The sequence below is a fragment of the Pezoporus occidentalis genome, unplaced genomic scaffold (genome assembly GCF_034315485.1).
Source record: "Pezoporus occidentalis ecotype Australia unplaced genomic scaffold, CSIRO_AGI_Poc_V1 ctg373, whole genome shotgun sequence".
NCBI classification, from domain to species: Eukaryota; Metazoa; Chordata; class Aves; order Psittaciformes; family Psittacidae; genus Pezoporus; species Pezoporus occidentalis.
In genome coordinates, this window is record NW_026915695.1 from 6,538 (window position 1) to 67,485 (window position 60,948).

Sequence of the window (60,948 nt, forward strand, 5' to 3'; positions counted from 1 at the left end):
GATATTGAGGTTTTTGGGGATAAGGATGTTTTTGGGATATTTTGGGGGGATAATGAGGTTTTTTGGGGATATTGAGTTTTTTTTGGGATAGTGAGGTTTTGGGGATTGAGTTTTTGGGGATATTTTGGGGGGATAATGAGTTTTTTTTATATTGAGGTTTTTGGGATATTTTGGGGGGATAATGAGGTTTTTTGGGATAGTGAGGTTTTGGGGATTGAGTTTTTTTGGATATTTTGGGGGGATAATGAGGTTTTTTTTTTATATTGAGGTTTTTGGGATATTTTGGGGGGATAATGAGGTTTTTGGGATATTGAGGTTTTGGGGATTGAGTTTTTTGGGATATTTTGGGGGGATAATGAGTTTTTTGGGGGATATTGAGGTTTTGGGGATTAAATTTTTTGGATATTGATTTTTTGGGATAATGAGGTTTTTGGGATAGTGAGGTTTTAGGGATTGAGTTTTTGGAGATATTTTGGGGGGATAATGAGGTTTTTTGGGATATTGAGGTTTTGGGGGTTGAGATTTTTGGGATAATGATTTTTTGGGATATTGAGGTTTTGGGATATTTTGGGATAATGAGTTTTTTTGGGATAGTGAGGTTTTGGGGATTGAGTTTTTTGGGATATTTTGGGATAATGAGGTGTTTTGGGATAGTTTTTGGGGAATGAGTTTCTTGGAATATTTTGGGATAATGAGGTTTTTTGGGATATTGAGGTTTTGGGGATTGAGATTTTTGGGATAATGATTTTTTGGGATATTGAGGTTTTGGGATATTTTGGGATAATGAGTTTTTTTGGGATAGTGAGGTTTTGGGGATTGAGGTTTTTGGGATATTGATTTTTTGGGATATTGAATTTTTTTGGGGGATAGTGATGTTTTGGGGATTGAATTTTTGGGATAATTTGGGGGGGTATTGAAGTTTTTGGGGATATTTAGTTTTGTTTTGGGGATTGAGTTTTTTGGGATATTTTGGGATAATGAGTTTTTTTTTGATAGTGAGGTTTTGGGGATTGAGTTTTTTGGGATATTTTGGGGGGATGTTGAGTTTTTTTTTATATTGAGGTTTTTGGGATATTTTGGGGGGATAATGAGTTTTTTGGGGATAGTGAGGTTTTGGGGATTGAATTTTTTGGGATATTGAGGTTTTTGGGGATTGAGGTTTTTTTTGGATATTGAGGGTTTTGGGATATTTTGGGGCGATATTGAGGTTTTTGGGGATTGAGGTTTTTGGGATATTTTTTTTTTTTTGCGAGCCTGAGGTTTTTGGGGAAATGGAGTTTTTGGGATATTGACTTTTGGGGGGATATTGAGGTTTTTGGGATATGAATTTTTTAGGATATTGATGTTTTTGGGATATTGAGTTTTTTTGGGATATTGAGGTTTCTTGGGATATTGAATATTTTGGGATATGAATTTTTTAGGATATTGACTTTTTTGGGATATTGAGTTTTGGGGGCATATCGAGCTTTTTGGGATTGTTTTTTTGGGGATATTGAATTTTTGGGATTGATTTTTTTTGGATATTGAATTTTTGGGATTGATTTTTTTGGATATTGAATTTTTGGGATTATTTTTTTTGGATATTGAATTTTTGGGATTAATTTTTTTTGATATTGAATTTTTGGGATTGATTTTTTGGGGGATATCGAATTTTTGGGATTGATTTTTTGTCCTATTGAGTTTTTTTTTGCGAACCTGAGGGTTTTTTTGGGATCCCGAGCTTTTGGGTCTGAATTTCCGGGGCTCTTGAACTTTTTGGGCTTTCCTTTGGGATAAAGGGAATAGGGGGGGGAGGGGTGGAACCGATGGGGGGGTCCCATTCACCCCATTTACCCCCCCCCCCCCTTTGCAGGGACAGGAAAACGGGGGGGGATGGGGGCGAAAAAGCATCAAAAATTCATTGACAAAAATGTACATTCTGTAAAAAAAAAACCCCAAAACCCCCCAAAATGTAAGGAAAATCCCCCCCCCCCCCCCCCCTCCCCCCCCCGGGCCATGGCTGTTGTGGAACTCGTCCTTCTCGTGACCGCGTGTGTATGACATGAACCGTGCAAACAATGGGGGGGGAGGGGGGGGACCCCCACTTCCCCTCCCCCCATCATCCCCCCCCATCACCCCTCCCCCATCCCCCCGGCTATGGGATAACAATGGGGGGTGGGGGTGGGGGGATTAGAGGAGAAGGGGGGAGGTGCTGGAAAAAAGGGGGAGGGGGGGGTTGGGGGGTGGGGGTGGGGGAGGGGGGAGCCACCTTAAAGGGGCCCCCCCTCGGCCCCGGTGATGCACTGGTGGCGGCGGCCACCTCCCGAATCTGTGCCTTTCACTCACGCAAAGCCCCTCCCCCCACCCCCCTCCCCCCCCACACCCCCCCCACCCCTTTTTTGGGTGAGGGGGGTGAGGGGGGGGGTCCCATAGTGGAATAATGATGGATTGGGGGAGGGGGGTGATTGGGGGGGGGAAGGGGGATGGGATTAGGGAGGGGGAGGGGAGGGAAAGGGAGGGGGATGGGGGGGGGATGGAGCACGGAGAGGGGGGGGGATGGGGATGGGGATGGGGGGGATGGGGGGGGGTTGGGGGGGGGGGGGAGGGGAGTATTATAAACTGTACCTGTATTTGCACTGTTTTTATTCTTGCATTGGCATATATACAATATACAGCTCCAACAAGCGGCCTGCGGCTCCTTCCTCTGCCCCCCCCCCCGCCCCACACGTGGGGGGCGCCACGGATGGGACCCAAGGGGAGCGTGGGGTGGGGAGAGGCCATTGCGGGGGGGATTGGGGGGATGCAGGGTGGAGGAGATGGGGGGTTGGGGGGGAATGGGAGAAAATGGGGGGGGGCGGCCCAAATTTGGGGGGGGGTGGTTGAATTGGAAGGATTTCGGCCCAAATTTTAAGGATTTTTGGTGAAATTGGAAGGGTTTCAGCCCAAATTTTAAGGATTTTCAGTGAAATTGGAAGGGTTTCAGCCCAAATTTTAAGGATTTTCGGTGAAATTGGAAGGGTTTCAGCCCAAATTTTAAGGATTTTCGGTGAAATTGGAAGGGTTTCAGCCCAAATTTTAAGGATTTTCGGTGAAATTGGAAGGGTTTCAGCCCAAATTTTAAGGATTTTCAGTGAAATTGGAAGGGTTTCAGCCCAAATTTTAAGGATTTTCGGTGAAATTGGAAGGGTTTCAGCCCAAATTTTAAGGATTTTCGGTGAAATTGGAAGGGTTTCAGCCCAAATTTTAAGGATTTTCGGTGAAATTGGAAGGGTTTCAGCCCAAATTTTAAGGATTTTCAGTGAAATTGGAAGGGTTTCAGCCCAAATTTTAAGGATTTTCGGTGAAATTGGAAGGGTTTCAGCCCAAATTTTAAGGATTTTCGGTGAAATTGGAAGGGTTTCAGCCCAAATTTTAAGGATTTTCGGTGAAATTGGAAGGGTTTCAGCCCAAATTTTAAGGATTTTCGGTGAAATTGGGAGGGTTTCAGCCCAAATTTGGTGGGGGGAGGGGGGTGGCCGAATTGGAAGGGTTTCAGCCCAAATTTTAAGGATTTTCAGTGAAATTGGAAGGGTTTCAGCCCAAATTTTAAGGATTTCGGATCAAATTTTAAGGATTTTCGGTGAAATTGGAAGGGTTTCAGCCCAAATTTGGGGGGGGGGGGACGGGGGTGGCCGAATTGGAAGGGTTTCAGCCCAAATTTTAAGGATTTTCAGTGAAATTGGAAGGGTTTCAGCCCGAATTTTAAGGATTTTCGGTGAAATTGGAAGGGTTTCAGCCCAAATTTGGTGGGGGGAGGGGGGTGGCCGAATTGGAAGGGTTTCAGCCCAAATTTTAAGGATTTCAGCCCAAATTTTAAGGATTTTCGGTGAAATTGGAAGGGTTTCAGCCCACATTTTGGGGGGGGGGGGGGGGGGGGGGGGGGGGGGGGGGGGGGGGGGGGGGGGGGGGGGGGGGGGGGGGGGGGGGGGGGGGGGGGGTGGGGGGGGGGGGGGGGGGGGGGGGGGGGGGGGGGGGGTGGCCAAATTTGAAGGATTTCAGGCCAAATTTGCGGGGGTTTGGCCAAATTTGAAGGGTTTCAGCCCAAATTCGGGGGGGGGGGCGGCCAAATTGGAAAGATTTCAGCTGTAATTTGGGGGGGTGGTGGCCAAATTTGAAGGATTTCAGGTCAAATTTGGTTTTCTTTGGCCAAATTTGAAGAGCTTCAGCCCAAATTCTGGGGGGAGGGGGGGTGTGGCCCAAATTTGAAGGATTTTAGCCAAAATTTGGGGGGATTGACCCAAATTTGAAGGATTTCAGGCTAAGTTTGAAGGATTTCAGCCCAAATTTTGTGGGGGTTGGCCCAAATATGAAGGATTTCAGGCCAAATTTGAAGGATTTCAGCCAAAATTTGGGGGCGGGGTTGACCAAATTTGAAGGATTTCAGCCCAAATTTGCGGGGGGTTGGCCAAATTTGGAGGATTTCAGCCTAAATTTGAAGGATTTCAGCCCAAATTTCAAGGTTTTTAGGCCAAACGTGAAGGATTTCAGCCCAAATTTGGGGGGTTTTGGCCACATTTGAAGGATTTTCAATGTTTTGGGCCAAATTTGTAGGTTTTGACCCCAATTTGGGGGGTTTCAGCCCTCATTTGCAGATTTAACCCAAATCCTCAGTATTTAAGCCCAAAGTTGAAGGATTTCAGGCCAATTTGGGAGATTTCCACCCAAATTTCCAGCTTTTGCCCCAATTCGGGGGATTTCAGCTCAGATTTAAAGCCTTCCCTGCCCATCTGGGGGGATTTGAGCCCCAATTCCCCCGATTTCAGCCCAAAGTTAACGATTTCGGCCCCAATTTGTGGGATTTCAAGCCAAAATCATGGAATTTCGCCCTCAATTCCCGGCTTTCAGCCCAGATTTACCAGGTTGGCCTCCAATTTGCAAGATTTGGGGCCAATTCCCCCCAGTTTGGTGCCTTTATTCCCTGTTTCTGGAATTCAGGCCAAAGGAGCAGGGCTTTGCACCCGATTTCCAAGATTCCGGCCCAGATTTATGGGATTTGCTCCTAAATAAGATGCTTTTCAGCATTCCAGACCCAATTTGCAGGGTTTTAGGCCAAATTTGGGTTTTTTTCCCCAAATTTAGTGTATTTTACGCCAATATTGTGGGATTTTAACCAAAATTGTGGGATTTTAACTGAAATTTGCAGGATTTTGGTTCCAATTTGCAGGGAAATGGCCCAAAAGCAGCTTTAGGAGGGGCAGGATTTGGGGGGGGGGGGGTCCATTCCTGGGTTCCATCACCTTTGGGGCCCCATCAGGATCACCCCAAGCAGCTCTTTGGGACCCCCCCATTATCCAAATCACCCCCATTGGCCCCAAATCTGCCCCCCTCCACCCCCCCCCATAAGTGGCTTTTGGGGACCAGCATCACCCCAGTTTGGAAGTGGGGTGCAGTGATTTAAGGGGGTTTGGGAGTGGGGAGCAGTGATTTAAGGGGGGTTGGAAGTGGGGTGCAGTGATTGAAGGGGGTTTGGAAGTGGGGTGCAGTGATTTAAGGGGGTTTGGAAGTGGGGAGCAGTGATTTAAGGGAGGTTGGAAGTGGGGTGCAGTGATTGAAGGGGTTTGGAAGTGGGGTGCAGTGATTGAAGGGGGGTTGGAAGCGGGGTGCAGTGATTGAAGGGGGTTTGGAAGTGGGGTGCAGTGATTTAAGGGGGGTTGGAAGTGGGGTGCAGTGATTTAAGGGAGTTTGGAAGTGGGGTGCAGTGATTTAAGGGGGTTTGGAAGTGGGGTGCAGTGATTTAAGGGGGGTTTGGAAGTGGGGTGCAGCGATTGAAGGGAGTTTGGAAGTGGGGTGCAGTGATTTAAGGGGGTTGGAAGTGGGGTGCAGTGATTGAAGGTTTGGAAGTGGGGTGCAGTGATTTAAGGGGGTTGGAAGTGGGGTCCAGTGATTTATGGGGGTTTGGAAGTGGGGTGCAGTGATTTATGGGGGTTTGGAAGTGGGGTGCAGTGATTTAAGAGGGTTTGGAAGTGGGGTGCAGTGATTTAAGAGGGTTTGGAAGTGGGGAGCAGTGATTTAAGGGGTTTGGAAGTGGGGTGCAGTGATTTAAGGGGGGTTGGGAGTGGGGTGCAGTGATTTAAGGGGTTTGGAAGTGGGGTGCAGTGATTTATGGAGTTTAGAAGTGGGGTGCAGTGATTTAAGGCTGTTTGGAAGTGGGGTGCAGTGATTTAATGGGGGTTGGAAGTGGGGAGCAGTGATTTAAGGGGGGTTGGAAGTGGGGAGCAGTGATTTAAGGGGGTTGGAAGTGGGGTGCAGTGATTTAAGGGAGTTTGGAAGTGGGGTGCAGTGATTTATGGGGGTTTGGGAGTGGGGAGCAGTGATTTAAGGGGGTTGGAAGTGGGGTGCAGTGATTTAAGGGAGTTTGGAAGTGGGGTGCAGTGATTTAAGGCTGTTTGGAAGTGGGGAGCAGTGATTGAAGGGGCTTGGAAGTGGGGTGCAGTGATTTAAGGGGGGTTGGAAGTGGGGAGCAGTGATTGAAGGGGCTTTGGTTGCAATGGGGTTGAATGGGCAAGGATAAGGTGGTTTTGGGGGCAAGAATGAGCATAAACAGCATCAGTGGCCCCCATCAGTGACATTCCCTATTCCAAGGGTGACCCCCCCCGGATCCTGGGGTGGGAATGGGAGGAAACAGTGACAAAAAAAGTGCTACAAAAGAGGTTTTATTTACCAAAAATCACTTAAAAAAGAGAGAACGGTCCCGAGTATAAAGAGAAGAGGGGAAGGCACTGGCGCCCCATTGACGGGCTAGGATAAGCCCTGGGGCATGGGGATAGGGATGGATGCAGGAGACAAGTGGGGGCAGTGGGATGGACACAGGGATATGGATGGGATGGAGCTGGGGTGTCCAGGGGCATAGGGACAAACAGGACATGGGGTACGTGGGGCTGGAAGGATGGACATGGAGACATGGAGGATGGATGTGGGGAGCTATAGGACGGATGTGGGGTACCCAGAGATGGCAGGATGGATGCAGGGACAGACGGGACTGATACAGGGACTGGGGACAGGAGGATGGATGTGGGTACCCGGGGATGTGGGATGGACGTGGGGAGCTACAGGGTGGATATTGGGTACCGAGGGGTGGATGCTGGGTACCCAGGGATGGATGTTGGGTACCCAGGGAGGGATGTTGGGTACGAGGGATGGATGCTGGGTACCAAGGGATGGATGCTGGGTACCAAGGGATGGACGTTGGGTACCCAGGGAGGGACACTGGGTATCAAGGGATGGACGTTGGGTACCAAGGAATGGATGCTGGGTACCCAGGGATGGATGCTGGGTACCCAGGGATGGATGCTGGGTACCAAGGGATGGACGTTGGGTACCCAGGGATGGATGCTGGGTACCAAGGGATGGACGTTGGGTACCCAGGGATGGACGTTGGGTACCCAGGGATGGATGCTGGGTACCAAGGGATGGATGCTGGGTACCAAGGGATGGATGTTGGGTACCCAGGGATGGACGTTGGGTTCCCAGGGAGGGACACTGGGTATCAAGGGATGGATGTTGGGTACCCAGGGATGGCCATGGGGATCCCATGGGGCACCCAGTGCAGGACCCCCCCATGGGTTTGGGGCCCCCTAAATGCGGATGCTCCCATCCAGGACCCCCTCCCATTGCGCAGGGCCGAGGGGCACATAGGCCTTGGAGCTCTGGTCCAGCAGGAAGAGGGGGTCAGGGATGGAGGTGGGGTCGAAGCCCTCCTGTGCCAACCGCACCTTCTGCTGCTTGAAGGTGTCCGTCATCTCCAGGCGCTCCTGAGGCGCAATGGGGCAGGATGGGACCTATCCGTGTGTCCTCCATCCCCATCCCCATCCCCATCCCCATCCCATCCCATCCCCATCCCATCCCCATCCCAATCCCACCCCATCCCATCCCCATATCCCATCCCCCACCCCATCCCATCCCCCATACACCCCATCCATCCCATTATCCATACACCCCATCCCCATATCCCATCCCATCCCCATCCCATCCCCATCCCATCCCCATCCCATCCCATCTCCATCCCATTCCCATCCCATTCCCATCCCCATCCCATCCCGTTCCCATCCCATCCCATCCCCATCCCATCCCCATCCCATCCCATCCCCATCCCATCCCATCCCATCCCATCCCCATCCCCATCCCACCCCATCCCATCCCCATCCCCATCCCCATCCCACCCCATCCCATCCCCATCCCATCCCATCTCACCCCATCCCATCCCCATCCCCATCCCTATCCCACCCCATCCCCATCCCACCCCATCCCCATCCCATCCCATCCCCATCCCATCCCATCTCATCCCATCCCATCCCCATCCAACCCCCATCCAACCCCCATCCCATCCCATCCCATCCCATCCCCATCCCACCCCATCCCCATCCCATCCCATCCCCATCCCCATCCCCATCCCACCCCATCCCATCCCCATCCCATCCCATCTCACCCCATCCCATCCCCATCCCCATCCCTATCCCACCCCATCCCCATCCCACCCCATCCCCCCCATCCCATCCCCATCCCCACCCCATCCCCATCCCATCCCCATCCCATCCCATCTCACCCCATCCCATCCCCATCCCCATCCCTATCCCACCCCATCCCAACCCCACCCCATCCCCACCCATTCCCACCCCATTCCTTTTCCCATCCCATCCCCACCCCACCCCACCCCTCACCTGCAGGCGCAGGAAGCGGGGCCATGCGTAGGGCGGCAGGAGCCGCTCCACGTGCCGGAAGAGCGCGGCTCCATCCAGGCTGCAGCCGGGGCTCAGCACCAGCGCCGCCATCCCCGCGCGGCCCTCCTGGCCTGTGGGGCGAGGCGAGGGCAGGAGTGGGGCACAGGGCCTTTGGGTGTGGGGCACAGGGGCACCGGCGCCATGGGGCCCCGCTACCTGGCACGGTGACACCGTAGACGGTGGCTTCCTGCAGCGCCTCGTGGGCCAGCAGCGCTTCAGCCACCTCGGTGGTGGCCACGTTCTCGCCTTTCCACCTGCGAGGGATGATGATGGGAACGGTGGGGATGGATGAGGGTGGGAATGGTGGGGATGGTGGGGACGGTGGGGATGGTGGGGATGGATGAGGGTGGGGATGGTGGGAATGATGGGAATGGTGGGGATGGTGGGGATGGATGAGGGTGGGAATGGTGGGGATGGTGGGGATGATGGGGATGGTGGGAATGGTGGGAATGATGGGAACGGTGGGGATGGTGGGGATGGTGGGAATGATGGGGATGGTGGGGATGGATGATGGTGGGAATGATGGGGATGGTGGGGATGGTGGGGATGGGAATGATGGGGATGGTGGGGATGGTGGGGATGGGAATGATGGGGATGGTGGGGATGGTGGGGATGGGAATGATGGGGATGACAGGGATGACGGGAATGATGATTAAGATGATGATGGGGATGATGTCGATGAAGATGATCATGATGAGGATGGGGATGGATGATGATGATGATTAAGATGATGACGATGACGACAATGGGGATGATGGGGATGAAGGGGATGATGCGGATGATGATGATGATGGGGATGGATGATGATGATGATGAAGATGATGATGACAACGGGGGTGATGGGGATGATGTGGATGATGATGATGATGAAGGGGATAATGGGGATGATGACGGAGATGAGAACGATGGGGATGATGATGATGGGGATAGATGTTGATGACGACAGGGATAATGAGAATGATGATGGGGATGGGATGATGGGGATGGGGATGATGTGGATGATGATGGGGATGGGGATGATGGGGATGGGGATAATGATGATGATGATGATGATGATGATGATGATGGGGATAACAATGATGGGGATGGATGATGATGATGGGGACGGATGATGATGATGGGGATGACGATGATGGGGATGGGGATGATGATGTGGATGATGATGATGGGGATGGATGATGATGATGGGGACGGATGATGATGATGGGGATGATGGGGATGGATGATGATGATGATGTGGATGATGATGTTGGGGACGGATGATGATGATGATGGGGACGGATGATGATGATGGGGACGGATGATGATGATGATGTGGATGATGATGATGGGGACGGATGATGATGATGATGGCGATGATGGGGATGGATGATGATGATGATGTGGATGATGATAATGGGGATGGATGATGATGATGTGGATGATGATGGGGATGGATGATGATGATGGGAATGGATGATGATGATGATGGGGATGATGGGGATGGATGATGATGATGATGGGGATGATGATAATGGGGACGGATGATGATGATGATGGGGATGATGATGATGGGCACGGATGCTGACGACGATGAAGATGATGTCAACGACGATGTGGATGGGGATGACGCTGGCGACGCGCAGGTCCCGCAGGGGGTCCTCCCCCGTGTCCCCCCCCTCCAAAACCACCACCGTGGCCCCGGGGGGTACCTGAAGGTGTCCCCGGTGCGGTCCCGGAAGCGCACGAACTGCTCCTCGTCCTGCTCCATCAGGTCCCCGGTGCTGAAGTAGGAATCGCCCTCGGCAAAGACCCCGCGCAGGAGCTTCTGCTCCGAGAGCTCGCGCCCGCCCGCGTAGCCCAGGAACGGGGTGCGGGGGGTGACGGGCGCGATCAGGAGCCCCGGCTCCCCTGCGGGCGATGGGTGCGGGTGAATGGGGGGCACCCGATGGGATCTGCACCTGCACCCCCCCCTCCTCCCCATGGCCGGCACTCACCCGGCCCCACGCGGATGCAGCGCCCGGACGCGTCGCGCACCGGGGCTCCCGTGGCCACGTCGTAGCGCACGATCTCGAAGGGAGACACCAGCTTGGGGGGGGGGGGGCAATGGGGAGAGGTTAATGTGGGGCACAGACACCCCCACGGACTGCACGTCCCGTTGACCACCATGAAGCCCACCTCCCATTGACACCCACTCAACCCCATCCCTTTCACCCCCATTCCATTCACCTCCATTCACCTCATCCCATTCACCCCCATCCCCATCCCAATCACTTGCCATTCACTCCCATCCCATTGACCCTCATTCACCCCCATCCCATTCATCCCCATTAACCCCCATCCCATTAACCCCCATCCCATTACCCCCACCTCATTCATCTCCATTCATCCCCATCCCATTCACACCCATCCCATTACCCCCAACCCATTCACCTCCATTCATCCCCATCCCATTCACCCCCATTCATCTCCATCCCATTCACCCCCATCCCATTCACTCCCATTCACCCCAATCCCATTACCCCCAACCCATTCACCTCCATTCATCCCCATCCCATTGACCCCCATCCCATTCATCCCCACCCCATTCACACCCATCCCATTACCCCCAACCCATTCACCTCCATTCATCCCCATCCCATTGACCCCCATTCATCCCCACCCCATTCACTCCCATCCCATTCACATCCATTCATCCCCACCCCATTCACCCCCATCCCATTACCCCCCAAAAATTCACCTCCATTCATCCCCATCTCATTGATCCCCATTCACCCCATCCCATTCACTCCCATCCCATTCACATCCATTCACCCCCACCTCATTCACCCCCATCCCATTGACCCCCATTCCTCCCCATCCCATTGACCCCCATTCATCCCCACCCCATTGACCCCCATTCCTCCCCATCCCATTGACCCCCATTCATCCCCACCCCATTGACCCCCATCCCATTCACATCCATTCCATTCACCTCATTCACCCCCATCCTATTCACATCCATCCCATTACCCCCAACCCATTCACCTCCATCCCATTACCCCCAACCCATTCACCTCCATTCATCCCCATCCCATTCACATCCATTCACCCCCACCTCACTCACCCCCATTCCATTCACCCCCATCCCATTGACCCCCATTCATCCCCACCCCATTCACCCCCATCCCATTCACATCCATTCACCCCCACCCCGTTCACCCCCATCCCATTCACCTCCATCCCCATCCCATTCACTCCCATTCACCCCCATCCCATTCTCCCCCATTCATCCCCACCCCATGCACTCCCATTCACATCCATTCACCCCCATCCCTTTCACCCCCATCCCATTCACATCCATTCACCCCCACCCCATTGACCCCCATCCCATTCACCTCTATCCCCATCCCATTCACTCCCATCCCATTCACCCCCATCCCATTCACCTCTATCCCCATCCCATTGACCCCCCATTCACCCCCATCCCATTCACCCCTATCCCATTCACATCCATTCACCCCCATCCCATTCTCCCCCATTCATCCCCACCCCATTCACCCCCATCCCATTCACTCCCATTCACCCCCATCCCTTTCACCCCCATTCATCCCCACCCCATTCACCCCCATCCCATTCTCCCCCATTCATCCCCACCCCATTTACCCCATCCCATTCACCCCATCCCATTCACCCCCATCCCATTCTCCCCCATTCACCCCCATCCCATTTACCCCCATCCCATTCTCCCCCACTCATCCCAATCCCATTCACCCCCATCCCATTCACCCCCATTCATCCCCCACCCATTCACTCCCATTCACATCCATTCACCCCCATCCCTTTCACCCCCATTCATCCCCACCCCGTTCACCCCCATCCCATTCACATCCATTCACCCCCACCCCATTGACCCTCATCCCATTCACCTCTATCCCCATCCCATTCACCCCATCCCATTCACCCCCATCCCATTCACCCCCATTCATCCCCACCCCATTTACCCCATCCCATTCACCCCCACCCCATTCACTCCCATTCACCCCCGCTGACCCCCTCTGACCCCCACCTTGTAGATGAAGCTTCCGCGCCCCACGGCGCCGGGGGTCCCGGTGTAGTTGAAGAGGGAGACGTTGCCCTCGCTCTGCCCGTACGTCTCCACGACGCGCATGGGCCCGAAGCGCTGCAGGAAGCGGCGCCAGACGCCGGCGCTCAGCCCGCTCCCCACGGCCAAGCGCACGCCGTGGCTCCGATCCCCGGGGCGCTGCGGGCACGGGGACGGGGGGGCGTTAGGGCGGACCCACAGCGCCCCACAGACACAGCCTGACCCACAGCGGCCCACAGACAGAGCCTGACCCACAGACACAGCCTGACCCACAGACAGAGCCTGACCCACAGACACAGCCTGACCCACAGACACAACCTGACCCACAGCGCCCCACAGACACGGCCTGACCCACAGCGCCCCACAGACAGAGCCTGACCCACAGACAGAGCCTGACCCACAGCGCCCCACAGACACGGCCTGACCCACAGACACAACCTGACCCACAGCGCCCCACAGACACGGCCTGACCCACAGACAGAACCTGACCCACAGCGCCCCATAGACACAGCCTGACCCACAGACAGAACCTGACCCACAGTGCCCCAGAAACAGAACCTGACCCACAGACAGAGCCTGACCCACAGCGCCCCACAGACACGGCCTGACCCAGAGACAGAACCTGACCCACAGCGCCCCAGAGACAGAGCCTGACCCACAGACAGAACCTGACCCACAGCATCCCCATAGACACAGCCTGACCCACAGACACAACCTGACCCACAGCATCCCCATAGACAGAGCCTGACCCACAGACAGAACCTGACCCACAGCACCCCCATTACCCCCCCCCAGACAGAACCTGCCCCCCACCTGGGGCTGGTTGAGCAGGTAGCGGCAGAGCTCCCCGATGTACTGGAACACGGTGACCCCCTCGGCCCCAGAGACACAGCCTGACCCACAGACACAGCCTGACCCACAGCATCCCCATAGACAGAACCTGACCCACAGCATCCCCATAGACAGAGCCTGACCCACAGCATCCCCATAGACAGAGCCTGACCCACAGCATCCCCATAGACAGAACCTGACCCACAGCATCCCCATAGACACAACCTGACCCACAGCATCCCCATAGACACAACCTGACCCACAGCATCCCCATAGACACAGCCTGACCCACAGACACAGCCTGACCCACAGCATCCCCATAGACACAACCTGACCCACAGCATCCCCATAGACACAACCTGACCCACAGCATCCCCATAGACACAACCTGACCCACAGCATCCCCATAGACACAACCTGACCCACAGCATCCCCATAGACACAACCTGACCCACAGACAGAACCTGACCCACAGCATCCATAGAGACAGAACCTGACCCACAGCATCCCCATAGACACAGCCTGACCCACAGCATCCCCAGAGACACAACCTGACCCACAGCATCCCTATAGACACAGCCTGACCCACAGCATCCCCATAGACATAACCTGACCCCCAGCATCCCCATAGACACAACCTGACCCACAAACAGAACCTGACCCACAGCATCCCCATAGACAGAACCTGACCCACAGCATCCCCATAGACAGAACCTGACCCACAGCATCCCCATAGACACAACCTGACCCACAGCATCCCCATAGACACAGCCTGACCCACAGCATCCATAGAGACAGAACCTGACCCACAGCATCCCCATAGACAGAACCTGACCCACAGCATCCCCATAGACAGAACCTGACCCACAGCATCCCCATAGACACAACCTGACCCACAGCATCCCCATAGACACAGCCTGACCCACAGACAGAACCTGACCCACAGCATCCCCATAGACAGAACCTGACCCACAGCATCCCCATAGACAGAACCTGACCCACAGCATCCCCATAGACACAACCTGACCCACAGCATCCCCAGAGACACAGCCTGTCCCACAGCATCCCCATACACACAACCTGACCCACAGCATCCCTATAGACAGAGCCTGACCCACAGCATCCCCAGAGACACAACCTCACCCACAGCATCCCCATAGACAGAGCCTGACCCACAGCATCCCCACAGACACAACCTGACCCACAGCATCCCCATAGACACAACCTGACCCCCAGACAGAACCTGCCCCCCACCTGGGGCTGGTTGAGCAGGTAGCGGCAGAGCTCCCCGATGTACTGGAACACGGTGACCCCCTCGGCCCTGCACTCGTCCCAGAACTGGGAGGCCGAGAACTTCTCCTTCAGCACGCACGTGGCCCCTATGGGGTGAATGGGGGCAATCAGGGGCTCACCCCCCCCGTCCCCAGCACCGCGGTGCCCTCCCCACGGAGCCGGGCCCCATCCTGGCTCACCGATGCCGATGCAGCCGGCGATGCCCAGCAGGGAGCCGGCCATGTGGTGCAGGGGCAGCGCCAGGTACACGACGTCGCGGCTGCAGGCGCCCACCAGCTCGTAGAAGCTCAGGCACAGCAGGGACTTGAGGTGGGAGACGCGGGCGGCCTTGGGGAGACCTGGAAAGAAGAAGGGGGGGGAACGGGGGGGGGGGTCCTGGCATCAGCAGAGCAACCCCCAGCACCATTGGAGAGCAGGCACCAGCGTCATTGGAGACCCGGCACCAGCATCAGCATCAGCACCATCATAGAGCCAACATCACCATCATAGAGCCAACGTCACCATCATAGAGCCAACATCATCACAGACCCAACATCATCACCATCATAGAGCCATCATCACCATCACAGACCCATCACCATCACCACCCCAGACCCATCACCATCCCAGACCTACCACCATCACCATCCCAGACCCATCACCATCCCAGACCCATCCCAGACCCATTACCATCACCATCACAGACCCATCACCATCACAGACCCACCATCACCATCCCAGACCCATCCCAGACCCATTACCATCACCATCACAGACCCATCACCATCACAGACCCATCACCATCACAGACCCACCACCATCACCATCACAGACCCATCACCATCACAGACCCACCACCATCACCATCACAGACCCATCACCATCACCATCACAGACCCATCACCATCACCACCCCAGACCCATCACCATCACAGACCTACCACCATCACCATCACAGACCCACCATCACCATCACCATCATAGACCCAGCACCATCACAGACCCACCACCATCACCATCACAGACCCACCACCATCACCATCACAGACCCATCACCATCACCATCACAGACCCATCACCATCACCACCCCAGACCCACCATCACCATCACAGACCCATCACCATCACAGACCCACCACCATCACCACCCCAGACCCATCATCACCACTCCAGACCCACCATCACCATCACCATCATAGACCCAGCACCATCACAGACCCATCACCATCACCATCACAGACCCATCACCATCACCATCACCACCACCATCACCACCACCATCACCATCCCAGACCCATCACCATCCCAGACCCATCACAGACCCATTACCATCACCATCACAGACCCACCACCATCCCAGACCCACCATCACCATCACAGACCCATCACAGACCCATTACCATCACCATCACAGACCCATCACCATCACAGACCCAGCACCGTCACAGACCCATCACCATCACAGACCCATGACGATCACCATCACCATCGCCACCCCAGACCCACCATCACCACCACCATCACCATCACAGACCCATCACCACCACCATCACCCCCCAGCCCCACCGTCACCCCAGAGCCCCGTCCCGCGCTCCCCGCCGCGCACCGGTCGTGCCGGACGTGAAGATGTACAGGCAGGTCTCGTTCATGTCCTCCGGCTGCCAAACGTCCTCGGGCTCCAGCTCCTCCGAGGCCGCATCCAGGCGCTCCTGCAGGGCCACGACGCCGGGGGGGTACGGCCCCGAGCCCAGCACCCACACCACGATGTCATCCTCCTGCTGCAGCGCGGGCAGGATGGGCTCCACGGACGCAAATAGGTCTGGGGGGGACATAGGAGAGGATGGGACCAGCGATAGGGATACCCCAGACGGGGCTGCCCCATCCCTACCCCACAGGGGGGGGGAAATGGCCAGGGATGACCACTGGGATCCATGGGGATGGGGCCAGGCTGGGGGCTCAATGAGAGGACCAAGCCCCAGGCCCCTCCGGAGCCTCTTCCCTGCTCGATGCCTCCTCTCTGGTCCCATGAGCCCGGGACTGCCACGGTCCCAAAAGCATCACCCTGGAGCCATGCCTGAGCCTCCCATCCCCTGCAGCCTTTGCCCACTCCAGACCCCATAGGGTCTGCACCTTTCTAGTTCCTCCCAACCCGTCCCCATCCCCAACCCCAGCCTTATCCCCATCCCCTTCCCTATCCTCATCCCATCCCTATCCCCAACCAGATCCCATGCCCTTCCTCATCCCCATCCCATCCACACCCCCTCCCCATCCGCATCCCATCCCCTTCCCTATCCCCATCCCCTCCCCATTCCCATCCCCTCCCCACCCCATCCCCATTTCCATCCCATTTCATCTCATCCCATCCCCATCCCATCCCATCCCTATCCCCATCTCCATCCCCATTCCCATCCTATTCCCATTCCCTTCCCATCCCCATCCCATCCCCTCCCCATTTCCATCCCATCCCCATATCATCTCATCTCATCTCATCCCATCCCATCCCATCCCCATCCCCATCCAATCCCTATCCCCATCCCCTCCCTATCCCCATCCCCTCCCCATCCGCATCCCATTCCCTCCCCATCCCATCCCCATTTCCATCCCCTCCCCATTCCCATCCCCTTCCCTATCCCCATCCCATTCCATCCCCTCCCCATTCCCATTCCCTCCCCATTTCCATCCCATCCCCATCTCATCTCATCTCATCCCATCCCCATCCCCATCCCATCCCCTCCCCATCCCATCCCCTTCCCTATCCTCATCCCATCCCTATCCCCATTCCCATCCCCTCCCCATTCCCATTCCCTCCCCATCCCATCCCCATTTCCATCCCATACCCATCCCCATACCATCCCCTTCCCTTCCCTATCCTCATCCCATCTCCCATCCCATCCCCATCCCCATCCCCCCCCCCTCACCATCCGCCACCAGCAGCGCCCTTGCCCCGCACTCTCTCAGGCAGTTCCTCAGCGCCGCGGGGCGCAGCGCGCTCCCGAGGAACGCGGGGCGCGCCCCGAGCGCCGCCAGCCCCAGCCACCCCCACACGAAGCGGGGCTCGTTCCCCGCCAGCAGCCCCACGGCCACGCCCGGCCCGAGCGCGCCCCCGCGCGCGGGACCGAGCCGGAGCCCGCGCAAGGCGTTGGCGACGCGCGCCACGGAGCGCGCCCCGCGCCCGTAGCTCAGGGTCCCGCCGGCCGCGCGCAGGAACGGGCGCGCGGGACCCGCCTCGGCCGCGCGCAGGAAGCGCGCGGGGAGGCTGCGCGCGCGCGCGCTCCCTCTCCCGCCAAACCGGCCCCGAGCGCGCAGGGCGCGCGCAGCGAAGGCGAGGTCCGCGCGCAGCAGCGGCCGCAGCAGCAGCAGCCCCGGCAGCAGCAGCGCCAGCGCCGCCAGCAGCGCCCACATCGCCCCGCGCAATGGAGCCCCGACGTCACCGCCGGAGATTCGGCGCTCATTGGACGCCGCCAGCACACCGAGAGCGCCCATTGGCTGCAGGGCTCCGGGGATACGCCCACCCCCCCCCCCTACACACACGCACGCACCGCTGCACGCAGCGCCACGCCCCGTTTCGTTTAGACCCCGCCTCCATGCACCGAGCGCTCATTGGGCAGCGCGGCCGCGGCTCACTGCCCATTGGCTGGAGCCGTGGGACAACCCCCCACACAGCGCCACGCCCGTTTCGTTTAGACCCCGCCCCCCTGTCCCGAACGCTCATTGGGCAGCGCGGCCGCGGCTCACCGCCCATTGGCTGGAGCCGTGGAACAGCCCCGCAATGGACACGCCCTACAGGGGCACTCCCATTGGACACCCCCCTCCCATTCACGTCCCCAGCAGCCCCCATTGATGCCGGGGCCCCCATTCCTGCCCCATGGCCCCCCCCCCCCGGGTGACCCCAATCCTGTCCCCCCTCCCCATTGAGTCTCCTCCATCCCCAATCCCCATTGAGCCCCCCCATGGAGCCCCCACCCCACATGGGGGGCACAGCACCATAAAGGGGGGGCACAGCATCAAGGGGGTGCACAGCACCATAAAGGGGGTGCACAGCATCAAGGGGGGGATCACAGCACCATAAATGGGGGTGCACAGCACCATAAAGGGGGTGCACAGCACCATAAATGGGGGGCACAGCACCATAAAAGGGGGTGCACAGCATCAAGGGGGTGCACAGCACCATAAAGGGGGGATCACAGCACCATAATGGGGGTGCACAGCATCAAGGGGGGGTCACAGCATCATAAAGGGGGTGCACAGCACCATAAAGAGGGGATCACAGCACCATAAAGGAGGTGCACAGCACCATAAATGGGGGTCACAGCACCATAAAGGGGGTGCACAGCATCAAGGGGGTGCACAGCACCATAAAGGGGGGATCACAGCACCATAAAGGGGGTGCACAGCATCAAGGGGGGGTGCACAGCATCAAGAGGGGGTCACAGCACCATAAAGCGGGTGCACAGCACCATAATGGGGGTGCACAGCATCAAGGGGGGGTCACAGCACCATAAAGGGGGTGCACAGCATCAAGGGGGGGTCACAGCACCATAAAGGGGGGATCACAGCACCATAAAGGGGGTGCACAGCATCAAGGGGGGGTCACAGCACCATAATGGGGGTGCACAGCATCAAGGGGGGGTCACAGCACCATAATGGGGGTGCACAGCATCAAGGGGGGGCCGCTGTACAAAACAGGAGAGGGCTTTTATTGCTGGTTCCTTTAAAAACACTTAAAAACTCCATTAACTCTTTGGGGGGGGGGGGTGGGACACGACATGGAACAGCCCCCCCCCCCCCCCAGCCCTTTGTGGGGTGTGTGGGGCAGGATCAGTGGGGTGCTATGGGTCAGGCCATGACCCCCTCCCCACCCCCAGCCCTCTGTGGGGTGTGTGGGGCAGGATCAGTGGGGTGCTATGGGTCAGGCCATGACACCCCCCCCCCCCCCAGCCCTCTGTGGGGTGTGTGGGGCAGGATCAGTGGGGTGCTATGGGTCAGGCCATGACCCCCCCCCCCAGCCCCCTGCAGCAGGACTCACTTGCACTCTTTATTTCCATCATGCCTATGAAAGAGGGTGCATGATGCCCCCCCCCCCCCGCACCCCAAAACCCCATGGGGGGGGGGGTCCCCATCCCCATTGCGGGGGGGGGAGGAAGGGGGGTCCCCATCCCCATTGAGGGGGGTGGGAAGGCCCAACCCCCTTTTTGCTGTTATAAAGGGGGGGTTGCAGGGGAAGGGGGGGTCCCGTCCCGTGTCCCCCCCCCCTGCCCCATAGGGAGCATCCTCCTGGCTCTGCCCCACAAGCATCAGTCGCTGTCGGAGCCCACGGCCGAGGAGCCCTTGCGCTTCCTCTTGGTGGGTTTGGGTTTGGTGTCTTCCTCCTCCTGCGGCAGAGAGGGGCGATGGGCAATGGGGGGCAGCCCTATGGGTCACTATAGGTGGGGGGTAGCCTTATGGGTCACTATAGGTGGGGGGCAGCCCTATGGGTCACTATAGGTGGGGGGCAGCCTTATGGGTCCCTATAGGTGGGGGGCAGCCCTATGGGTCACTATAGGTGGGGGGCAGCCCTATGGGTCCCTATAGGTGGGGGGCAGCCGTATGGGTCACTATAGGTGGGGGGCAGCCTTATGGGTCACTATAGGTGGGGGGCAGCCTTATGGGTCACTATAGGTGGGGGGCAGCCCTATGGGTCACTATAGGTGGGGGGCAGCCTTATGGGTCACTATAGGTGGGGGGCAGCCTTATGGGTCACTATAGGTGGGGGGCGGCCTTATGGGTCACTATAGGTGGGGGGCAGCCCTATGGGTCACTATAGGTGGGGGGCAGCCCTATGGGTCCCTATAGGTGGGGGGCAGTGGGCCGCCCTATGGGTCACTATAGGTGGGGGGCAGCCCTATGGGTCCCTATAGGTGGGGGGCAGCCCTATGGGTCACTATAGGTGGGGGGCAGCCCTATGGGTCACTATAGGTGGGGGGTAGCCCTATGGGTCACTACAGGTGGGGGGCAGCCCTATGGGTCACTATAGGTGGGGGGAAGCCCTATGGGTCACTACAGGTGGGGGGTAGCCCTATGGGTCCCTATAGGTGGGGGGCAGCCCTATGGGTCACTATAGGTGGGGGGCAGCCCTATGGGTCACTATAGGTGGGGGGCAGCTCTATGGGTCCCTATAGGTGGGGGGCAGCCCTACGGGTCACTATAGGTGGGGGGCAGCCCCCTATGGGGGGGCAGCCCGATGGGTCACTATAGGTGGGGGGCAGCCCTATGGGTCACTATAGGTGGGGGGCAGCTCTGTGGGTCCCTATAGGTGGGGGGCAGCCCTATGGGTCACTATAGGTGGGGGGCAGCCCTATAGGTCACTATAGGTGGGGGGCAGCCCTATAGGTCCCTATATAGTGGGCAATTGGGGGGAGAACTCCTATGGATTCTTATATAGGAGGCAATGGGTGGGGGCACCCCTATAGGTCCCTATATAGGGGGCAACGGGGGGGGCAGCCCTATGGATCCCTATAGGTGGGGAGCAGTCCTATAGGTCCCTATGGGTGTCAATGGGGGGCACCCCTATAGGTCCCTATGGGTGTCAATGGGGGGCACCCCTATAGGTCCTTATGGGTGTCAATGGGGGGGCACCCCTATAGGTGTCAATGGGGGGGCACCCCTATAGGTCCCTATGGGTGTCAATGGAGGGCACCCCTATAGGTGTCAATGGGGGGCACCCCTATAGGTCCCTATGGGTGTCAATGGGGGGGCACCCCTATAGGTCCCTATGGGTGTCAACGGGGGGCACCCCTATAGGTCCCTATGGGTGTCAACGGGGGGGCACCCCTGCAGGTCCCTATGGGTGTCAATGGGGGGGCACCCCTATAGGTCCTTATGGGTGTCAATGGGGGGGCACCCCTATAGGTCCCTATGGGTGTCAATGGGGGGCACCCCTATAGGTCCCTATGGGTGTCAATGGGGGGCACCCCTATAGGTGTCAATGGGGGGCACCCCTATGGATGTCAATGGAGGGCACCCCTGCAGGTCCCTATGGGGGTCAATGGGGGGCACCCCTATAGGTCCCTATGGGTGTCAACGGGGGGTGCTCACCGAGGCGCTGCTGGAGGCCGACTCCTCCTCGGGGTTGGGGGGCTGCGCCGTGCTCTTGCGGCTGCGGGGGCTGGCGATGGGGGCCTTGCGGCGGCTCTTGGGGGGCTTGCTCGAGGAGTCCTCGTATTCCTCAGCCAGGGAGAAGAGGTCGCTGAACCTGGGGGGCAGGGAAGGGAATGGGGCGGGGTGGGGATGGGATGGGGATGGGATGGGGATAGGGCGGGATGGGGATGGGAATGGGGTGGGGAGGGATGGGGATGGGATGGGAAGGGGATGGGGATGGTGTGGGATGGGGATGGGGTGGGGATGGGATGGGGTGGGGATGGGGATGGGGATGGGGTGGGGATGGGGATAGGGCGTGATGGGAATGGGAATGGGGTGGGGAGGGGATGGGGATGGGATGGGAAGGGGATGGGGATGGGGATGGGATGGGGATGGGGATAGGGCGTGATGGGAATGGGAATGGGGTGGGGAGGGATGGGGATGGGATGGGAAGGGGATGGGGATGGGGTGGGATGGGGATGGGGATGGGGCAGGATGGAGGAGGAAGGAAGGGACTCACTTCATCTTATGGGCTTCGTCGCAGCTGGCCTGGACGTGCTGCAGCGCCTGCAGGATCGGGGTTTGGCTGAAAACTGGGAAAGAGGAGGAAAATGGGAATGAGGGATGGGATCCGTGTCCTCTCCCCCCCCCCCCCACCCCATGAGGGGGATGGGGATGGGATGGGGATGGGGATGGGGATGGGATGGGGATGGGGATGGGGATGGGATGGGGATGGGGTGGGATGGGGATGGGGATGGGATGGGGATGGGATGGGGATGGGGATGGGATGGGGATGGGGATGGGATGGGATGGGGATGGGATGGGGATGGGGATGGGGATGGGGATGGGATGGGATGGGGATGGGGATGGGATGGGGATGGGATGGGGATGGGGATGGGGATGGGATGGGATGGGGAGGGGATGGGGATGGGATGGGGATGGGGATGGGATGGGATGGGGATGGGATGGGATGGGATGGGATGGGGATGGGGATGGGGATGGGGATGGGACGGGGATGGGATGGGGATGGGATGGGGATGGGTCCGTACAGTTCTGTTTGGTGTTGGTGAGGTTGAGGCGCAGGTTATCCAGGTGCTCCAGGATCTGCTCCAGGGTGAGCTGGGCCAGCTTGCTGCTGGAGCTGCGCAGGCTGAGGGCAGGGAGCAGCACCCATCAGGGAGCAGCACCCATCGGGCACAGCACCCATCGGGGCACAGCACCCATCAGGGCACAGAGCGGCACCCATTAGGGAGCGGCACCCATCAGGGAGCAGCACCCATCAGGGAGCAGCACCCATCGGGGCACAGCACCCATCAGGGCACAGCACCCATCAGGGAGCAGCACCCATCAGGGCACAGCACCCATCAGGGAGCAGTACCCATCGGGGCACGGCACCCATCGGGGCACAGCACCCATCGGGGCACAGCACCCATCAGGGAGCAGTACCCATCAGAGCACGGCACCCATCAGGGCACAGCACCCAAAGTGGGGGGGGGCACAAGGGATAAGGGGATACATCCTGCTTGGCTCCATCCCAACCAAGCGCCTCGGACACAGAACCTGGGGTGCTGCCCACAGGAGGGACCCCACCTGAGTGGGAATTGGACCTGGATCCTTTGGGGGCACCCAGAGGTGCCAGCTCTGTGCCATAGGGGGGCTGGGTGCATGGGTGCTGGATGGGTGCTCTGCTCTCCCAGGACACTAGATGTCCTTCCTCCTCCATCCCAAGGGCTGCAGGGATGCAGCCGGGAAGCAGCTCCCGTTTCCCTCTGAGAGCCGGGCACCTCCTCCAGCTCTGCCCATCTCAATCCCATCTTCTCTATGGCAGGGTCAAACCATTCCCATTATCATGGCCCTGCTTCCCTTAGCCAAAACCCCTCTTCCAGCTCTCGTGCGGGTCTCGGGAAGCAACTGACTGCACTAGGAGATGCTCTGGGCACCAGGAGACGCTCTGGGCACCAGGAGATGCTCTGGGTACCAAAAGATGCTCTGAGTACCAAAAGATGCTCTGGGCACTAGGAGATGCTCTGGGTACCAGATGTTCTGGGTACCAGAACATGCTCTGGGTACCAGTAGATGCTCTGGGTACCAGGAGATGCTCTGGGCACCAGGAGATGCTCTGGGTACCAGATGTCCTGGGTACCAGAAGATGCTCTGGACACCAGGAGATGCTCTGGGTACCAGGAGATGCTCTGGGCACTAGGAGATGCTCTGGGTACTAGGAGATGCTCTGGGTACCAGGAGATGCTCTGGGCACCAGGAGATGCTCTGGGTACCAGATGTCCTGGGTACCAGAAGATGCTCTGGACACCAGGAGATGCTCTGGGTACCAGGAGATGCTCTGGGCACTAGGAGATGCTCTGGGTACTAGGAGATGCTCTGGGTACCAGGAGATGCTCTGGGTACCAGATGTTCTGGGTACCAGAAGATGCTCTGGGTACCAGGAGATGCTCTGGGTACCAAAAGATGCTCTGAGTACCAAAAGATGCTCTGGGCACTAGGAGATGCTCTGGGTACCCGGAGATGCTCTGGGCACTAGGAGATGCTCTGGGTACCAGGAGATGCTCTGGCTACCAGAAGATGCTCTGGGCACCAGGAGATGCTCTGGGCACTAGGAGATGCTCTGGGTATCAAAAGATGCTCTGGGCACCAGGAGATGCTCTGGGCACCAGGAGATGCTCTGGATACCAGGAGATGCTCTGGGTACCAGGAGAAGCTCTGGACACCAGGAGATGCTCTGGCTACCAGAATATGCTCTGGGCACCAGGAGATGCTCTGGGCACTAGGAGATGCTCTGGGTATCAAAAGATGCTCTGGGCACCAGGAGATGCTCTGGCTACCAGAAGATGCTCTGGGCACCAGGAGATGCTCTGGGTACCAGGAGATGCTCTGGACACCAGGAGATGCTCTGGGTACCAGGAGATGCTCTGGGTACCAGATGTTCTGGGTACCAGAAGATGCTCTGGGTACCAGGAGATGCTCTGGGCACCAGGAGATGCTCTGGACACCAGGAGATGCTCTGGGTACCAGGAGATGCTCTGGGCACCAGGAGATGCTCTGGACACCAGGAGATGCTCTGGGTACCAGGAGATGCTCTGGGTACCAGATGTTCTGGGTACCAGAAGATGCTCTGGGCACCAGGAGATGCTCTGGATACCAGGAGATGCTCTGGGTACCAGGAGATGCTCTGGATACCAGGAGATGCTCTGGGTACCAGATGTTCTGGGTACCAGAAGATGCTCTGGGTACCAGGAGATGCTCTGGGCACCAGGAGATGCTCTGGGCACTAGGAGATGCTCTGGGTACCAGGAGATGCTCTGGGCACCAGGAGATGCTCTGGATACCAGGAGATGCTCTGGGTACCAGATGTTCTGGGTACCAGAAGATGCTCTGGGTACCAGGAGATGCTCTGGGTACCAGGAGATGCTCTGGGTACCAAAAGATGCTCTGAGTACCAGGAGATGCTCTGGGCACCAGGAGATGCTCTGGGCACCAGGAGATGCTCTGGCTACCAAGAGCAAGATGCTCAACAGGTACCAAGAGGGGGGTCAGCACTGGGACCTGCTTGGTTCCTGGGATCCCAATGGGACACACAAAGGGGACACAAAGGGGACAGGGGGGTGTCAGAGGGTGCCCGCCCCAGCCCCACACCTCTGCCTCTTCCGGGGCAGGCTGTTGTTCTTGATGAGCAGGGATTTGATGTGCTCGGCCAGGAGGTCGTCGTGTTTGATGCACCAGTGCCGCAGGATGCTCGTGGTGAACTGGTCGTCGGGGTGGCAGGGCCGGCTCAGCACCATCTTCACCATCTCCTCGCTGGGCCTGTGGGGACCGGAGGAGGGAGGGAGGGAGGATGCGGAGCTCCCTGCCCAGTCATCCCCATTCCATCCCTTATCCCAGCACCCCCATCCCAAGCTTTTCCACTAAGGCTGCTTGGAGCTGGGATGAGCTGAGCTGAGCTGAATGATGCTCTGCAGTGCAGGATGCGACCAATCCAGCCCCGCAGGGAGGGGAAGCCAGCTCCATGCCCTCCAGGAGGCAGGGGATGCTGCCCTATGGTAGGGAATGGGAGCCAGGACAGGACTTGCACCCAGAGCAATGGGGGGAGCAGCAAGAGGAGGGGTTTTCCAACCTGAATCCTAAAGGATTCAAGCTTGGGGGGGGTAGGGGGGGCATCCCCATGGCCCTGCCCCAGTGATGCTGCCCAAGCCTCCACACACACACACACCCCCCAAGCATCGCACAGCACTTACTTCTCCCTCCTCAGCTGCAGCAACAGGCAGGACAAGGCCTCGGGGTGGTCTGCAACGAGAGGAGATGCTCGGTGACGAGCTCCTGGTGGTCCCATCCTGCACGCAGGGGCTCAGCTCACCTTTGTACTTGAGGTGCTGCAGGATGGGGATGATGGTCTCCAGGGGGATGCTGTGCGCCAGGAAGAGCTGCCACGTGCAGTACTGCTCAAAGGTCTCCCAGTCCAGGCTCTGAACTATAGGGAGAGGGTGGGGGGGGGCACAGCACAATGAGGGCACCCATCAGGACCAGCATGGAGAAGGGAATGGGGGGGCTTTGGGCTTGGGGGGGCTTTTCCACCCCGTGATGGGTGCGAGGGGGAGGCCAAATCCTGCTCAAGAGTGGGGATGCTGGGGGGGGGGGGGGCAGTGATTGCAGGTACCAGGTGCAGTGGGCTCCATCCGAGGGGCTTAAGAGGAACGGTCCAAGGGCCACATCAAGCAGGGTGAGGGGGGGGGTGGCATCCAACAGGAACCAAAGGGTCCCAACCTCTCCCATCCCATCCCATCCCAATGCATTGGGGAAGAGGCTGCACCGGTATGGTTGGATAGGGATAGGGATAGAAAGGGTGGATGTGGGGTTGGGGGGGGTGTAGGGGGGTCTCTCTGCAGCATGGGATGCTCCAGAGCTACTCACTGAGGATGTTGAGCACGGAATCCTTGCGGAACATGACCAGGTTGCCCATCATCACGTGGCAAACCAGCTCCTGCAACTGGGAAACGGAGACAAACAGGGATTGGGGTGGGGGGGGAAACCTTCCCATGGGATAAGGCTGGAGAGCTGCGGCTCCATTGATGCATCCACATCATCCTAGTGATGGGGCCAAGGGGAAGGGCTTGAACCTGCCAGAGGGGTGATGGAGACGGCACTGACCCACCCCTGCATCCCTGCATCCCATGGAATGCAGGGAGGGGAGCGCCATTCCCTGCTTGTGCCCCCCCCACCTTGGGCTCCCAGCTCCATCCCTCCCTGCTCCTCAGCCTCGCTCAGAGCACAGGGTGCTGGAAGCTCATAGAGCCCCATGGCTCTGCCCCATAGCTCTGCCCCATAGCGCTGGGCACAAGGGCCAAGGAGCCAGGAAGAATAACAGGAAGGAAGGAAGGAGGGGAGAGGAAACCCATGGAGCTCTGGTGGGAATAACAAATCCTGGAGCAGGGGAGGGAGGGAGGGAGGGAAGTGAGGGGCTGGGCATGAAGTGGGGGGGGTCAGGGCATCAGGGCTCCAACCCTTCCTGTACCCAGCTCTGGCTCCAAGGAGCGGCGTTCCAGGCCGGGAATAGCAGGAACAGCCCAGGAATGATGGAGAAATGAGGGCGGTTCAAGGGTTATCAGCACATCAGCAGACGGCGGAGCATTCCTGCCCTGCTATTCCTGGCTTGCTGCGGGCAGCTCAGCTATTCCATAGGGATCCATCTCCCAAAGGGAAGGAGAGGGGGGAGGCTGCAATGCATCCCACCAGGAGATGGGAATGCGCTGCCTGCATCCTGCCTGCGCCCATCGGGGCTCAGCACCTCCTGCCTGGGCTTGCTGCTGCTGCTGCCCCCCATAAACCTGCCTCAGGGGGGCTAGGAGGGAGCCCGGTGGTGATGGATTGGCTGCAAAGCCACCGATTCCCTCCTGGAATGATGCCGGGATGCAGCGGCTTGGGCTCAGCCTCCCTATGGGAATGAGGTGTAGGGATTGGCTTGAGGAGCCAATCCCTATGGGAATGAGGTGCAGGGATCAGCTTGAGGAGCCAATCCCTATGGGAATGAGGTGCAGGGATTGGCTTGAGGAGCCAATCCCTATGGGAATGAGGTGCAGGGATCAGTTTGAGGAGCCAATCCCTATGGGAATGAGGTGCAGGGATCAGCTTGAGGAGCCAATCCCTATGGGAATGAGGTGCAGGGATCGCCTTGAGGAGCCAATCCCTATGGGAATGAGGTGCAGGGATCGGTTTGAGGAGCCAATCCCTATGGGAATGAGGTGCAGGGATCAGCTTGAGGAGCCAATCCCTATGGGAATGAGGTGCAGGGATCAGTTTGAGGAGCCAATCCCTATGGGAATGAGGTGCAGGGATCGCCTTGAGGAGCCAATCCCTATGGGAATGAGGTGCAGGGATCAGCTTGAGGAGCCAATCCCTATGGGAATGAGGTGCAGGGATCAGTTTGAGGAGCCAATCCCTATGGGAATGAGGTGCAGAGATGGGCTTGAGGAGCCAATCCCTATGGGAATGAGGTGCAGAGATTGGCTTGAGGAGCCAATCCCTATGGGAATGAGGTGCAGGGATCGGTTTGAGGAGCCAATCCCTATGGGAATGAGGTGCAGGGATCAGTTTGAGGAGCCAATCCCTATGGGAATGAGGTGCAGGGATCAGCTTGAGGAGCCAATCCCTATGGGAATGAGGTGCAGAGTTTGGCTTGAGGTGCCAATCCCTATGGGAATGAGGTGCAGGGATCGGCTTGAGGAGCCAATCCCTATGGGAATGAGGTGCAAGGATCAGCTTGAGGAGCCAATCCCTATGGGAATGAGGTGCAGGGATCGGCTTGAGGAGCCAATCCCTATGGGAATGAGGTGCAGGGATCAGCTTGAGGAGCCAATCCCTATGGGAATGAGGTGCAGGGATCAGCTTGGCCTCGCTCAAGAAGGGGCAGGAGGAGGAGGAGGAGGAAAGGAGCACGGGCGCATCCCTATGGATGGGTGATTCCACGCTTCCAGCTCTTGGGAATGGAAGGGACAAGCACGGACCTGGAAGGAGTCGATGACGGCCACGATCATGTTGAGCAGCTCCCCGCTCCGGAGGGTCTCATCCGGGAACTACGGGAGGCAAAGGAAAGCTGGATTTGGGAAGGGACACAAGGAAGAGGCCAGGGAAGAGCCCCCCCGGAGCCCATCGCCGAGGGCAGCGTGTGATGCTCCCTGCATCCTCGTGCCGCAGGGATGGGGCAGAACCAGCATCCATCACCAAGGGAAGCTGGAATGGGAAGAGGAGCCGAGGGAGCTGAGCCCATTGGGACCCCGCAGAGCTGAGCGGGGTGGAGGGGGTGGAATTCCGAGTGCTTGGAATGCCACCGCTTTCCCTATCCCTGCTCCTTGTGCACTGCGGGATTCCCCCCCGGAGCATGGCCTGGGGGGGACACAAAGGGTTCTCTGCCCTCTCCATGGTGTTCCCAAGCCCCTTTTCCCCATGGGAATTGCCTATGGAATGGGGCTGCAGAGCCCCAGTGCCTGGGGATGCCCCTGCTGGAGCAGGGAACGAGGATGCAGGGGCAGAGCTGGGGCCTCTCCATGCATCTGGAGGGGAGGTTCCCCTCCCTCCAGCCCTGGCTGCTGCCTGGAAGCAAGCAGCACCTCAAGGGAAAGGCTGTGACCAAGAGGCAGGGATGGGAGCCATCCCCATCCCCATCCCCATCCCCATCCCCATCCCCATCCCATCCCCATCCCCATCCCAATCCCCATCCCCATCCCATCCCACCCCATCCCCATCCCCATCCCCAACCCATCCCCACCCCATCCCATCCCCATCCCCATCCCCATCCCATCCCCATCCCATCCCCATCCCCATCCCCATCCCCATCCCATCCCCATCCCCATCCCCATCCCCATCCCCATCCCCATCCCCACCCCATCCCCATCCCATCCCCTCCCCATCCCATCCCATCTCCATCCCATCCCATCCCCATCCCCATCCCATCCCATCCCCATCCCATCCCCATCCCCTCCCCATCCCATCCCCATCCCATCCCCATCCCCATCCCATCCCATCCCCATCCCATCCCATCCCATCCCATCCCCATCCCCATCCCATCCCATCCCATCCCATCCCCATCCCCATCCCATCCCCATCCCATCCCCTCCCCATCCCCATCTCCATCCCATCCCCATCCCCATCCCATCCCCATCCCATCCCATCCCCATCCCATCCCCATCCCATCCCATCCCATCCCCATCCCATCCCATCCCATCCCCATCCCATCCCATCCCATCCCCATCCCATCCCATCCCATCCCCATCCCATCCCCATCCCATCCCATCCCCATCCCATCCCCATCCCATCCCATCCCATCCCATCCCATCCCATCCCATCCCCATCCCATCCCATCCCATCCCCATCCCCATCCCATCCCCATCCCCATCCCATCCCCATCCCATCCCATCCCCATCCCATCCCCATCCCATCCCATCTCCATCCCATCCCCATCCCCATCCCCATCCCATCCCATCCCCATCCCCATCCCACCCCACCCCGGGCCCGGGGCTGCAGGATGCCTGCGCTGCGCCTGCCGGACCTCGGTGTAGATGGAGGGGGTGAGGTAGCAGAGCAGGCGCACGTCGTCCTCCTGGCAGGCCTTCATGTCCATCATGAGGCAGGTGTGCAGGTCCCCCAGCTGCGTGGCCTGCGCAAAGCACTCGTAGAGACTCATCTTGCCCGCGGCTGCTTTGCTGCAGGGGGGGGTGGTGGGGAGGAAGGGGAGGAGGAGGAGGAGGGAGAGGGGGAAGAGGAGGGAGAGGGAAGAGGAGGGAGGAAGAGGAAGGGGGAAGAGGAGTAGGGAGAAGGAGGAAGAAGGGGGAAGAGGAAGGGGGAAGAGGGGGAAGGAGGAAGAGGAGGAGGAGGAGAGAGAGGAGGGAGAGGAAGGAGGAAGAAGGGGGAAGAGGAGCAAGAAAAGGAAAGGGGAAGAGGAGGAAGGAGAAAGAGGAAGGGGGAAGAGGAGTAGGGAGAAGGAGGAAGAAGGGGGAAGAGGAAGGGGGAAGAGGGGGAAGGAGGAAGAGGAAGAGGAGGAGGAGGAGGGAAATGAGGGAGAGGAGGAAGGAGGAGGAAGAAGGGGGAAGAGGAGGAAGAGGAGGGAGAGGAGGGAGAGGAGGAAGGAGAAAGAGGGGAAGGAGGAAGAGGAAGAAGAGGAGGAAGAGGGAAGAGGGAGGAGGAGGAAGGGGAGGAGGAGGAAGAGGAGGGAGAGGAGGAAGAAGGGGGAAGAGGAGGAAGAGGAGGAAAAGAGGAAGAGGAGGAAGGAGGAAGAGGAAGGGGGAAGAGGAAGGGGGAAGAGGGGAAGGAGGAAGGGGAGGAGGAGGGAGAGGAGGGAGAGGAAGGAGGAAGAAGGGGGAAGAGGAGCAAGAGAAGGAAAGGGGAAGAGGAGGAAGGGGGAAGAGGAGGAAGAGGAGGAAGGAGAAAGGAGGAAGGGGGATGAGGAGGAAGAGGAGGAAGAGGAGGAGGGAGAAGGAGCAGGGTGGGTGAGCGGCACCGGCTGCATCCCTGCGCCGTGCCCTGGGCGCAGCTCGATCCCAGTGGAATCCCAGCGGCTCCCGGCGCTGCTCCCCCCCCCGGGCCCTACCTGGCCTTCAGGTAGTAGAGGAGGTGGTACCCGATCTTGGGCTGCTTCTGGTAGAGCTCCGAGAGGAGGTCCAGCAGCAGGGAGAAGCCGCTGTTGTCCTCCTGCATCTGGCAGAGATTCCTTCGGGATACAGGGGAGAGGCGCGTGACCCCGGGGAGCCCGGCGGGAGCATCCCTGGGACAGGGAGGAGAGGAGGCACCCACGGCCCCGGGGGCCTTCACTGCTCCACGCTGGATGGGGCTTGGAGCAGCCTGGGCCACTGGGAGCTGCCCCCGTCCATGGGCTTTCAGCTCCCTTCATCCCAACCCATCCCATGGTGCCGGGATGCTTCCAGGCCCATCTCCCCCATCCCTGCTCAGGAGCCGGATGAGCTTTCAGCTCCCTTCATCCCAACCCATCCCATGGTGCCAGGATGCTTCCATGCCCATCTCCCTCATCAGCTCCCTTCATCCCAACCCATCCCATGGTGCCGGGATGCTTCCATGCTCATCTGCCCCATCAGCTCCCTTCATCCCAACCCATTCCATGGTTCCGGGATGCTTCCAGGCCCACCTCCCTCATCAGCTCCCTTCATCCCAACCCATTCCATGGTTCCATGATGCTTCCATGCCCATCTCCCCCATCAGCTCCCTTCATCCCAACCCATTCCATGGTTCCATGATGCTTCCATGCTCATCTGCCCCATCAGCTCCCTTCATCCCAACCCATTCCATGGTTCCGGGATGCTTCCAGGCCCACCTCCCTCATCAGCTCCCTTCATCCCAACCCATTCCATGGTTCCATGATGCTTCCATGCCCATCTCCCCCATCAGCTCCCTTCATCCCAACCCATTCCATGATTCCATGATGCTTCCAGGCCCATCTCCCCCATCAGCTCCCTTCATCCCAACCCCTCCCATGGCTCCATGATGCTTCCATGCCCATCTCCCCCATCAGCGTCCTTCATCCCAACCCATCCCATGGTGCTGGGATGCTTCCATTCCCATCTCCCCCATCCCTGCTCAGGAGCTGGATGAGCTTTCAGCTCCCTTCATCCCAACCCATTCCATGGTTCCATGATGCTTCCATGCTCATCTGCCCCATCAGCTCCCTTCATCCCAACCCATTCCATGGTTCCATGATGCTTCCAGGCCCATCTCCCCCATCAGCTCCCTTCATCCCAACCCATTCCATGGTTCCATGATGCTTCCAGGCCCATCTCCCCCATCAGCTCCCTTCATCCCAACCCATCCCATGGTTCCATGATGCTTCCAGGCCCATCTCCCCCATCAGCTCCCTTCATCCCAACCCGTCCCATGGTTCCATGATGCTTCCATGCCCATCTCCCCCATCTCTGCACAGGAGCTGGATGAGCTTTCAGCTCCCTTCATCCCAACCCATCCCATGGTTCCAGGATGCTTCCATGCCCATCTCCCCCATCAGCTCCCTTCATCCCAACCCATTCCATGATTCCATGATGCTTCCATGCCCATCTCCCCCATCAGCTCCTCCCTTCATCCCAACCCATCCCATGGTTCCATGATGCTTCCATGCCCATCTCCCCCATCTCTGGCTTGGAGCTGGATGAGCTTTCAGCTCCCTTCATCCCAACCCATTCCATGGTGCTGGGATGCTTCCATGCTCATCTGCCCCATCAGCTCCCTTCATCCCAACCCATTCCATGATGCTTCCATGCCCATCTCCCCCATCTCTGGCTTGGAGCTGGATGAGCTTTCAGCTCCCTTCATCCCAACCCATTCCATGGTGCTGGGATGCTTCCATGCTCATCTCCCCCATCAGCTCCCTTCATCCCAACCCATTCCATGATGCTTCCATGCCCATCTCCCCCATCCCTGGCTTGGAGCCCACAAACTCCCCCTCTCCGGAGCCCCCCCCCAGACGAGCCGGACCCACGCTGGCACCAAGGCCTCCCTTCCCAGAGCAATGCCAGGATTCTGGAATAGCCCTACCTAAATATTAGGTAGAGCGGCTTCCCCACGGACTCCTCCAGGGACCTGCAGGATGAGGCCAGGACTCAGAGCTCCGGGTGCTCCAATGGTGGGTACCAGGGTGGGAGCCCCCCGCGTCGCCGGGATGCTCCTGCCAACGGGCCCCAATCCCAAGGGAATCCCGGGGGAATTGCTCCTTACTCCTCCGTGATTTCCTCCGGCAAAACCTCCCCTCGGAAGTGAGCCTTGAAGAGCTCCTGCAGGCAGGAGGCCAGCCCCGAGAGCTGCTCCGAGTCAAAGTCCTCCTGGCAAGGGGGAAAGGGAGGGATGAGGGCAGGAAGCACGAGGATGCCCGGCCGCAGGGATGCTCGCAGTCGTCTTCCTGCCCCATTTGGCAGGGAGGAATTCCCCTTGGCAAAGCCTTTCCCAGTGTTCCCAGTGGGAAGAAGCAGCTCAAGGGCCCCTTGAGTCTAAAGGGAGCAAGGGATGGAGTCCTCCACCACCCAACTGCAGTATTCCCAGAGCAGGGAGCAGGAGGCTCCCAAAGGGGCGCTGGGATGAAGGGAGAAGCCGCATCCCGGAGGGATGCTCCAGTGGAAGGCTGAGCTTTAGGGTCCCTTCACCCCAAAGCCCCCATCCCTGCTGCTGCTTTCCCAGAGTGAAATCCCAGGGATTGGGCCGTTACCTCCAGGACTTGATCCACGATTTCCTGCATGACCTCACACTGGGCTTCCGTGTCGCTGGAGCACAAATCCAAGAGGAAATCCAAGTGAACGGAGGAAAGGTGCCGGGAGCAGGGACAAAGGGGGGGGCTCCGTGCTTGGGAGCAAACCCCAGGCCCGGCACCAGTTTGGATGGGTGCTGGTGCCAGGCAGACAGGAGGAGAATGGGCTCGAAAGCCCATTGCTGAAGTGCAATTCCAGCCCTGGGCACAGAAATCCCATGGAATGAGCCCCCGTGCCAAGGTCTGCAAAGCCAGAGCCTTTTAGAACCTCCTTTAGGAGGAGCTCATTCCAAGGGCATTGGGAATCCGGGGTTGGGAAGCGCAGGGACCACGTGGGGATGCATCCCAAGGGGCCTGCATCACCTCAATCCCTCGATCCCCCAGCAGAGCGTGCAGCGTGGAGCCTTTTGCCTTTCCCTATTGCTCTGAGCGTTCCAAGCATCCCATCCGTCATTCCAAGGGGGAATGAGGATCCCGGAAAGGGGTCGACACAAGCGAGCATCACCAACCTCCCCTTCTGCAGCTGCAGGACCTTATCCTTCAGGGACTCGTCCAGCTGGTCCAGGAAGGGGGTGATGTCCACAGGCTCCTCCACGATGGCTTCCTTGATGGGATGGAACCTGAATTCCCTCTTCTTTCCTGCAGCAAAGCAAGCAACGGTGGAAGGGGCCAATCTCTGCCCTAGATGTGTGGGGCTGGGAGGGGCTGGGGGGGGCACTGCTCCGGCCTCATCTCTTGCTTTCCCCCTTCCAAACCGTGTTGAGGGTACCAGGAATAGGGATGCAGGATGGGTTCGGGGGGGGGGGAAGGTGGTTGGAATTGTGGCTCCCATTCCATGGAGCTTCCCAAGCTGCTCCATGGATGAAGCACCAGGAGGTGCCACCAAGGGATGGCACAAGGTGGCCGCTGTCCTTTGCTGTCACTGGGGCCCTCTTGGGGGTCCCAAGCGGGCAGCACAGCTCAATGGGGCTACTGAGGGGGATGCTGGAGCCCAGGGTCGCATCCTCTGCCCCACACAAGTCCCAGCAGCAAGGGGAGGAACAGCCTGAGATGCCTCCGGATCCACAAAGGGGGATCCATAGAGGGGATCCCGGCCTTTTCTGCCCCATTCCAGAGGGAGGGAGTGTAAGGAAAACCAACGTTGGATGAGCAATGAAGAGGCCTGAGCCTGAGACGCCCCATTCCCAAAGCAGAGCAGCATCTGCCATAGGGATTCCCAACCAGTCCCATGCCGAGAGAGAGAGGGGAAAGGGCTACATCTGAAGGGTCCAAGCTCCGGGAATAACAAGGGGATGGATCCCAGCTTTCCTTGGAGCATGGCTGTGGATCACATCCCAGGCTGGCTGCCCGGGATTGGGAAGCAGCAGAGCATTGGCCTCAACCCCAACAGAAGGAAACCTGGAGCTCAAGGTGGTGGGGGGGGGGTGAGCAATTCCCACTGGGAATTGTGTGGGATCCTCGCCCTGCAGGGAAGGTGGAGCAGGGCACTGGGGCCACAGGATGCGGAGGTGCTGCAGGAGGAGCCTTCCTCACCTTTGCTGTTCAGATCCTCCTCATCATCACTGAAGGCGGCCTCGGCGTTGTCATAGCAACTGTCATCCTTCTCCGCCATGTGGTTCTCCATCTCCATGGAAACGGGCTCCTCAATTTTGACTGGGAAAAGGGGCTCAGGTTATCCGGGAACACACGGGGATGCTCTGGAATATCCCCCTCCACCCCCAGCCCCAATCCTTACCTTCGATGGGGGGTGAGGGTGAACTGCAGAACTCCGGGAACTTCTCCCTTAGCATGGCCCGGAGCTCCTTGTCCAGCTTGGGATTGTCAAAGAGAGGGGCCAAATGGCTGGGAAAAGGATGAGGAAAACCCTTTGCTTCCTTATGGACCACAAGCTCCCCTCATTTGGGCTTCCCAATGGCTCTGGGGGCCAGCGGGAGCTGCATGGCAAGGGCTGGCCATGGGGATGCTCCTACAGTTTTTGGGGACCCCCCCCCCAAGCCTCAGCACCAGGATGGACCCAAGAGCATCCCATTATTGGGATTTGTCTTACGCAAGGACCCGCTTCTCCACGATGTGGGTCAGGGAATTGAAGACCCCTTGCCGGACGTGAGCTTCCAGAGGGGGGTAGAAGTTGGGAATGATCTGAAAGCAGAATTCCAGGTTAACGCAGGAAGCCAGGGCTCAGCTCCTTGGGGCATCCTCAGGTACCTGGAGCATGGGGTGAGCATCCAGTGGGATCCATCGGATGGGGTAAAAGGGGACCAGCCCTTTCCTGCTTCCCTTTCCCCTTCCCAAAGGGAAGGGCATCCAGCAGGGATGAGGAACACCCTCGGGATGCTGTGGGGAGCCCCAGGGCCAGGCTCCAGCAGCAGCAATGGCTGCAGGAGAGGGGAGCTCCCTGCACATCAACCGGCCCTTCCCTCCCACCTGCGTTATCCCAGGGACCGGCAGCTCCCATCCCTGCTTCCCGCAGGATGCAGGGGCAGCCCCAGCTCTGCTCCCTGGCCTTTGACAGGGAGATGATGGCTCTGATCCCTGCCTGGGCTGGGACATTCTGCTTGCCCTCAGGGCTTTAAAGGGGACCATTCCAAAGCCTTTTCCTTCGGGAAGGATTTGCTTATGGGGGGCCCCATGCTCCACTCCAAGCTCCAGGGATGCTCCTGGGGTGCACCAAGAGCCTCGATGCTTTCCCAGCCCTCCCCCTTATCCAGGTCTAATCCCAGTGGAATTCCCTAGGGGCAGCTCACCCGGCACATGAAATCCAGCAGCGTGGCGGTGATGGCAGGATGAGGCTTCATGGAGTGGTGCATCACCAGGATGGCAGGCTCTGCATGCGGACACAGCAAGGGAGGCGCTCAGCACCCTTGCATGCACCCTCGGGTGCAGCGCCAGCGCCGGAAGGGGGCTGCGGGGGAACCTGGAAGAGGGGCTTTGGGACAAGGGATGCAGGGATGGGGTGGGGAGGAACAGATCCCAACGGGAAGCAGCTCGTCCCCACGAGGGCGGTGGGATGGGGTTGGATGGAGCAGCTGTGGCTGCCCCATGCCCTGCCCCAGTGGAAGGTGTCCCTGCCTATGGAGCTGGATGGGCTTGAAGCTGCCTTCATCCATGGTTCCATGACCCAGGCTTTCCCCACCACGTCCCCTCTACCTCTCGCTGCCCTTCCCCAACCGCTGAGCATCCAAAGGCAGATTCCCCATGGATACCTATGTTCATGATGCTGTCCTTCTCGGGGCTGAAGAAGAGCCAGTCATAGAATAAGGCCAGTTTGGCATTGGAAGCAGCAACGTTGGACTGGAGCGGGGAGAGAGCACACATGGGATTGGTGAAGGTGCTGAGCTCCCAACACGGATGCGCTCCTCCTGCCGGAGCCGGGATGCTCTTCCCATGAAACAGGGCAGAGCTTGTAGGGAGCAGCGGGGAGTCCTTGAGCCAGGGCAGCTCCAGGCCTCTGCTCCATGGGGATGCAGCAGTGGCTGTGCATTATGGATCATGGATCGGGATGGGCTGGGATGGAGAGCGGGGAAGCCGCAAGGTCCCAAAACCCCCATTGGAACCCCTTAAGCATCGGCTGCACAAGCTGGAAGTGAGCTGCCCATCGCAAAGGACCCGATGCGCAGCAGCACTTGGGCTGCTCTCCTTCATCCCAACTCCCTCCTGCATCCCAACCCCGCTCCCTGCACAGGAAACCATTCCCATGGGGATGGGGATCCCCGGGCTCACCGTGCAGGTGGTGAGCAGCCAGCCGATGATGGCCCAGCGCGGGAGGATGTCGGAGCTCAGCACCTCGTTGGAGGGATGCACCACGCCGCAGATGTACCGGATGAGGTCGCAGCGCAGGGATTGGCTGTCCGGGGTGGACAGGTACTGCCTCTGGAACCAGTCCTGGTACCGCTTCTGCTGCCCAAACCGCACCTGGGGGCGAAGGGGAGGAGGCGAGGGGCTCACGGAGCATCCCTTCGCCATCCCTGAAGCTCCACTCTGCCAACATCCCCTGGCCACGCTGGATCCGGCCTCCCATGGATGCCTCAGAGCCATCCCCGTCGCTGTCAGAAGCAGCAAAGCTCTGCTGCCCGTTGCCCACAGGGATGCTCCAGTGCTGGCGAGGGAATGGGAATGGGATTGGGATGGATGCTCCCCGTCCCTGCGCTGGAATTACCCGCGAGGTCATGAAGAGCAGCTTGGTTTCCATGTCGGGAGTGAGGCGACAAGCAAGGAACTTGCGGGATGTCCTGGACTGCAGGAGCTGGAGGACACCTGGGAAGAGAGAGGGGAGGCTCAGCCCTTGCAGGGCATGAGCGGGATCCAGGCTGGGATCTGCCAGCCTCCGCATGGAGCTGAGCTCGGAGCATTGAGCTTCGCTCCCTCAAGAGGGATCAGGCTGGAAAAGGGCTCCTTGGTGGAGGGAGATCACTGTAAGGATGCCAGGAAGGAGCTGGGAGAAAGGGAGAGAGGCTGCACAGGGATGGGATCTGCAGGAGGAATAGGGAATTCCGGACCCCAAGTGCCACGCTGTGACCAACAGGGAACGGTCCCCATGTCCCGGGCAGAGAGCAGGGATGGCACAAGGGAATCCTGCATGGGAATGCAATTCCTCCCTGGGAAAAGGCACCGAGGATGAGGCACGGGGGAAAACGGGGGGGGGGGGGTGGATGGGGAGAAGGGAGGGCTGCAAACTGCTTGGAAGGAGGCTTTGGCAGAGGGATGGAGGGGACGGGACAAAGGGAATGGCTTTAAGCTGATAAACGGGGGCTGAAGGTGCTCTTCCCTATGCGGGTGCTGGGACTGGAATGGGTGCTAGGACACTGGAATGGGTGCTGGGACACTGGAATGGGTGCCGGGACACTGGAATGGGTGCTAGGACACTGGAATGGGCGCCGGGACACTGGAATGGGCGCTGGGACTGGAATGGGTGCCAGGACACTGGAATGGGCGCCGGGACACTGGAATGGGCGCCGGGACACTGGAATGGGCGCCGGGACACTGGAATGGGCGCCGGGACACTGGAATGGGCGCCGGGACACTGGAATGGGTGCCGGGACACTGGAATGGGCGCCGGGACACTGGAATGGGCGCTGGGACACTGGAATGGGCGCTGGGACACTGGAATGGGTGCTGGGACTGGAACGGGCGCTGGGACACTGGAATGGGTGCTAGGACACTGGAATGGGTGCTGGGACACTGGAATGGGCGCTGGGACACTGGAATGGGTGCTGGGACACTGGAATGGGCGCTGGGACACTGGAATGGGTGCTGGGACACTGGAATGGGTGCTGGGACTGGAATGGGTGCCGGGACACTGGAATGGGTGCCGGGACACTGGAATGGGCGCCGGGACACTGGAATGGGCGCCGGGACACTGGAATGGGCGCTGGGACACTGGAATGGGCGCTGGGACACTGGAATGGGCGCTGGGACACTGGAATGGGCGCTGGGACACTGGAATGGGTGCTGGGACACTGGAATGGGCGCCGGGACACTGGAATGGGCGCCGGGACACTGGAATGGGTGCTGGGACTGGAACGGGCGCTGGGACACTGGAATGGGCGCCGGGACACTGGAATGGGTGCTGGGACTGGAACGGGCGCTGGGACACTGGAATGGGTGCTAGGACACTGGAATGGGTGCTGGGACACTGGAATGGGCGCTGGGACACTGGAATGGGTGCTGGGACACTGGAATGGGCGCTGGGACTGGAATGGGTGCTGGGACACTGGAATGGGTGCTGGGACACTGGAATGGGCGCTGGGACACTGGAATGGGCGCTGGGACTGGAATGGGTGCCAGGACACTGGAATGGGCGCCGGGACACTGGAATGGGAACCGGGACACTGGAATGGGTGCCGGGACACTGGAATGGGTGCTGGGACACTGGAATGGGTGCTGGGACTGGAATGGGAGCCGGGACACTGGAATGGGTGCTGGGACACTGGAATGGGCGCCGGGACACTGGAATGGGCGCCGGGACACTGGAATGGGTGCTGGGACTGGAATGGGCGGTGGGACACTGGAATGGGTGCTGGGACACTGGAATGGGCGCCGGGACACTGGAATGGGTGCCGGGACACTGGAATGGGAACCAGGACACTGGAATGGGCGCCGGGACACTGGAATGGGCGCCGGGACACTGGAATGGGTGCTGGGACACTGGAATGGGTGCCGGGACACTGGAATGGGTGCTGGGACACTGGAATGGGTGCTGGGACACTGGAATGGGCGCCGGGACACTGGAATGGGCGCTGGGACACTGGAATGGGCGCTGGGACACTGGAATGGGCGCCGGGACACTGGAATGGGCGCTGGGACACTGGAATGGGCACTGGGACACTGGAATGGGAACCGGGACACTGGAATGGGTGCTGGGACACTGGAATGGGTGCTGGGACACTGGAATGGGCACCGGGACACTGGAATGGGCACCGGGACACTGGAATGGGCGCCGGGACACTGGAATGGGTGCCGGGACGCTGGAATGGGCGCTGGGACGCTGGAATGGGTGCCGGGACGCTGGAATGGGTGCCGGGACGCTGGAATGGGCGCCGGGACACTGGAATGGGCGCCGGGACACTGGAATGGGTGCTGGGACTGGAACGGGCGCTGGGACACTGGAATGGGTGCCGGGACACTGGAATGGGTGCTGGGACACTGGAATGGGTGCTGGGACACTGGAATGGGCGCTGGGACACTGGAATGGGTGCTGGGACACTGGAATGGGCGCTGGGACACTGGAATGGGCGCTGGGACACTGGAATGGGCGCGGGGACACTGGAATGGGTGCTGGGACACTGGAATGGGTGCTGGGACTGGAATGGGTGCTGGGACACTGGAATGGGTGCTGGGACACTGGAATGGGTGCTGGGACACTGGAATGGGTGCCGGGACACTGGAATGGGTGCTGGGACTGGAATGGGTGGTGGGACACTGGAATGGGCACCGGGACACTGGAATGGGTGCTGGGACTGGAATGGGCGCTGGGACACTGGAATGGGCGCTGGGGCACTGGAATGGGCACCGGGACACTGGAATGGGCGCTGGGACTGGAATGGGTGCTGGGACACTGGAATGGGTGGTGGGACACTGGAATGGGTGGTGGGACACTGGAATGGGTGGTGGGACACTGGAATGGGTGCTAGGACACTGGAATGGGTGCTGGGACACTGGAATGGGCGCCGGGACACTGGAATGGGCGCCGGGACACTGGAATGGGCGCCGGGACACTGGAATGGGAACCAGGACACTGGAATGGGCGCCGGGACTGGAATGGGCGCTGGGACACTGGAATGGGCGCCGGGACACTGGAATGGGCGCCGGGACACTGGAATGGGCGCTGGGACACTGGAATGGGTGCTGGGACACTGGAATGGGCGCTGGGACACTGGAATGGGCGCCGGGACACTGGAATGGGCGCTGGGACACTGGAATGGGTGCTGGGACACTGGAATGGGCGCCGGGACACTGGAATGGGCGCTGGGACACTGGAATGGGTGCTGGGACACTGGAATGGGCGCTGGGATGGAGCCGCTGGCCTCACCTGTGAACTGGGCGCTGAGGACCTGCGGGTTGTGGATGATGTCCTTCCAGAGCAGCTCGAACTCCGGGATGCGGGCCACGTTCTGCAGCAGCCGCACCAGGTCCCGGCCGATCATGAAGCAGTCCATGAACTGGAACAAAAAGGGATGGAAAAGCCTCAGGGACCGCTGGGCTGCGGAGGGGAAGGCATCCGCATCCCTGCTCCCCTTTGGAAGCAGTGGGATGGGAATCTGGGGCTGGGGAGGGGGGGGCACAGGGAAAGGGCAGCAGCGATTTCAAGCTGTTCCCTCTCTTGCAAAGCCACCAAGGAGCTTGGGAATGTGCCATTCCCATGCCAAGGCTTGGTCCTTCCTGCCTGGCAAGGGGAAAGGGAGAGCAGGCAGCACGTGGGGCGATGGGGATGGAGCTGCAGCACCCATAGGGCAGGATGCGGGCAGCCACACGCGGTGCCTCCCCCGCATGGGAAGGATGATGCAGGGGGAAGATCAAGCCTCCCCTTTCCAGCCTGGAATGTGATGGGAATGGGGGGGAGCGACGGGTTCCGAAGGTGGCAATAACCACACTTCCAGCTCCATAAGGAACAAGGGGCAATGGGGACCGCTATGGAGGCAGCGCCCTCATCCCTGGGGCTCACCCGTTCCCGGAGCAGGGAGATGCAGAATTCCACCTCCTTCTGGCGCAGGCCCTGGAGCTGGGCCGTGCCGTGGTGGTCCACGATGAGCCGCAGGTAGGTGTACACGGCCATGGCGATGAGGAGGCTGCTCTTCAGCACCCACTCTCTGCAAAGGGAGCAGCGCAGCCCCAACGTCACCTCCAGCCTCCTCCAGGAGGGATCCGCGGCCCCCGAGGGGTTTAAACACGGGGCAAAGAGAGGAGCGAGGGCAGGGAGCATCCCCTGCTCCCTATGGATGCCGGCTTCTTGCCCCCTCAGCATCCTCAGAGGGAAGAGCTCCGGAGCCCACCTCAAGCTCCCCTCTTCCCCTTGGCCATGCAGTGGTGGAGAGGAGCCGGGATGCTCACATCCATCAGGATGCTCACATCCATCAGGATGCTGAGGAACACCCCGGCTCCTTTTCCACCAAGGAACCGTTCCAGCTGCTTCCCTAAGCCAAGAGCGCTCTGTGGGGTTGGGGTGATCTGAGTGACCGGGGCTGTGCTGAACCTCAGGCCGTTGGCCCATGGATCCATCCAGGATGGATCCGAAGGGGCCTTAAAGGTCATGGAAAGCCCTTTGGAATCTTCCTATTGCTCCAGCAGATCAACTCCTGCCCAACGTGGGGTTGTCCGAATGCGGATCCCCTCCATCCCTTTATCCAGCTCTCTGATACAGGGACCAGGCAGGATTGGGATGGAGCTGGACGGGCTTTAAGCTCCCTTCATCCCAACCCATTCCATGACACCAAATCCCTTTGGTTCTCCAGGAGCTGCTGCTCCCATCCCACTCCCTCAGAGCTGCTTGCTGCTGGGTGTGCCCCATTCCCAACCTCCCTTATCTGAGCTGCACGAGAAACAGCCCTGCTCCAGAATTAGGAGCTCCCTTGTTTGTGCTGGATGCCGGGAACGGTGATGGATCAGCCCCAGGAGCTGTAAATCAAGCCCCACTGCGGGCAGCAGCTCCAAGCCATCAACCCAGCAGCATCCGGGTTTGCTTCCCTGTTCATGATCCGGTGGGAATGGGCTGCGGGAGGAAGGAGGTGGGAATCGGGAAGGATGCTTGGGAGGGGGGGGGTCTGGGTCAGCGAGGAGCTGGGCATGGACCGAAGATGCTGTCAGAGAGGAGGGAGGAACCCACCACGCACAGGCATGGGATGCATTGGGGTGAGAGGCAGGGCAATGGGAACGCTGCCATCCGGGATGAGGAGGAGCATCCCAGGGAATGGGGCAGGAGGATGAGGGAGCAGCAGCAGCTCTGCTGGGAACACCTTTAATGAAAGCCCTCAGCATCCCCCCCCTGCGGCACCAGCCCCTCATAAGCCTGGCTCTAATTAAAGCCTGCCCTTAATGAAAGCCCATAAATCTCAGCCAGGAGCTGCAGGCCCCCCCCACAACCTGGGCTCCCTTCCAACCCCCCCCAGTGCTGGCTGGGATGCTCCATTGGTCTTCCAGCAATGAGCTTTAACCCTCAGCATCTGCTCCGGTGCCAAGGCCCAGCTGGGATGCAGCTGGGATGCAGCTGGGATGCAGCAGGGATGCAGCTGGGATGCAGCAGGGATGCAGCAAGGATGCACCTTGGATGCAGCAGGGATGCAGCAGGGATGCAGCAGGGATGCAGCTGGGATGCTGCTGGGATGCAGCTGGGATGCAGCAAGGATGCTGCTGGGATGCAGCAAGGATGCAGCTGGGATGCAGCTGGGATGCAGCAGGGATGCAGCTGGGATGCAGCAAGGATGCAGCTGGGATGCAGCAGGGATGCAGCAAGGATGCAGCTGGGATGCAGCAAGGATGCAGCAAGGATGCAGCTGGGAGCCCAGCCCCACAGCCAGAGGTGGCCTCGGGACCCCATTGAGGATGCTCCTCGTGCTCCTCTGATCCAGCTGCTGGCACTTGTTGGGTTTGGGATGGGGACGGGGATGGGGATGGGGATGAGGATGGGGATGGGGAGCATTCCCAACGTGCTCAGAGGCTGTAGTGAGCAGGACCAGCACAGGGGAACAGCACGGCAGTAGCATGGAATGGGCTTCAAGAGCATGGAATGGGCTTCAAGAGCATGGAATGGGCTCAAAGAGCATGGAATGGGCTCAAAGAGCATGGAATGGGCTTCAAGAGGATGGAATAGGCTTCAAGAGGATGGAATGGGCTCAGACAGCATGGAATGGGCTTCAAGAGGATGGAATGGGCTCAAGCAGCATGGAATGGGCTTCAGTAGCATGGAATGGGCTTCAATAGCATGGAATGGGCTTCAATAGCATGGAATGGGCTTCAAGAGGATGGAATGGGCTTCAAGAGGATGGAATGGGCTCAAACAGCATGGAATGGGCTTCAGTAGCATGGAATGGGCTTCAATAGCATGGAATGGGCTTCAATAGCATGGAATGGGCTTCAAGAGGATGGAATGGGCTCAGACAGCATGGAACGGGCTCAGACAGCATGGAATGGGCTTCAAGAGGATGGAATGGGCTCAAACAGCATGGAATGGGCTTCAAGAGGATGGAATGGGCTCAAACAGCATGGAATGGGCTTCAAGAGAATGGAATGGGCTCAAACAGCATGGAATGGGCTCAAACAGCATGGAATGGGCTTCAAGAGGATGGAATGGGCTCAAACAGCATGGAATGGGCTCAGACAGCATGGAATGGGCTTCAATAGCATGGAATGGGCTTCAAGAGCATGGAATGGGCTTCAATAGCATGGAATGGGCTTCAAGAGCATGGAATGGGCTTCAATAGCATGGAATGGGCTTCAAGAGGATGGAATGGGCTTCAAGAGGATGGAATGGGCTCAAACAGCATGGAATGGGCTTCAAGAGGATGGAATGGGCTCAAACAGCATGGAATGGGCTCAGAGAGCATGGAATGGACTCAGACAGCATGGAATGGGCTCAGACAGCATGGAATGGGCTCAGAGAGCACGGGAAGAGTTGAGCTTAGCACCAAGGCAGGGGGGAGATGGTGAAGAGCCAAGCCCAGGAGGCCCCAGGGCTCTCTCCTTCCCCATCCCCTCCCCATGGGGCCCTTCCAGGCCAAACCTCCCTGGGAGCTGATCCCTGCAGGCAAACCAGGGCTCTCCCGAGCCCATTGCTAAGCCCCGGGGCAAGAGGTGGGGGTAAATCCCTGCTGTCCCCGTGCCATTGGGAAGCAATGAGAGGGACTGCGAGGAGGAATCCTGCCTGCTCTGCCAGCAAAGGGCGGTGCTGAGCCCAAAGGGCGGTGCTGAGCCCATAGGACAGTGCTGAGCCCATAGGACAGTGCTGATCCCATAGGACAGTGCTGATCCCATAGGACAGTGGTGATCCCATAGGACAGTGCTGATCCCATAGGACAATGCTGAGCCCATAGGACAGTGCTGATCCCATAGGACAATGCTGATCCCATAGGACAGTGCTGAGCCCATAGGACAGTGCTGATCCCATAGGACAATGCTGATCCCATAGGACAGTGCTGAGCCCATAGGACAGTGCTGAGCCCATAGGACAGTGCTGATCCCATAGGACAATGCTGATCCCATAGGACAGTGCTGAGCCCAAAGGACAGTGCTGAGCCCATAGGACAATGCTGATCCCATAGGACAATGCTGATCCCATAGGACAATGCTGATCCCATAGGACAGTGCTGATCCCATAGGACAATGCTGATCCCAAAGGACAGTGCTGATCCCATAGGACAGTGCTGATCCCATAGGACAGTGCTGATCCCATATGACAGTGCTGATCCCATAGGACAATGCTGATCCCATAGGACAATGCTGATCCCATAGGACAGTGCTGATCCCATAGGACAATGCTGAGCCCATAGGACAATGCTGAGCCCATAGGACAGTACTGAGCCCATAGGACAGTGCTGAGCCCATAGGACAGTGCTGATCCCAAAGGACAGTGCTGAGCCCATAGGACAATGCCGATCCCATAGGACAGTGCCAATCCCATAGGACGGTGCTGAGCCCATAGGACAGTGCTGATCCCATAGGACAATGCTGATCCCATAGGACAATGCTGATCCCATAGGACACTGCTGATCCCATAGGACAATGCTGATCCCATAGGACAGTGCTGAGCCCATAGGACAATGCTGATCCCATAGGACAGTGCTGATCCCAAAGGACAGTGCTGAGCCCATAGGACAATGCTGATCCCATAGGACAATGCTGATCCCATAGGACAGTGCTGAGCCCATAGGACAATGCTGATCCCATAGGACAATGCTGATCCCATAGGACAATGCTGATCCCATAGGACAATGCTGATCCCATAGGACAATGCTGATCCCATAGGACAGTGCTGAGCCCATAGGACACTGCTGATCCCATAGGACAATGCTGATCCCATAGGACAGTGCTGATCCCATAGGACAATGCTGAGCCCATAGGACACTGCTGATCCCATAGGACAATGCTGATCCCAAAGGACAGTGCTGAGCCCATAGGACAATGCTGAGCCCATAGGACAATGCTGATCCCATAGGACAGTGCTGATCCCATAGGACAATGCTGATCCCATAGGACAGTGCTGATCCCATAGGACAGTGCTGAGCCCATAGGACAATGCTGAGCCCATAGGACAATGCTGATCCCATAGGACAGTGCTGATCCCATAGGACAGTGCTGATCCCATAGGACAATGCTGATCCCATAGGACAGTGCTGATCCCATAGGACAATGCTGATCCCATAGGACAGTGCTGAGCCCATAGGACAATGCTGATCCCATAGGACAATGCTGATCCCATAGGACAGTGCTGATCCCATAGGACAATGCTTCCCAGCTGGCCTGGCCTCTTTTAGCCCTGCTGGAGCAGGAGCTCTTTAAACACAGGAAGCTTTTAGGGCAATTAAATCCTCCAAAAGGAACTCCCCCCCCCTCCTTTGGAGCTCAGGAAGGGAATATTCCTGGAATGCCGCTCCCAGTGTGCGCTGGGCACCCACTGGGTGCTGTGTGTTAGGGCCACGGGAGGGACATGCAGCAGAGCCCCCCAGATCCATAGGGAGAGGCTTCAGGATGCTCCCCCACACCTCACCTGCAGCAAGAGGGGTGGAAGCGGGGATCCTAAAGGTCTCTTCCAAGCCGGTTGATGCCCCCCCAAAGGGACAGCACCCCAAGGAGGCCGAGGTGCAGGGAACCCCATCAGCACCCCATGTGAGGACAAGCACCCCCTCGAGAGGGATGGGGAGGTCTCCCCTCCATGGCAGGCTCTTCCCAATGGATCCCAGCATCCCTACCTCTGCTCGGTGAGGATCTCCAGCACGTTCTCAGCCAGCCAGATGTTCTTGGCTGTCACATCCCCACCTGGAAGCACAAGCACAAGAGGAGGGGGAAAGCCATTGGGAACCCAGTGTGGATCCACCGCCAGGCTCCTGGAGCACCTCCATCCCTGCATCCCCTGCCTGCAACGCGCTCCGGGTGTTGGGGGATCCATGGGGGCAGGCGGATGCATGGAATAGCATGGAATGGGGTTGGTGTTGGGGGAGGTGGATGCATGGAATAGCATGGAATGGGGTTGGTGTTGGGGGGAGGTGGATGCATGGAATAGCATGGAATGGGGTTGGTGTTGGGGGGAGGTGGATGCATGGAATAGCATGGAATGGGGTTGGTGTGGGGGGGGTGGATGCATGGAATAGCATGGAATGGGGTTGGTGTTGGGGGAGGTGGATGCATGGAATAGCATGGAATGGGGTTGGTGTGGGGGGAGGTGGATGCATGGAATAGCATGGAATGGGGTTGGTGTTGGGGGACTGCTGAACCCAGGACAGGGATGGATGGGGGGTGGCTGCATGGAATGGGGTTTGTGTTGGGGGATTGATGGGGGGAAGCTGCATGGAATAGCATGGAATGGGGTTGGTGTTGGGGGAGGTGGATGCATGGAATAGCATGGAATGGGGTTTCTGTTGGGGGAGGTGGATGCATGGAATAGCATGGAATGGGGTTTGTGTGGGGGGAGGTGGATGCATGGAATGGGGTTTGTGTTGGGGGAGGTGGATGCATGGAATAGCATGGAATGGGGTTGGTGTGGGGGGAGGTGGATGCATGGAATAGCATGGAATGGGGTTTGTGTGGGGGGAGGTGGATGCATGGAATGGGGTTTGTGTTGGGGGAGGTGGATGCATGGAATAGCATGGAATGGGGTTGGTGTGGGGGGAGGTGGATGCATGGAATAGCATGGATTGGGGTTGGTGTTGGGGGGCGGTGGATGCATGGAATAGCATGGAATGGGGTTGGTGTGGGGGGAGGTGGATGCATGGAATAGCATGGAATGGGGTTTGTGTTGGGGGAGGTGGATGCATGGAATAGCATGGAATGGGGTTGGTGTTGGGGGAGGTGGATGCATGGAATAGCATGGAATGGGGTTGGTGTTGGGGGATTGATGGGGGGAAGCTGCATGGAATAGCATGGAATGGGGTTTGTGTGGGGGAGGTGGATGCATGGAATAGCATGGAATGGGGTTTGTGTTGGGGGATTGATGGGGGGAGGCTGCATGGAATGGGGTTGGTGTTGGGGGATGGATGGGGGGAGGTGGATGCATGGAATGGGGTTTGTGTTGGGGGATTGATGGGGGGTGGCTGCATGGAATGGGGTTTGTGTTGGGGGATTGATGGGGGGAGGTGGATGCATGGAATGGGGTTTGTGTTGGGGGATGGATGGGGGGAGCTGGATGCATGGAATGGGGTTGGTGTTGGGGGATGGATGGGGGGTGGCTGCATGGAATGGGGTTTGTGTTGGGGGGTGTGGCTGCATGGAATGGGGTTGGTGTTGGGGGATCCATGGGGGGAGCTGGATGCATGGAATGGGGTTGGTGTTGGGGGATTGATGGGGGGCCTTGGCTGCCTTAAAGCACCAGGACCGTGATGCTGGGGAGCAAAGGAGCTGGGATCCAGGAGCTGGATAAAGGCTCCTTCATGGAGCAGGGCTGGGCATGGAGGGAGCTTCACGCTCCAGGGGCAGGGCAGTGCCTGCAGCGGCCGCCCTGCGTGGGGAGGGCGCAGCCGGGGGATGCTGCTTGGCTCCCGCTCCCCTCTTCCTGCCCTTTCCAGGCACACCCAAGGCAAGGCCAAGGTCAGGCGGGCCCCCGGCTCCCTCCTCCGTGGGGCAGGGAACACGGAAGAGGCCCCGTTCCTGTGGGGCAGGAAAGGCGCTCGCACGCGCGCGGCTCCGGCTGTCCCAGAGCCGGGGTTAAGGAGGATCCCGGCGCTGGGAGCCGGCAGCAACGGGAGCCACGGCGCTTCCTGTGCCTGCTCCTGCCTGCTCCTGCCTGTCCCTGCCTGCTCCTGCCTGTCCCTGCCTGCTCCTGCCTGTCCCTGCCTGTCCCTGCCCGCTCCTGCCTGTCCCTGCCCGCTCCTGCCTGCTCCTGCCTGTCCCTGCCTGCTCCTGCCTGTCCCTGCCTGCTCCTGCCTGCCCCTGCCTGCTCCTGCCTGTCCCTGCCTGCTCCTGCCTGTCCCTGCCTGCTCCTGCCTGCTCCTGCCTGCTCCTGCCTGCTCCTGCCTGCCCCTGCCTGCTCCTGCCTGTCCCTGCCTGCTCCTGCCTGTCCCTGCCTGCTCCTGCCTGCTCCTGCCTGTCCCTGCCTGCTCCTGCCTGCTCCTGCCTGTCCCTGCCTGCTCCTGCCTGTCCCTGCCTGCTCCTGCCTGTCCCTGCCTGCTCCTGCCTGTCCCTGCCTGCTCCTGCCTGCTCCTGCCTGTCCCTGCCTGTCCCTGCCTGCTCCTGCCTGTCCCTGCCTGCTCCTGCCTGCTCCTGTCTGTCCCTGCCTGCTCCTGCCTGCTCCTGCCTGTCCCTGCCTGCTCCTGCCTGCCCCTGCCTGCTCCTGCCTGCTCCTGCCTGTCCCTGCCTGCTCCTGCCTGTCCCTGCCTGCTCCTGCCTGGGTCTGAGCCTTCGGAGGGGCTGCAGGGAGCAGCAGGTTTGGGCTCTGCAGCCAGGCTGGGGCAGGATTGGGGCCTGCCTGAGGCCCTGCTCCTCTGGACCCCGCTGCGGAGCAGCAGAGCTCGGGCTTTGCCGCAGCACAAAGCAGCCCCGGGGCAGCACTGAGAGTGACTGCGCTGCTGGGGAGCAGGAGGATGCAGGCACAGGGGGGCAGGAGGCTGCAGGCACAGCGAGGTGGGATGCAGGCACCGTGGGGCAGGATGCTGCAGGCACAGGGGGCAGGAGGATGCAGGCACAGCGAGGTGGGATGCAGGCACAGTGGGGCAGGATGCAGGCACAGCGGGGCAGGAGGATGCAGGCACAGGGGGGCAGGATGCAGGCACAGTGAGGTGGGATGCAGGCACCGTGGGGCAGGATGCAGGCACAGCGTGGTGGGATGCAGGCACAGCGAGGCAGGATGCAGGCACAGTGGGGCAGGATGCAGGCACAGTGGGGCAGGAGGATGCAGGCACAGCGGGGCGGGATGCAGGCACAGCAAGGCACGATGCTGAAGGCACAGTGGGGCAGGATGCAGGCACAGCGAGGCGGGATGCAGGCACAGTGGGGCAGGATGCAGGCACAGTGGGGTAGGATGCTGCAGGCACAGCAAGGCGGGATGCAGGCACAGTGGGGCAGGAGGATGCAGGCACAGTGGGGCGGGATGCAGGCACAGCAAGGCGGGATGCTGAAGGCACAGTGGGGCAGGATGCAGGCACAGCAAGGTGGGATGCAGGCACAGCGCGGTGGGATGCAGGCACGGGGGGGCAGGATGCAGGCACAGTGGGGCAGGAGGATGCAGGCACAGTGGGGTGGGATGCAGGCACAGCGAGGCGGGATGCAGGCACGGCGGGGCAGGATGCAGGCACAGTGGGGTGGGATGCAGGCACAGCGAGGCGGGATGCAGGCACAGTGGGGTGGGATGCAGGCACAGTGGGGCAGGAGGATGCAGGCACAGTGGGGTGGGATGCAGGCACAGTGGGGTGGGATGCAGGCACAGTGGGGCAGGAGGATGCAGGCACAGTGGGGTGGGATGCAGGCACAGCAAGGCGGGATGCAGGCACAGCGCGGTGGGATGCAGGCACGGGGGGCAGGATGCAGGCACAGTGGGGCGGGATGCAGGCACAGTGGGGCAGGACGCTGGGCCACGACTCACCTGCAATCTGCTTCATGAAGGTCATGCAGACGCCATCAGCACCCAGCACCCCGTTCTTCACCAGCTCCCGCAGCAGCCACACGAGCTGGGCACAGGGAGAAATCACTGCAGCTTCCCCCCCCCAGCATCCCAAGCTCCTGGCCATGGAGCAGTACCCATTGTGCCCCCCCCCAGCCCCTCTGCTCGTGGTACCCTGGGGTAGATGGTGTGGAAGGAGCTGCCCCTCCTCACCTGGGTGCGGCACGTGTCCTGCAGCTTCAAGTACTTCTCCATCAGGATGTGGTTGATCTTGTTGAGGACGATGTTCATCCCATCCCGGCTCACCAGGGCCAGGTCCCGGTAGCACTGCAAGGGGAGGAGATGCAGGGCATGGTTATGGGGGAAGAAAGCCCTTAATGGCATCGTGAACCTGAGCGGGTAACAGCAAGGAAATGATCCTCAGGGAAAAGGGCACGGAGCATCCTTTGGGATGCTCTAAATGGATTCATTGGATGCAGCCCCAGGAGCCAAAGGGCATGGACACAACCAGGAGGCACCAGCACTAAGGAGGATGGGCTCATTGACAGCCATGTCCACACCGTTCCAATGCCCCTGGCTCCAGGGAGAATGGGGATGCTCTGCTGTGGGAAGAGGGAATTATCCTAGGGAAAGGAAGGACTTTGTCCTGGCAGGACAACGGCAGGATGCTAATGGGTGTTAATGGGTGCCAGGAAATGCCATGGTATTCCCGAGCTCCCGAGGCCCCCAGAGGTGCCTTCGATCCGATTCCCTGCGCTCAGGCTTTCTCCATCCCTTTTCCATAGAGCACTGTGGAAAACCGGAGCGAGGCAGAGGGATCCATCCCTCAGATCCCAAGAGGAGCAGCAGAGCCCCAGGGATGCAGGTGCTGTGGGGCCTGGAAGTGCTTCTGACATGCCAAATGGATGCCCATGAAGCAGAGCCAGAACACGCAGCATCTCCCTCCCTGGGTCAGCCCCACACATCATTCCAATGGGGAAACACAGGGGTCAAGCTGGTCCAGGACACAGCCAGATAGGGGGGGAAAAAAGCTTTTAGTCCCTTTGGAAAGGTCCCTGCCCTGCCTAAGAGCTCATCCCAGTCTCCCCCCTGCAGGTTAAAGCCATTCCCCTTGTCCTGTCCCTAGAGCAGAGCTCATCCAAGCCCCCCAAGCACAAGCGGCCAGAGCAGAACAAGCCCCATCCCATCCCATCAGGGCAATGCCAAGACATCACCAACCCCTTCCTTGTCGGGATTCCTGCCGAGCAGGGAATCCACAGGGAATGGGGAAGCTCTTGAGGTCCCCAACAGCCACAGGGGTGGGGAGGGAACCTGGATGGCTTCCCTGCACCCCGGAGCCAGCATTCCCACTGCACTGAACAGGGAGGAAGGACGGATGCGCGCTTGGAATGAAGGGGGAAGAGGCACGGAGGGGAGGGAAGAGACCTCCTCCCAGCCTGGAGGTGCTGAGCAGGCAGTGGAGGAGGTGCTGAGCAGGCGCTGGGTTCAGAGCCCTCTGATCCCGGGGTAATTAAAGCAGGAAGAGGAGGGAGCTGGGCCACGTCACTTGGGAATGAAGGGGTCAGCGCCCTCCTTACGGCTGGACCAGGGCACCCCAGCGCATCCCAGCTCATCCCGGCTGCCTGCAGGGTCAATGCAACACGAGGGAGGAGGCAAGGGGGGGGCTTCAGCCCCCGGGAAGGATCATGGAATGGGATGGGATGCAGGGAGCTTAAAGCTCATCCAGTTCCATAGGCAGGGACAGCTCCAAACCGGCCTTGAGCACTGCCAGGGATGGGGCAGCCCCAGCTCCTCCCTTCATCCCCTCCCAGGTCCTCAGCACCCTCACTTCTTCCCCATCTCCAGCCCTTTAAACCAATGGGAAAAGAGGAAATCAGAGGAGTTAGGGACCGGAATCCAATCACAACAGGGATTAAATCAAGGCAGAGCCTTGCCTGAGTCGCCCCCGGCCAGCGCAGCACCGGGATTTATGGAGCATCCCTCCCAGCACGCCCTGAAGCCCCCTTCAGCCCCTTCCCATCCCCTGCACCCCAAGAAGGAGCCCGGGGAGGGCTCATTCCAAGGCTTTTCCTTGGAGCTGCTCCAAACCCGCATCCCAGAGCTTTCCCACACAAAACGTTCCTCTTCCCATTGGTGAGCGGCTGCAAGCCCAGCAATCACCCTGGACCCATTACAAAGGGATTTCGGGATTCGCTCTGGAATCACCAGAGGGGGGGCTGCTGGAAAGCAGTTTTTCCTCTAGGAATTGCACACGTGCCTCAAGGTGGGGGATTCCTAGAGCTTCCAGCATCAAAGCCATGCACAGCCAAGGCAGAGCCATGGAATCCCAGGCTGGGATGGGCTGGAAAGGACCTTAAGGTCTAGATCCAGGCAGGAATTCTTTCCAGGATGCTCCCTTTAGCACCAGTGTCTGCCTCCCCTAGGGAAACCCAATTCATTCCCAGGCTGGGCAAGCAGCCAACCAAGCCCCTTCCCTTGGTGGCAGCATCCCTGAGCGTCAGCCCCTGGACCACACGGATGCAGCAAAGCCGGGATGCTCTGCTCGGCACCGGGATTCCAGGCAGGAGGAAGCCCCAGCACTGCCCCATTCCATTCCCAATGGAACAGTGGCTCTTACCTTCTGGGCCTGAGCAGGCTCCGTGAGGACCAGGGTGAAGAGCCCCAGGCAGATCTCCTCGTGCTGGGGGCTTCCTTTGCATATCTAAGGGAGAGGAAGGCAGAGGCAGCAGTGAGATGGGGCAAGAGAAGCAGGAAACCCCACATGGAGCATCCAGGAAGGAATCCGAACCGGGAATACCCAAACCATAAAGGGCCTCCCTGGAGGAAAGGGTGCTGAGAGCTTTGAGCGGCTTCAGGGGTATCCCAGGAGGAGCACATCATGGAATGGGTTGGGATGAAGGGAGCTTAAAGCCCATCCAGCCCCACGGGCAGGGACAGCTGCCCTAGAGCAGGATGCTCCTTGAGCACTGCAAGATGGGGCAGCCACGGCTTCATAGGGCACCAGTTGGACCCAAGGGATGGGGCCTGGCTGCTCTCTTCCAAGCGGGAATGCATTCCAGGAGCCCTGAATCCCACCCTTGGGATGCCAAGCGCTGCCCAGGAAGGGAAGGGGCCTCTGGAGCACGGCCCAAGGTGTCTGGGGGGGGTTAGAAACGCACCAGGCATAGCTGAGAGCCCATTAGCACCGCACGCAGCCTTATAGGGTAACATCTGCATCTGCAGCTCCATCCCCTGGCTAGCGTGAACGGGCCCTTTCCAAAGGGCTGGAATCTGGTTGCTGCGAGGCCAGGCAAAAGCTGAGGCCAGGCAAGACCCAAGGAATTCCATGTGTGAGTGTTCCCACGCTGGGGAAAAGGGGCAGGATCCACCTGAGCCCCGCAATGAACCGCAGTGAGTGGAGGGAGCAATTGGCTTCCAAAGGGATTGAAGCCATCAAGTGTGGAATTCCAAAGTGGGAAGCTTGAACCCCCGCCCCCCTCCCTTCCATGAGTCCCTTGATCCAGGCAGGATCCATCCCACCCCAAAGGACACGAGGACTTACGTGAGCGTTGAGAGCATCGTTGGCTTCCCGCTCCGAGAGCCCATTGGTGAGCGCCGTGACGATGCTCACGCATCTCTCCAGCCTCTGGAAGCAAGAGGCATCCATTGGGATGCTGCCAGAACACAGCAGGGCTCCAAACCCCCCCCCCCCAACCCCATCATGGACATGGATATCAGCTTGATCCCAAACCATCATCCATGTGGGAGCAGCCCTGGAAACGTCCCGGTCCCATCCCAGCTGAGCAGCTTCTGGTGGAGCACAGCAGGAGATGCTGGCACGGAGCATCCGAAGGGATGGAGGTGGGAAGAGCCAGGAAGTCAGGAGCACAGGCATGGAAGAAGCAAACCATGGGATCATGGGATGGGTTGGGATGAAGGCAGCTTAAAGCTCATCCAGGTCCAACCCATTAAAGCCGGTGAGGAATTGGCTGTATCCCGGGGGTTTTATGCAGGAGCAAGGGGGCAAAGCCCAGGAAGATCCCAGCTCCAAAGCACAGGAATGATGTGGAAAGGGAGGATAAGATCCAGGAGCTGGAAAAGCAGAGGGAGAACCCCCCCTCAAAGGGAAGGAATCAGCCGGAAGCAGCTTTTCCCAACTGGAATTTGGTCACCGGTGCTGGTTCCCAGCAGTGGAAGAGATGGAGATGGGTAAGGACCAGCTCATCCCTGGGAAGTCTCCCTCGCCTCCATCCGCACACATCCATCCCCGTGCCCGATCGGAGCCGCCCTGCTGGCTCCTTCCCAACCCAGATCCAATGGGAGCATCCCAGGACACCCGGAGCATGGAGCTGCTTTTCCAGCCGGAGCTGGGAATGTTCTGGGCAGGCCTGGCCGGGACCCAACACACACGGGGAGCAGTGACTGCGTGGAAGGCACACAAATACACTCCAATGGCAGCTTCCAGAGCTTGGGATGGTGTTATTCCCATCGGGATAGCGGTACTCCCATTGGGATTGTGGTACTCCCATCGGGATGGCGTTATTCCCATTGGGATGGTGGTACTCCCACTGGGATGGTGGTACTCCCATTGGGATGGCTTTATTCCCATCGGGATGGCGTTATTCCCATTGGGATGGCGTTATTCCCATTGGGATGGTGGTATTCCCATCGGGATGGCGGTACTCCCATCGGGATGGCGTTATTCCCATTGGGATGGTGGTACTCCCATCGGGATGGCGGTACTCCCATTGGGATGGCGTTATACCCATCGGGATGGCGGTACTCCCATTGGGATGGCGGTACTCCCATTGGGATGGCGTTATTCCCATTGGGATGGTGGTACTCCCATTGGGATGGTGGTACTCCCACTGGGATGGGTTATTCCCATCGGGATGGCGTTATTCCCATCGGGATGGTGTTATTCCCATCGGGATGGAGTCATTTCCATCAGGACGGAGTTCTTCCCACAGGGACGGTGTTATTCCCATCAGGATGGCGTTATTCCCATCAGGACGGTGGTATTCCCATTGGGATGGTGTTATTCCAACTGGCACGGCGTTATTCCCGTCGGGATGGTGTTATTAACATCGGGATGGTGTTCTTCTTTTCAGGATGGTGTTATTCCCACCAGGACAGTGGTATTCCCATCGGGATGATGTTATTCCAACTGGGACAGCGTTACTCCCATGGGGATGGCGGTATTCCCACTGGGATGGCGGTATTCCCATCAGGACAGCGTTATTCCCACCGGGATGGCGTTATTCCCACCGGGATGGTGGCATTCCCATTGAGATGGTGGTATTCCAATCGGGATGGCGTTATTCCCATCGGGATGGCGTTATTCCCACCAGGATGGCGTTACTCCCACCAGGATGGCGTTACTCCCATCAGGACGGCGGTATTCCCACCAGGATGGCGTTACTCCCATCGGGATGGCGTTACTCCCATTGGGATGGTGTTATTCCCATCGGGACGGCGTTATTCCCACCAGGATGGCGTTACTCCCATCGGGATGGTGTTATTCCCATCGGGACGGCGTTATTCCCACCAGGATGGTGTTACTCCCATCAGGATAGTGTTACTCCCATCAGGACGGCGTTATTCCCACCAGGATGGCGTTACTCCCATCAGGATAGCGTTATTCCCATCGGGACGGCGTTATTCCCACCAGGATGGCGTTACTCCCATCAGGACGGCGGTATTCCCACCAGGATGGCGTTACTCCCATCGGGATGGTGTTATTCCCATCAGGATGGTGTTACTCCCATCAGGACAGCGGTATTCCCACCAGGATGGCGTTACTCCCATCAGGATGGTGTTATTCCCATCGGGACGGCGTTATTCCCACCAGGATGGCGTTACTCCCATCAGGATGGTGTTATTCCCATCAGGACAGCGGTACCCCCACCGAGATGGTGTTATTCCCATCGGGATGCCGTTATTCCCATCACCACCCCGTTTGCCTCCTGCAGCTCAAAGCCAATGGGATGCTTTCCCTCCTCTGGACCACTTTGGGAGCCTCAACTCCCTTCATTTCCACCACTCAACAACCAGCCCTTGCCCTGGGGACAAGCAGCAGCATTCCTGAACCTGGGATCCCGTGGGATCCATGCCAGCCTGTGTCAGAGCAACGCGGTCCCGATGCTCCTCGAGTAGGAGCAGACCCTTTCCCAACGGGAATCACGGAACGGGATGGAGCGCAGGGACGGGGCACGGACGTCTCCCATTGGCTGCCACGGAGCATCCAAACCTCCTCCATTGAACCCATCCCGGCGCCCCAGCACCCTCACGGGGAAGCGCTGCCTCGGCGCTGCCGCCTCCATTCCCAGTGCCCTATCCCTGCATCCCTGTATCCCTGCACACCTGTACCCTTGTATACCTGTGCCCCTTCATCCCGGCATCCCTGTGTACCTGTATCCCTGTATCCCTGTATTGCTGCATCCCTGTATCCCTGTATACCGCTATACCTGTACCCCTGTAAACCAGCATCCCTGCATCCCTGTATTCCTGAATACCTGTACCCCTGTATACCTGTGTCCCTTCATCCCTGCATGCCTGTACCCCTGCACACCTGCACCCCTGCATCCCTGTATCCCTCCATCCCTGTATTCCTGTACCCCTGCATCCCTGTAAACCTGCATCCCTGTATCGCTGCATCCCTGTACCCCTGCATCCCCGTACCCCTGTATCCCTGCATCCATGTATCCCTGCATCCCTGTATACCTGTATCGCTGCATCCCTGTACCCCTGCATCCCTGTACACCTGCATCCCTGTATCCCTGCATCCCTGTACCCCTGTATCCCTGCATCCCCGTACCCCTGTATCCCTGCATCCCGGCATCCCTGTATCGCTGCATCCTGTACCCCTGCATCCCTGTATACCTGTACCCCTGTATCCCTGCATCCAAATATACCTGCACACCTGTACCCCTGTATGCCTGTGCGGCTTCATCCCTGCATCCCTGTATCCCTGCAACCCTGTATCTCTGCATCCCTGCACACCTGTATCCCTGTACCCCTGCATCCCTGTATTCCTGTACCCCTGTATCCCCGCATCCCTGTATCCCTGCATCCCTGTACCCCTGTATTCCTGTGCCCCTGTATCCCAGGATCCCTGCATCCCTGTACCCCTGTATCCCTGTGCCCCTGTATCCCTGCATCCCTGGACCCCTGCATCCCTGTACCCCTGTATACCTGTGCCCCTTCATCCCTGTATCCCTGTACCCCTGCATCCCCGTACCCCTGTATCCCTGCACACCTGTATCCCTGTACACCTGCATCCCAGGATCCCTGTATCCCTGTACCCCTGCATCCCTGTGCCCCTGGATCCCTGCATCCCTGTACCCCTGTATACCTGTGCCCCTTCATCCCTGTATCCCTGCATCCCCGTACCCCTTCATCCCTGTATCCCTGCATCCCTGTACCCCTTCCCCCCTGTACCCCCCCCCCGCCCCCCAACCCCCCCCCTCCCCCCCCACCTACCTCCTCCAGCTCATCCTTGGCATCCAGGAGGGTGGAAACCAGCAACTTCCCCCCCGCTCCCCCCTTCCCCTTCCCCATCTCCATGGCTGGGGGCTGGGGGGGGGGGGCAACGGCGCAGGGACCCCCCCCCGAGCGAGCCCCCCCCACCCCGCTCTTCCTCACCTGAGGACGAGGAGGAGGAGGAGGGAGGGGGGGGGGTATGGGGCTGTGCTATGGGGCTGCCCTATGGGGGGGGATAGGGGATATAGGGGGTATGGGGGGTATAGGGGATATAGGGGGGGATATAGGGGGGATATAGGGGGTATGGGGGGGGGGGACACAGCCCCTATGGGGGGGCCCGGAAGGCACCGGAGAGACACGGCGGGGCCCTAGGGGAAGAGGAAAAGCGGCGAGGCCGGAAGAGCCCGCCCCCTCCCTGCCCGCTGGCCAATGGGAGCGGGGATAGGGCTGGGAGTGAGGGGTGAGTGGCTGAGGGGAGAGGGGCGGGGATTAGAGGGGGGTGTGCAGCCAATGGGGTGGGAGGGGAGGGGCTTGTGGTGGTGGATGCTCCGCCCCTTCTGCGGGAAGGGGGAGGTGGGAGGTGACCGACGGGAGCCACGCGGTGTGGGGCGCAGGGATGGGACCCGATGTGGGGCGCAGGGATGGGACCCGATGTGGGGCTCGGGGATGTGGGGCGCAGGAAGGGACCCCCGATGTGGGGCGCCGGGATGGGACCCGATGTGGGGCACATGGATGTGGGGCGCAGGAAGGGACCCCCGATGTGGGGCGCCGGGATGGGACCCGATGTAGGGCTCGGGGATGTGGGGCACATGGATGTGGGGCGCAGGAAGGGACCCCCGATGTGGGGCGCAGGGAGGGGACCTGATGTGGGGCTCAGGGTTGTGGGGCGCAGGAATGGGACCCGATGTGGAGCACAGGGATGCAGGGGTGCGGGGATGGGACCCGATGTGGGGCTCAGAAGGGGATCCCCGGTGTGGGGCACAGGAAGGGACTCCTGATGTGGGGCACAGGGAGCGGACCCGATGTGGGGCACAGGGATGTGGGGCGCAGGAGGGGACTCCCGATGTGGGGCTCAGGAGCAGACCCCCGATGTGGGCCACAGGGAATGGACCCCAATGTGCGGCGCAAGAAGAGACTCCCGATGTGGAGCACCCGGATGTGGGGCGCAGGAGGGGACCTCTCCTGCGGGGGGGGGGGACCCCGATGTGGGGTGCAGGGCGGTACCCTATGTGGGGCACAGAAAGGGTCCCCGTTGTGGGGTGCAGGAGGGGACCCCCGCTGTGGGGCTCAGGGATGTGGGGGACAGGAGGGACCCCGCTGTGGGGCTCAGGGATGTGGGGCACAGGATGGGACCCTGCTGTGGGGCTCAGGGATGTGGGGCACAGGAGGGACCCTGTTGTGGGGCTCAGGGATGTGGGGCACAGGAGGGACCCCGCTATGGGGCTCAGGGATGTGGGGCACAGGAGGGACCCCGCTATGGGGCTCAGGGATGTGGGGTGCAGGAGGGACCCCACTGTGGGGCTCAGGGATGTGAGGCTCAGGGATGTGGGGCACAGGATGGGACCCTGCTGTGGGGCTCAGGGATCTGGGATGCAGGAGGGACCCTGTTGTGGGGCTCAGGGATGTGGGGCACAGGAGGGACTCTGCTATGGGGCTCAGGGATGTGGGGCTCAGGGATGTGGGGCACAGGAGGGACTCTGCTATGGGGCTCAGGGATGTGGGGCTCAGGGATGTGGGGCACAGGAGGGACCCCGCTGTGGGGCTCAGGGATGTGGGGCACAGGAGGGACCCCGCTGTGGGGCTCAGGGATGTGAGGCTCAGGGATGTGGGGCGCAGGAGTGACCCCGCTGTGGGGCTCAGGGATGTGGGGCACAGGAGGGACTCTGCTATGGGGCTCAGGGATGTGGGGCACAGGAGGGACTCTGCTATGGGGCTCAGGGATGTGAGGCTCAGGGATGTGGGGCGCAGGAGGGACCCTGTTGTGGGGCTC

At 59.4% G+C, this 60,948-nt stretch overlaps 2 protein-coding genes across 2 annotated transcripts; both read right to left on the reverse strand.

Annotated features, from left to right (window-relative positions):
• Positions 1–6,879: 6,879 nt before the first annotated feature.
• On the reverse strand, positions 6,880–18,384 carry SLC27A3 (solute carrier family 27 member 3). The gene is made up of 10 exons (XM_062631807.1): positions 17,820–18,384; positions 16,508–16,720; positions 15,102–15,260; positions 14,884–15,008; positions 12,763–12,957; positions 10,712–10,802; positions 10,427–10,625; positions 8,892–8,989; positions 8,676–8,806; positions 6,880–7,769 (listed from the first exon to the last, which is right to left on the reverse strand). Exons 1-10 carry the CDS (start codon positions 18,382–18,384, stop codon positions 7,593–7,595), a joined length of 1,953 nt encoding a protein of 650 aa, XP_062487791.1. The 3' UTR covers positions 6,880–7,592.
• Positions 18,385–20,165: 1,781 nt separating this feature from the next.
• On the reverse strand, positions 20,166–59,079 carry INTS3 (integrator complex subunit 3). Its single transcript, XM_062631739.1, has 30 exons — positions 58,959–59,079; positions 55,039–55,122; positions 54,115–54,198; positions 51,711–51,824; positions 51,480–51,564; positions 47,659–47,725; positions 42,423–42,567; positions 41,790–41,919; positions 38,418–38,515; positions 37,982–38,173; positions 37,465–37,552; positions 37,006–37,085; positions 36,309–36,400; positions 35,997–36,103; positions 35,795–35,914; positions 34,771–34,900; positions 34,223–34,277; positions 33,739–33,842; positions 33,559–33,603; positions 31,610–31,729; positions 30,572–30,725; positions 29,031–29,099; positions 26,941–27,016; positions 26,387–26,500; positions 26,268–26,316; positions 25,669–25,836; positions 23,067–23,167; positions 22,538–22,610; positions 21,976–22,132; positions 20,166–20,273 (listed from the first exon to the last, which is right to left on the reverse strand). The coding sequence occupies exons 1-30, from the start codon at positions 59,040–59,042 to the stop codon at positions 20,196–20,198; spliced, it is 3,063 nt and encodes a 1,020-aa protein (XP_062487723.1). The 5' UTR covers positions 59,043–59,079; the 3' UTR covers positions 20,166–20,195.
• Between the last annotated feature and the right edge of the window lie 1,869 nt (positions 59,080–60,948).

Bases quoted from the DNA above. Each gene is read 5' to 3' on its own strand.
- SLC27A3 (XM_062631807.1), bottom strand. From the start codon at position 18,384: ATGGGCGCTCTCGGTGTGCTGGCGGCGTCCAATGAGCGCCGAATCTCC. The intron at 16,721-17,819 runs GTGAGGGGGGGG...TGTCCCCCCCAG, and splicing joins GGCGCTGCTGGTGGCGGATG to ACCTATTTGCGTCCGTGGAG. The intron at 8,990-10,426 runs GTACCCCCCGGG...CATCCCTCGCAG, and splicing joins CGCACCGGGGACACCTTCAG to GTGGAAAGGCGAGAACGTGG.
- INTS3 (XM_062631739.1), bottom strand. From the start codon at position 59,042: ATGGAGATGGGGAAGGGGAAGGGGGGAGCGGGGGGGAAGTTGCTGGTT. The intron at 36,104-36,308 runs GTAAGACAAATC...TCCTTTTCCCAG, and splicing joins GTGGAGAAGCGGGTCCTTGC to CCATTTGGCCCCTCTCTTTG. The intron at 22,611-23,066 runs GTACGGACCCAT...CCTCTTTCCCAG, and splicing joins CACCAACACCAAACAGAACT to TTTTCAGCCAAACCCCGATC.